The following is a 71,538-nucleotide window of genomic DNA, read 5'->3' on the forward strand; positions in this document are numbered from 1 at the left end:
AGGTAGCTGACTGATAAATATTTGCTGAATGTAGTTTCTTACTGGGTGTGGTGAGTCACACCTGTAAGCCCAGCTCTTAGACTGCTTGGAGGATTGCCTGATTGTGAGGTATGTTCCGGGCACTTGACAGGGGCAGTGAGGGAACAAAGAAATGACAGATACAGACACACAGAAAAACTGAGTTGGGTGGATGGAGGCTGCTGATGGAGAGACCACAGCACCCTCGAAGCTCCTCCTGTTTGTTGTATAGAGTTGAACAGAGAGGCAGGGTTTTTACATACAGCTGAATCAGGAGGCAGGGTTTATGGTATAAAGCTGGACCAGGGAGACAGGGTTAGCTCGTCTCTGTAGGAGCAGTCTCTGGACTGGTAACTATTCAGAGGGAGAAAGCTACTGTGGACATTTTCCACATCACCATCAACACCTACACACAGACCAGAAGGGAAACCCTTGCCATTCCCCCTTTGGGTGTGGCCTAGGGGTTGGGAAAGGCTTGGAGGTTCTTGACATGGCTGCACCCATGTAAACAGCATGTTCACTCAGGATTCACTCACTTGGGGCTTTCTCTGCTTCCTAGAGGTGACCTTGAGTGGTGGTTTGAATGAGAACGGCTCCCATAGGCTCATATATTTGAAAGCTTAGTCCCCAGTTGGTGGAACTGTTTGGAAAGGATTAGGTGTGGCCTTGTTGGAGGAGGTATGTCACTGGGCATGGGATTTGAGGTTTCTAAAGCCCACTCCATTCCCAGACAGCTCTCTCTGCCTGTGAACCATTACCCATGTATGTGTGCCTGGTACCCATCAAGACCAGAAGAGGTCGTCGGATCCCCTGAAACTGGAGTTACAGATGGTTGTGAGCTGCCATATGGGTGCTAGGAACCAAACCTCTCCTAAGAAAGAACAACCAGTGCTCTTAACTGCTGAGCCATCTCTCTAGACCCTCCCCTAGTTATATTTTGGCAAATTCAAATTATTATAACATGAAATGTATGAATTAGTGGCCAATTAATTTAATAACTTCAAAAACAAAGTTAATATGCATTTGTACGTATGTTTACACGCACATCCGTCAGCCTTCTGCAGAAGGAGACTCCTGGGGCACCACAATGACTATGACAGGCACGGTTGGTGCTTCCGAAGGCTGCCTCGCTGTCTAGCCTTCCGGGTGCATTCCACAGTGCCCGTGTCTGGGAAGCCCCACAGGCAGCAGTGGCTTTGGTTCATGTCCACCTGCACGATGCAGATGCCACTTTGGTAGAGCAAGTTCACATATCCAGGTGTCTGTAGAGCCTACGACTTTTCTCTTTTTTATTTCGGTTGCCATGTTTTTTCCAGGGTTTTCCAGCCACGTTCTCAGCGCTCACAGCAGCTGCGCTCAGCAGGCCACTCCCGGGCTTGTAGCCCATCACAGCCTGGACCCCTTTGGTCAGCGCTCTGACGTTCTCCTGAGAGGAAACACAGGAGACATGAACAGGCTTCTCAGGACAGGAGCAACTCACTCAGCACACAGGTCTCCTCGGACCCAGTCTCACTCCCTACCCCTCATCCGAGGCTCCCCAGCACCCTCTCTTAGCTCACCTCTTTCCAGCCTTCCTTGTCTACTGTTCAGTCCAACAGCTTCCAATGTTATCTAAAACCATCCAAATACCCCGTAATTCAAATTTCCTGGGCATTCCTATTTTTTTCTTCTTGAGTCAGGGTCTTACTGTGTAGCCCCAGCAAATCTGGAGTTCCCAATTCTCTGTCTTTGGAGTGCTAGGAGTATAGGTATATACCACCACATAGAGCCTGAGTCTCCATGGATGTCAGATTCAGGCAGCTTCAGCATACATTAGACACTGATGCTCGAGACATATTCAGTTTGTTTAGTAACATGAATAAAAATTATAAAGTAACACCCACGACTGTCACATGCAGTAAAATTAATATTTTATAACAATCTACTGGGGTGAAGGTTTAGATATGGACATTAAGTTAAGGTGACACTTTCAACTTCTTTTTTTCTTTTTATTGAAAATAATTTTTTTTTCTCACATAATGCCACTTTCAGCTTTCTCATGCAATGCCTTCAGAAATCTCTGCAAGCATTGAAAAATTAAATTGAGCCAGCCTTTAATCCCAGCACTCAGGAGGCAAAGCCAGGTGGATCTCTGAGTTCGAGGCCAGCCTGGGCTACAGAGCAAGATCCAGGACAGGCTCCAAAACTACACAGAGAAACCCTGTCTCGAAAACAAAACAAAACAAACAAAAAAAATAAATAAAAAAAATAAACTGTATGACAATTGTGGCATTGGGAACCAAACCCAGGTTCCCTGCAAGAGCAGCATGTGTTCTTAGCCACTGAGCCTCTCTCCAGCCCCTAATTAAGAATATTGAAAACGAGCCGGGCGGTGGTGGCGCACGCCTTTAATCCCAGCACTCGGGAGGCAGAGCCAGGCGGATCTCTGTGAGTTCGAGGCCAGCCTGGTCTCCAAAGCGAGTTCCAGGAAAGGCGCAAAGCTACACAGAGAAACCCTGTCTCGAAAAACCAAAAAAAAAAAAAAAAAAAAAAAAGAATATTGAAAACGTGTATTAAACACAACAAAAATGACTTAACACTTGTACATAAACCTGACATTGAAAAAAAATGCTACCAGCCATTGTGTGTGGTGGTTCACGCCTTTAATCCCAACATTTGAAAGGCAAGGGCAGGAGGATCTCTGTGAGTTTGAGGCCAGCCTGGTCTACAGTGCGAGTTCCAAGACAACCTTACTGTTATACAAGGCTGTTACACAGAGAAATTTTGTCTTGAAGAAACAAAAATAGTAACAACAAAAACCAACCAACCAACCAAACAAACACAAAAAGAAAATGCTACCAGCTATGACGAAGCAATTCAAGTTACTAATATTGATTCACTTATTTTTTATGTCCATGTATGCATATTTGTCGAAGTGAGAAGATGCGTATGTGTGGATGTGGGAGCTGAATGCAAGTACTGGGATCACAGATGTGCACCACCACACCTTGTCTGGAGTGTATACAGACGTCTTCAGCATGCGGAGACAGGATCAGGAGTTCAAGAACATCCTTAGCTACAGAGTTCAAGGTCAGTGTGGTTACGTAAGACCTTGTTTCATCCCCTTTAACACACACACACACACACACACACACACAACAACAAAAATCTCTTACAACTCATTTCTGTACAGGAAATGCACAGGTACCTGCGAGTCTGTGAAATGCTGCTGTTCATCACGAAGTGCCAGGGTTAAAAAAAAAGGCTGAACCAGAGACTACTTCAGATGCTGAAGCAGCACCAGCAAATGGGAATCACTGGCGCAGATGTGGAGCCATGACACCCCCAGTGCTGCTGGCGAGCATGCCCAACAGCACAGCCATCTCTGGACAGGCTGGCTGCACCTCACAGGCTAAAAGCACAGCTTTCCAAATGACGGAAGCATTCCAGTCCTGCAGTGCTCACTCACGAATGTGAAAACACACGCTACACAAACAGATGCACGCACACCTAGCAGCCTAATCCTATTAGCCAAAACTGTGAAAATACCCCAAATGCCTATCAACCGGTAAATGGAAAAAGAACTATGGCACTTCTGTACAGTAACCTATTTGTAATTAACAGGAATGATGCGTGGACACACGCTCCAACACAGGTGGACCTTGGACCAGCTAAGCGAAGAACAGAAGACCACTCAACATGACTCCACTCATGAAATGCCCAGAGCAGGCCACCCCACACACAGAGAAAAAGCAGGGTAGTGGCTGGCAGGGGAGAGGGGGAGAGAGGGAAAGTGAGCGGCTGTCAGTGGTATGGGGGGGTTTCTTTTTGGAGTGACAAAATTCTAAAACTGGTTGTGGTATTGGCTGCACAGCTGTGGCTATAATAGAAACCACTGCACACTTCCAATCTGTGTGTGGAGCCAGGCTTGATGATGCACAGCTGTAATCTCAGCACCAGGGAAGCTAAGGTCAGCTTGAGGCACAAAGCAAGACCCAAGAGCAAAAAAGTGGGGCTGGGGAGAGAGCTCAGGGGGGCACCTGTTGCAGAGGACCCAGTTCAGTCTCAGCACCCACATGGTAGCTCACTTCCACCTGCAGGGGACCCAATGCCCTCATCTGACTTCCAGACACACACGATGCAGGTAAAACACTCATTTCCATATGTAACAAAGTGTGCTGTGTGAACTTACAGTGTCCATGAGCCTCGTGCTGTGGGTGCTGGGAATCAGACTCAGGTTCTCTGAAGAGCAGCAGTGCTTTTAACCACTGAGCCACCCTCCAGTCCACTAGATGTTTAAATAGTAAATATTTGGATTTTTAAATGTATTGGATGAGAAAAAACCCAGGCTCTTCTTACACTTACCTGATGGAAAAAGGCTTTGTCAACTCCATTTTCAATCTGTTTGGCTTTTTTGTTTCTGCCCGGCTGGAGTCGTATCTCTTCAGCTTTTGTTTTGATCTCTAGGAGTTGCTGATGTTGATTCTGGAACGCCACAGGATCTCTTCCAGGAGGAGGGTGGCAGTACAACAGTTTACCCTACAGAGACAACAGCACACCGTGACCGCCTTACCCCCAGGAGGGCAAAGGTCCTCAAGGCAAGTGTGAGGCAGGCAGAGGAGTCCTGCTCTGACAGCAGCTCCCCCCAGGGTCCTTCTCTGTGACCGTTCCCTGCACTTCATTTCTAAGTAGTGTTCAGTGTTCTTTTACGTCAGGACACACGCATGGGAACATCAGGCTGGAGTCTAAAATCATACCATTTCTGAGGCCTGGGCCTGGGCTCAGTGGTAGAGCAGCTGTCCAGCATGTGTGAGGCCCACAGGTCAAGTCCTAGCACCACTAGAAACACGCCACCTGCCTTCAGTCCATCTCAATGGAAATACCTCCCCACAGGCTGCCCTGAGCTAGAACACAACGCAAGGGAAAGGAAGCTTGCTTCCTCAAGGGAGACAGGAGCGCTTACTTTGACATAGTCCTTCAGGATGTAACGTGCAGATCGAGGCTGGTCTGGCTGTCCATGTGCTGTCATGAATCCTCGCATGCCTGTGAGAGAAACCAGCCGTGGGAAAGCTCAGTTAGGAGTCGGCACCAAGCAGGAAGGCCTGAGGTGATGTGCATCGGGTCCCTTCCCACAGCCCCATGAGAAATTAATTTCTTTTCACCGTGTAACATATTTTACCATCAACAACACCTGCTAACGCAGAGTGGCCTCTGCAGCTTATCTAGTATCTAATCACTTAGCACTCTGGCAGACACGTCCAGTTTCTCACAATTAGTTACTCCTTCTATCCCTGATCTTGGGCATTTACTCAGGGAGGCTACCTGCAGGAGAATACCATCTGCAAAACAAAAGGCAACCCAGGCAAACGTCCTAACTTCAGAACCACAGGTGCTTTTCAGCGTCCCAAACACACCAGGAAGCCTGCTCTAATTCTCACGTCACCAGTGGCAAGGTGAGAGAAGAGTACAGCTCTTTTGGCAGAAGTGCTGGGTTCAAAACTCAGCCCTGCACATACTAGCTATGCCGGCCTTTTCAATTTAGGAGAAAAGATTCAGAATCCTAATTCCTATCATACACACAAAACCCTAAATGCTGGTCTGGAGAGATGGCTCAGTGGTCAAGGGCATGCACTGCTCTTGCAGAGGACCCACGCTCAGGCCTTAGTCCCATGCCCAGTGTCTCACAGTGTCTGTAATCCCAGCTCCAGGGAATCCAACCTCACTCTTGACCATTTAGGGGGACTGCATTCATGTGCACAGACTCCTACAGAGACACGAGCGCCCCTCCCCGAAGAGGACCCAGTTCAATCCTCAGCACCCACATGGTGGTTGACAACTGTCTGTAACTCCTGTCCCAGAGCATCCACTGCCTCCTCAGACACCAGGCATACACACAACGCACAGACATACATGTAGGCAAAATAGTCATACACAGAAAATAAAATTCTAAAAAAATCTTAAAAAAAAGCAGACAGACAGATAGACAAAGTAGCTGAGTGTTGTGGCACACATCTTAAATCCCAGCACTCAGGCGGCAAAGGCAGGCGATCCATGAGTTCCAGGCTGGCCAGGGTTACACAGTGAGACTACCTCACACAGACAAAATCAAAGAAATACAAAGTGGGCACAGTAGTAAAGAGTGTGTGCTGCTACTACAGAGGACTCAAGGGAGCCAAGTTCGATTCCCAGCACCCGTTCTGAGTGGCTCCAATGCCTCTGACTATCACGGGCACCAGCACTCATGTACACATAACCTCATACATACACATACGTTAAAATAATACATCTTAAAAAGAAACACACAGTAAAATTAGAGGAACTTGGCAATGCCTTTAAAATTCACGGCCAGAGGCTTTCATCTACACAGAGCTCTGTGTGGGCAGTGGTCTGAGCAATTGTACACATGTGGTCATCTGTTCTTACAAACAGGAAGTACTGACTAGATCTGGATTATGAGATGAAAAGTAGTGGTACTTATGTCATTAGAATGAAACGGGGGATGCCTAGTGACCTGCTCCAGACTTCTATGAACACTCTGCCACAACCACAGACAACTCACATCCATAAGCCGTCAAGAGCTCTTCTGAGGTTGGAGGTCGGTAGGGGTCTTCATCTTCTCCAGGCTTTATAATGTTAATACCATAGGTAGCTTCCAAAACATGGCGTGGGATATTCTGGCAAACGTAAACTTGTCAAGGAATCTACTCTTGAACTGACTCTATGCTCCTACATCTATTTTGCTGCTTCTGACACATGGTCACCCTCTAAGCAGAATACAGTTACTTATGCACTTAAACAGTCTTACACACCAATGATCACCTTAAATGCATTCTTTAAAATAACAAGGCTGGGTGGTTATTTAACCCCATCACTCAGGAGGCAGAGGCAGGTGGATCTCTGTGAGTTCAAGGCCAGCCTGGCCTACAAAGGGAGCTCCAGGACACCAGAGCTACATAGAGAAACCCTGTCTCTAAATACAACAAAAACAAAATATCTCTGGGTCTAGAAAGATGACTCAGGGGTTAAGAACACTTGTCTCTCTTGCAGAGGACCAGGGCTCCATTCCCAGCACCTACAAAGCAGCTCACAACTGTCTGTAACTCCAGTTCCAAGGGATCCAATGCTCTCACCTGACCTTCAAGGGTACTAGGCATACAAGAGGTACACAGACATACATGCAGGCAAACACACACATAAAATAATATCAAAAAAAAATCTCTGAAACAGACCTTAACACTTTGAGGAACAATATTGTAAACAAACTCTAACTTTGAGAGACTATCTAACGGAGACGCAAAGGATCATGTCTTTGTTTCTAATGCCTACAGGTAAGCTAGACTAAGGCAACGCCCCCCAATCCAGACTGGCGCTGAGACAGGACGGATATTAGTGATATGGGGGGAACGTGATCTCTCATCTGGTCGATCGGGAGGATCCCATTGCAAATCATCTCTGCTTTCGTAGACACAAAGGATGGCATCACCAGGCCCGGGCAGTCACACAGGCAGAGGCCAGGCTCCACATACAGAGTCTGAAAGACACGTGACAGGTTGTGATGGGCACGTGGCAGGTGGGAGGGAAGAGGAGTACTACTGTGGCCAAGAACTCTGAAATACCTGGAAATGCTTGGTGTGGCCAGGTGTGGCAGACACAGACACTTTCTTGTTGCCCATGAGAGTGTTGATGGTCGAGCTCTTACCAACATTAGGGTAGCCCACCTAGAAAAGAACTGGAGGTTACCTGAGTGGTGGAAATGCTAGCCTGGCTGCTTGGAAAGCTGATTTAACAGGTGGTCTGTATGTCTGTTCCCTTTTTGTTCTTGGCTTCATCTATTCAGACTCATCTTGGACACATGATGCAGCTATATGAATTTTGTTTCTACGGACTTTGCTGTCACCCCTACAATAAGCCTCATCCCCTTTGCCTGCCCCACAATGTTCCATTTATAGGTATTTCACTGTTTCCACCAGATCTTTTACAAGGGGTGAAGCTGAGCTCAGACAAACAATAATCACAACTTCTGAACATCTAAAAACGTCAGTGCTTTTTAAGTCAGGGCCCAGGGAAACGTGGCAGGAGATGTAGAGTTGTTTGTAGAACAGTAAGTTAAGCTACTCTCAGGAGGATACCCCAAGTTAAGAATTCAGAAAGCAGTGGAGGCTACTTTATTTCTAGAACTCAAAGACACATGTAGAGAAACTGGGCTTTCTGATACACATGGAAATGAATTTTTGGCACAGAGAATAGAGCCTTAAATCTCAGAGGAATTAAGGAACTTTGTGTTCAGGTTAGTTCTACTGTGGAATTAGGAATTACACTATGCCTGCCTGACCCCAGAGGTAGGGCTTTAGCCAATACCTACTGTAAACATCATTTACTCCATCGTTTTTTTGTTTTTTGTTTTTTTGTTTTTTTTGGCTTTTCGAGACAGGGTTTCTCTGTAGCTTTGGAGCCTGTCCTGGAACTCACTCTGTAGACCAGGCTGGCCTCAAACTCACAGAGATCTGTCTGCCTCTGCCTCCCAAGTGCTGAGATTAAAGGCGTGTGCCACCACCGCCCGGCTTACTCCATCGTTTTTTAAATAAGACTTTAGTTTTATTTATGAATAAGGATGTTTTGCCTTCATTTATGTGTGCACCACATGCAGGCAATGCTCGGGGGCCAGAAAGGGTGTCAGATCCCTTGGAATTGGAATAATGACAGCTGGGAGCTGCCATGTGGGTCCTCTGCAAAAGCAGCTCTCAGCTGCTGAGTCTTCTCTTTAGACTCGACATTTTTTGTTTGTTTTGTTTTTCGAGACAGGGTTTCTCTGTGTTGTTTTGGTGCCTGTCCTAGATCACGCTCTGAAGACCAGGCTGGCCTCGAACTCAGAGATCTGCCTGGCTCTGCCTCCCGAGTGCTGAGATTAAAGGCATGCGCCGCCGCCACCACCACCCAGCTTAGACCCTACATTTTAAGTAGGCCTCCTGTTCTATTGTAGGTGGTGGGACACAGGAGAGAGAGAGAGGCTGAACACAGTTAGGATTAGTTACCCTAACTACCTGAAGAGCTGACAGGCTACCCCTGCTGCGACCGCCTTCCACTGTGTTGTTCCTGGAAAGATCTTTACTACAGATGCCTTCTCTAACCCCTTACTTGTCTTAAGCTAAGGATGGGCCCCCTAGAGCCATGCTGTAGCCCACAGCCATGCTGTATCCTTGGGGTGTGGGCAGTTCCACAGCCACCTTTAGAATTAGGCACTAGAGCTGGGATGCCATTTTGTTATGTTTATGCAATGACTGTTATCTGTCAGGGTTTTGGCCAGGACTGAGATTCTCCCTAAGGGCATGTGAAACAGTGTAAGCTGGTCAGAGGATGTCAACAGAACACCGCACTGAAGTCTGGCGGCAACACCAAAGACTTTCTTCTTCTCATCTCTCAGTAACTGACGTGACAAGGAACTGAACTGGAAGACCATTGGACACATTTCATATAAACATGTATGTAAACTATACAAACCCAGAGATCTTTCCTTTGAGTTGGACCCCGCCCCTCACACTGCATCCTCCCATGATGCCAGAGGACACCAAGAAGGAAGCACGTTCTCTAGGACGTCAGAAGCCTGACTATTGGGGGCATGTGTAGCTACGGAGGGACAGGACTGAAGACTCTCATGTGCAGTCAGCGCCATGATCTACTCCATCTTACCAGCCCGACAGTTAGCTGTCCATCTTTCACCTTCTTCCCAGTGTGGAGCTTCTTCAAGAGCTCCAGTAATTCCTGCTTAGACACCAGGTGGCTACAATTGTTCATGGGATGGCTTTCTGGAATTGTTCTGTTCTGAGCCTCAGAATCGACAGGACAATGTTCCTTCCAGTCCTGACCACAGTCCTCCTCCTCAGGGCTGCTGTCTTCTTCCGAACACGTCTGCCAGTCTTCCTCCTCCTCCTCCTCCTCCTCCTCCTGACAGTCCTCATACTCACTGTCGTCTTCGTCACTTGCCAACCCCTCACTAAGTGAGAGCAAATCTCTGCGTGGAGTTTCATTCTCATCCAAACTCGAGTTTTCAGACTCAGTTCTGCTGGCTTCTCCAGCAACCCCGTTGCCTTGGTCCTGAAGAAGTAACAGAAACGACAAATTTCAGACCTGTGAAACTGCTTTTCACTCAGTGGGTTGGTTATGGAGGGAGAACAGGAAATATGCTGGAGACAGGTATGTGGATCTGTCCAGGGCGAGCTGAGCCAGGGGCTTCTGCGTGTGAAGTAAGACTGTACCACTGAGTTATACTCCCAACCTTACTTTGCTTTTGTAATTGCCTTAAATAAGTCAAAAAGTACTATGGAGCAGACTCCTGTGTATGAAATTCAGGAGTAGCAAACTTCATTTTAGATTGGCTGTTATTATTATTAGTATGATAGATAGGGTCTTACTATGTAGACGAGGCTGGCCTTGAACTCACCAAGATTTTCCTGCCTCTGCTTGCCAGGTGTCCAAACCCCCGGCTGGCCAAGACTGGCATTTATTGGGGTCCTTACACTTGAAGGCGAGCACTTCAGGCCCTGAGCTATCTTCCAGCTCTAGACATTTCAATCTATCCGTGTGTGCCCTAGCAGACAACGCATGGACTGAACAGGTTCAACTAGGTTCCATCAACTTTAGTGTCAGTACAGAAGAAACAGAGAAGCACCAAGATGAGAGCCCCCCAAAATGGTGTGTATAAGATATCTGAAGGCAAAAATGAACCATCTGTATGGGAAAGAACCAAGACGACAAAGACTAAATTCTCAGATCAAAGATCAGGGAGCTAACTTCGCTTCGCTGAAGGGAAGAACTTCCGACGTCACAGGTTAAAAAGGAACGAGTTGCCTGGTCTCGAGGCAGTTGTCACTGCTGGAGTTTTGAGCCCAGGACCTTCTGCATGCTTGGCAAACATTGTTCTACAGAGTTACATCCTCAGCCCGAATTAGTCAGTGGGAGATAACGTGACCATCTGACAGGAAGTGGAGGAAGGGATTTCTTCTTTCAGTTGGAGCTCAGAGCTCAGTAAATTATGAACTCATCCAATGAAAGCACTGTAGTCACAGAACCTATCTTTTTTTAGACAGGGTCTCTCTGTGTGCTCTGGCTGTCACGGACTCTCTGCAGACCAGGATGGTCTCACACTCAGAGTGCACCTTCTGACTATGCTGGGATTAAAGGCGTTCCCCACCACACCCAGCCTGCACAGCACCTACATTAACACCATCAAAATCAAATGACTGATAAGAGATAAATGAGGAGGGTATTACTTCTAAGTGTCTTCTAAATATCAAAGATCCCACGACTAACTTTTTAAAGTTGTTTTAGTAAAATCTGGGTTAAAGATAAAATAGCATAATATATCTTTAATTCAAGTTTAGTTTGTTTTAAAAACAAACCTAGATCCTGATAAACTCTGACAAGCTACTACATCCTTCGGATGTACCGTGTGCACTGAGAAGTTTCTCTTAAAAGCAAATACAAAACCATTATGAAAATCCTTAAGGTCCCAGATGTGACACCAGGCATCTCTGATTATCTGAAATCACAAAGTAATAACTGTATGATTTGATTAAAGAGTCTAAATATTTTCTGTAGGCTATCCTACAATCACAGCAGTGGGGTAAGGGAAATCCCCAAACAAAAGTAACTCCTACAGATTGCCAATATAAACAAAGCACATTAACCAAAATTCAAAGCAATCCCCGAAATCCACCATGAGAAAGTCCCCCAGTCCCGGTTACCTTAGAGTGAATGGTTTCTGCCAAAGCTGACCAGAAAATAACCTTCACACCTTCATTTTCAAAGTGCGAGGCCCAGGCAAAGCGCTGCTCAGCAGTTAACAGGTCTGCTTTGTTTATCAGAATGACGTTCTCCTTATCGGCATCTATCTCCTTCACGTAACATTCCTGTAAAGATAAAGGCATTTCCAGTCTGTTCAAACAAGCAAGACAAATACTGGGTTAATTACACTGGAGCTTCCCAATTAAAATTTTTATGGCCTCCCCCATTTTAAATCACTTTCTCTCTCTCTCTCTCTCTCTCTCTCTCTCTCTCTCTCTCTCTCTCTCTCTCTCTCTCTCTCTCTCATGTTTTTCAAGACAAAGTTTCTTTGTGTAGCCCTGGCTGTCCTTGAACTCAGAGATCTGCCTGCCTCTGCAGAGAGGTCTCTATGAGTTCGAGATTAAAGGCGTGCACTCACTGCTGCTGCCACCATCACCACCAGGCTTAAGTCATTTTCCTTAAAAAATGATTTATTATTGTGTGTGCACAATGTGTGTACATGCACACACTCGTGACACAGCGTGTATGTAGAGGTCAACGAAGAACTGAGGAGTCGGTGCTCTTGGTCAGCCTTTATCTGGGGTCAAACTTAGGTGACCAAGTTTGTGCAGCAAAGTGCCTTTAGACTTGCTGAGCCACTTCAAAGGAGGCCCTTAAATCACTTTCTAATTTAAAAATTAGAAATTAAGATACATTCTACTAATTGATCCTTTCTGTGAGCTCTGAAAAGAACTTTAAAAGAGCCATTAAGATTTTTGTTACTCATGAGTTTAGAGAAACCACTACGGTCTTCAAATGCAAATATGTGCACCACACATAGGAGAGAGAGTTCATGGGTTCATGTATTACATCATTTTAAGTAATCCTTACACCTTAGTATTACTCTTATTTTATAAGTGTAGTTCATTTGTAAAATAGCATGGGTGTAATAAGATGTGAAAAGAGAGAACTTAGTGAGATGGATTAAAAAGTGCCTGGAATATCTTAAATAAAAGCAAACTGCCATCCTGACTTCTGTCTCCTGAAACAAGAGACCAGCAAATGGCTAGCAACAAAGTATCTTCCAACCCAGCAGCTAGAACAGGACATGCAAGTCTCTGTGCTCTCTACAGACAACCACCGCAGGAGCAGAGCTCTGTCTAAACAGCACATTACACAAGCTCCTGAGCTTGCAAGGAGCGGGAAGGCTGAGTAAACGAGCTAGAGAAGACAGGATGCGTGCTCAGTTACTGCTGTGAGGAATGCTGCCCTCTCCTTACTGTCCCAAGGATCCAAGTCAGACTTTACTTACCAAATCCTCACATCTAAACAGGAGTGGGTTTCGAGCATCTACTATCTGGACCACAATATCACTGGAGGAAGAAAGTGAGAAAATCCAGTTAGTGTAAAGTCGAAGTGACCACTCACTGACACACAGCACTTAGTACAGAACTCCCCACAGGTCAAAGTGCAGAGGGTAAGTGTCTGCGGAGTGCTCAGCCAGACAGTACATCTGCATCCCACTTCCTTCCTGCAATGCTCGAGGACCCTTAAGGAAGAGGGGCAGGAAGAATGTAAAGCCAGAAGGTGAGGACCAGGGTGAAGCAGGGTCTCCTGGATCCAGCAGGGCCAGTGCACGTATGAACTCAGCAGCCTAGCTGCCTGCACAAGACCTGAGCAAGATCAAGCCCGTCACCACTCCAGCTTGCAGTGGGACGGGGGCTCCTGAACTCTCCCCTACCGACACCTGAAGGCTTCGGGAGGGTCAGTTTCCTTTACGGCTGTGGCCCCTAGTTCATCCACCTTGCTCCAGTGGAGGTCCCCATACCCGTGAGTATACGGGGACACAAACTGGACTCAGTGGTTATAAAACAACAACAAAAACTCTGTATGTATGAAATTCTCAAATTAGAAAAACATTAAAAAAGGAACCACTGCCATATATTAATGGTAATAATAGGAAATACTTTGCATATATTAAGCAGTTGACATAGTCATTCGCAGTTTTTATGATGTATATTATAGTCATATAATCTGCCCAAAGTCAGCTAAGAAGTGATGAAGTCAGAATGGGTACCCAGGCAGTCTGGACCAGAGGCCATGCTCTTCAACATTCTACTGCTCTAATTGGCTTAGAGGGAGGGCTCGTATGACATTTCGCTGCTAAACCTTCCACTACAACTTCTGTTAACTTCAGGTCCTAAGAGTACCTGAACTACCCCAAGGTGAAGTTCACTAAGAACCCAGTCTGATCTGAATTCACACCAATCATCTACAGCGTCCACTCTAGTCAGTCCTGTATTGAAACCCAAGGCTGCCAAAGAGGAGAGCTGATGCCTAGCCAATCATCACCCACAGGTTCCCAGCATGTGTTTAAACAACAAAATACAACCAAGTGTCAGCTGAAGGCACCACAGTGAAGCAAGGATGTCAAGTCCACATGTAAGATGTCTGTCCTCATGTAGAATGTGACAGTAAGACAGCTTTCGATGCTGACAGACAGACAGCTCCTCCGGCTCAGCTAGATGTAGAAGGGACACAGAGGCCAGCATGCTGAACACTGCAGCGTTTTCCTCCTTAGAACACTTACTTCCTGTTTCTCAGAGGCCCCCTCCCTCCCTTCAGCCCCTGTGGCTAGGAAGATGGTCAGGGCATGTGGATACCACCGGAAAGAGATAAACTGCACACACAACATCCCTACAGCACCCTCACCAAACCCTGATTTGGCCAGCCAACTTTGTTTTCTGAGACAAAGGTCTCACTCTAAAGGCACAGACTTCACTATGCTGTTCTCAGACTCAGAGACCTGCTGCTCTTATCTCAAAAGTGCTGGGATTGAGACACGAGAGGGCTTAGATTTGCTAATTTTTAATAAACTGTTTTAAACTTCTCTAATTTAGCTAGTTTCAGTATCTCCTTCAGGGTGAACTCTACTTTCAAACCAAATTAATCTACATGACTGCAAAAACGAATAGCCTAAACCACAACAAGACAAACATTAGCTCTATCTACCAACACACAGAAGGATAAACAGCTTCAACTCAGCAGGGGGAAGACATTCGAGGCTAGCCTGTTGGAGGGAGGCATTTATTCAACAGTAACAGTGGGAATGCCGTACTAGAACAGAATGTTCTTTCTGCGTGCCTCAGCCCTTTCCTGCATTTCCTCCGTGTTATGTATCAAATCTTTTTTGATAACCACTGTTGAAATTAAAGAGACAGATGGCTCAGTCAACCTGTCGGCAAACAGGAGACATCTGCCATAGGGAAGCCATCAATAAAATATTTCCTATTAATGATGTGCCAGTAGTCACTTCACTAATATTTCTGGATTACTCGGGTCAATTTCTATGTGACACAAACCATATTGTGTGATTAAAACATATTGCTATATTAAGGAATGGGTTGGCAGGATGCCTCAGCCGGTAAAAGCTTGTTGTCAAGTCTGACAACTAAGTTAGACCCTGGGACCCACATGGTGTAGGACAGAACCAATTCTCACAAGTTATTCTCTGATTTCCACAAGTGTGCCAAAGCAGTCAATGTCCGCCCCCACCATGTGGATACTCATAAATGGTTAAATGTAGTGGAAAACTTTAAAAAGGAAATACAATAACAGTTCAGCAAGTAATACTGTACTCCAACTGAACCTCCAGTTTTTCACATGTACAGGCTCACTTTGGGGAACCCAGATGCTAACTTAGGGGCAGGAAAAGTAAATACAGTACAACTTGTTAGTCATGGAAGACTGACTATAGAGGTTGCTTCCGCCCCCACCCCCCAAACCTACAAGCACAAAGTAACAACCCTCATTAAAGAGTACAGCCACACGACATGCCTGGTCAGCGAGAAGGAAGACTGCTGGTGCCCCAGAGGCCCGGGAAAAGGGTCAAGCACAGAACTGCAGGGGTCTAACATAAGTTCCCAGGCTGCTCTGCTGTGTAGCTCGGCACCCAGCAGCATTCCTCGAGCCCAGCAGCAGAAGGCTGGGCTTACTGTGGATAAGAAGAACCTGAGCTCGGGCATGGGACAAGACGGGAAGGGAGGTGCTGTATGTAGAGGAGAGATTAAACACAGACTGACCTGTGAAGACGCCCAGCTCCTTTCCATCACACCACTCTGGAAATGCTTTTCCAATTTGGTGCAGCATATGTTTTAAGGTATGTTCTAATAATTTTCCAAATTTCATTGCTATCTGTCACAATGCTCCCCCGCCTTTGCCTCTAATTTTATGGATGATCTTCTTTCATTTGGTTTGGCAAAGAATTTGTTCATCTTTATCATTTTTCGAAGGATCATCTCTATTTCATTGATTTTTTTTCTGTTTCCATTTCATTAATTTCAGCCCTGATTTTAATTATTTCTTTTCATCTACTGATTTTCGGTTTGGTCTGCTCTTGTTTTTTCTAACTCTGTGAAGTGTATCTTTAAGCTATGAGTTTTGAGGGGGTTTATTTTTTTTGTCTTTTTTTTTGGGAGGGGGGGTTCGAGACAGGGTTTCTCCGTATAGTTTTGGTGCCTGGCCTGGATCTTGCTCTGTAGACCAGGCTGGCCTTGAACTCAGAGATCCGCCTGGCTCTGCCTCCCGAGTACTGGGATTAAAGGCGTGTGCCACCACCGCCTGGCTTTTTTTTTTTTTTTTTTTTGTCTTTTGAGGCAGGACTTGAAGGTGCTATGTAGCCAGAGATAAACCTGATATATATATTAATTTAAAGGCTGTACATGGTGGCACAGGCCTTTAATCCCAGGACTTGGGAGACTGAGACAGGCGGATCCCTGTGACTTCAAGTCCAGCCTGGTCCTACAACATTGAGTTCCAGGCCAGCCAGGGCTACAGAACGAGACCCTCTCTCAAAACAAGTAAGCAAAAAATAAGATTTTTAAAGTATGTAATTTGTGTGTGTTTATATAAGTGAGTATATATGCAGAACACATATGAAGGTCAGAAGGTAACTTTTGGGAACTACTTCTCTGCTTCCTGCCTCTATCTTTTGAGAGCCAAGATTATGGCAGGCACTACCATGCTGTGGTGGCTTAAGTAAGAATGACCCCCATAGGCTCACAGATTTGAATGCTTGGTCATCGGGGAGTGGCACTACTTGAGAGGGATTAGGAGGTGTGGCCTTGTGAGAGTGGGCGTGGCCTTGGAGGAAGTGTCACTGGGGGTAGGCTTTGGGTTTTCAAAAGCCCCAGCCAGTTCCAGTCTCTCCCTGCAGCGTGGAGGTCCAGATGTGGAACTCTCAGCTGTTTCTCTAGCTGCCTGTGTGGCACCATGTTCCCCACCATGATGAGACTGGCCTAAACCTCCAATCGAGAAGCAAGCCCCAATTAATGCTTTCTTAAGAGAGTTGCCATGGTTATGATGTCTCCCCACAGCAACAGAACACTGGCTAAGACACATGCCCAGTTTTATGTGGTACTGAGGATCAACCCAAGGGTTCGTGCATGACAGGCAAGCGCTCCTATCAATGGAGCTACAGCTTCAGATCCTACACAGAGTTCTTTTTCTTCTTCTTTTGAGACAGGGTCTCACTTTGTAGCTCTGGCTGACCTAGAGCTTGCTGTGTAGACCAGGCTGGGCCTGCCTCTGGAGAGCTGGGATTAAAGATATCATCACCACGGCCCCCTCCCCCAATTCCTTAATGGAGGCTTTTCCCATACCATAGACTTGGGTATGCTGTGTTTTCATTCCCACTCCTTTTTTCCTCTCTCTCTTTTTTTCTTTTACTTTAAGGAACACACAGGGGCTGGAATGATGAGTAAAGGTGCTTGTCATCAACCCTGAACACACGAGTTCACTTCTCTAGGTCCCACATGATGAAAGGAGAGCCGACTTCCTGAAGCTGATCTCTGACCACACATGCATGCGGCATACATGCACAATTAAATAAATGTAAAAAAAAATAACAACAACCAACCCTGACACGTGTTAAGGAAAGAGATAAAGATACTAACATCTTGGAGTCTTCCAAACAACTGATCCCTGCCCAGCCTCTCTACAGACAGGTTCACTACTAGGCAAACTATATCTGAACAGCTTTGTAGTACTTCATTCTCAAATGTGAATGGAAAACAAATGCCAGTCATTTCAGTTCAGCAGAAGCCAGGATAAACAGAGAAAGAGAACAAAACGAGAACCGTAGGTAAGCATGTAGATGGTGTCTTCCATCAAGGTCAACAGTGAGGTGCTGCAGACTCTGTGTCCACTTCTTCGGAAAAAGCAGCACACACCCTCAACTCTACGGAAGCTCTGAAGGACACATGTCCATTCTGCTCCGCCAAAGCTCCCCAGGGGAAGAGGACAGGATCTGCAAGCTCAGCAGAGCCTAAGACTTAGAGAAGCTTATGCAGAACCTGCCAGCAGCAGCACACTTCTACTGGGTGGGGGACAGTGGCTTTAAAAAGTCACCTGGGTTGGGCATGGTGGTGCCTGCCTTTAATCCCAGCACTTGGGAGGCAAAGGCAGGCGGATCTCTAAGGTCAAGGCCAGTCTGGTCTACAGAGTGAGTTCCAGAACAGCCAGGACTATATAGAGAAACCCTGTCCCCCAAACAAACACAGACAGACCTTGGTTGTCCTCAATCCTTATCAACCATGCCTCCTCTGCTACAGCCCCCATGGCTTTCTTTCTGTAATCACACTGCTCCTGGACTTTCACTAGGTGCCGTGTGCTCTGAGCTCAGGACTGCATTTCACTCCTCCGTGTGTCCCTGGAACTTGGCTGAGCAGTCTCTCCTCATAGCACACACCTCCGAAGCTGCGCTTTTCCATGCCTGCTTTCCAGGAGGACCTCAACAGTCAATGCACACTGGCTGAAGTAACCACAGGTGCTCCAGAACTCACCTTATGCAAACATTTACTTATTTATTTATTTACTTATTTTTATTTTATGTGTGCAAGTGTTTGGATGCCTGTATGCCTGTGCACAATGTATCTGCAATGTCTTGGAGGCCAGGAGAGGGTGTTGCTTCCCCCGGAACTGGAGTTAGAGACAGCTGTGAGCTGCCATGTGGTGCTGGGAACTTCTGTAAGTCCAACAAGAGCTCTTAAGTGTTGAGCCATCTCTCCAGCCCTATCTCTATTCTTACACACCTGTCAAACGTAGTCATCTAATAACACACACATACACATACATCTCCCCTGGTACTGAAGAATGAACCTAAAGTCTCACACATGCTAGATAAGTAAGTGTTCAACTACCTCCCCAGACCTAAAAAAAACCTACAATTTAAATGAAATAGAGTGTATTTTCAGGTTTCTTTTTAAAAAGAAGTGAGAAGAAAGACGTGTTAAATTATGTGCATGTGTCCATGTGAGTGTACACAGGCGCCATGGAGGCCAGAACCCTGGAACCTGAGCTGCAAGTAGCTGTGGGCCACCTAATGTGAGTGCCAGGAACCGAACGCGGGCCCTCTGCAAGAGTAGCAAAGCTGCTACTGCTCAGTCCTCTCTCTAGCCCTCTATTTTTAGCTTTTAATTTTTAAAAATTAATTTCTCTGAAAATGTCACCCATGCACATAATGCACTCTGATTATGTTCTCTCTCCCTCTCTTAGCTCTGTCCCAGCCTTGAATACCTCCCCCATCTTACTAGTCCCTTTCCCAGATTAGACTTTGGGTTTAGTTTTGTGACTGTTTATAGTTTAGTCAGGGCCGCTTTCTGTTTTTCATAGTTCTCAGTAGCTCATTGTGTAATTTAATCTCCCTCTTGCTGGATGCAGAGCCCAGAGCACATGTCAACATTAGGTTCAGTATCAACACTGCAATGTCTTCGTTAAACAAGGAAAACATTACTCACCTTCTCTCAATGACCCTCCAGAGCTGGCGCCAAAAGTCCAAATTTCGTTCAAAGGGAGTCAATATCAACTTTTGTTCCTCTTCTAGCCTGGCTTCAGAATGAGAAGGTTACATCTCTGCCTGATCATAATAGTATTAGAGAATTATAAGCACTCAAATTCATTACATTAAGAGGATATGTATATAAACACTGTATTTTGTTATTATTGTTTATGGTACTGGGGATTATGCCTAAGGTTTTGTGCATGTCAAGCAAGTGCTCTACCACTCACCACATCCAGCCCTCTTTTGACTTTTTTTTTTTGTAGCCTAGGCAGGCTGTGAGTAGCTTAAATTACAGGCCTATCTCACCAGACCAGGCTCTGTCCAATTATTTTAATATACCTACTGTTGAGTCAACACAAGAATAAAACCTAGTCATATTATACTCCACCAAATTCAAATTTTATCCTTACACAGCAAGAGTTTCTCTCTTACAACTCTTACTGGAAGACTGCTCAGAGGAGCACCTCTGGGAACTAAAAGGAACCAGACAGCTGGCTGAGGAGTTAAGAGCACTGGCTGCTCTCGCAGAGCACCCACATGGCAGCTTACAACCACTTGTAACTCCAGTTCCTGGGGAGACAATGTATGCACTTGGTGCACATACACCCTCACGCAAACACACACACACACACACACACACACACACACACACACACACACACACACACACAATGAATAATAAAAGACTAGAATGGAGCAGAATAACCACTGAGCACCTCTGCACAGCTGCACCTGCACCCAGAAATGCTGTTTATATACACACCAAAACACACCTGTAATGGATGCTACCACCCTCCCTCCCTCCCTCCCTCCACTTAAAACGGCATTTTAGTCATTTACTTTGTGTACATGTTTAGAGGCCAACAGACAACTTTTGGGAGTTGGTGCTTTAGGTCCTGAGAACTGAACTCAGATCATCAGGCTTGGCAGCAGGTGCTTCTACCAGCTGAGCTATCTCCCCAGCCTAGTATTTCCCTTTTCTTTTAAAAGGCTTCAGGAGGCAAATGGTAATGCAAGCTAAAATGCCTGGACCCAGTGTGTAGCTGGAGTTTTCCTGTGTCCTGCCTAGTCCTGTAGCTGCTCAGACCCAAATGAACACACAGAGCCTTATATCAATTACAAATTGCATGGCCATGGCCTATGGCTCAAGCTTCTTGCTAGCTAGTTCATATATCTTAAATTAACCCATTTCTATTAACCTATGTCTTGCCATGTGCTCCATGGCTTTACCTGTGTCCCATTACATGTTGTTCCCTGGATGGCGGGATGGCGACTCCTCTGCCTCTGCCTTTCTTCTTCCTGTCTCTCCTCGATTTCCCGCCTGCCTCTAAGCTGCCTTCCCATAGGCCAAATGGCTTTATCAATCAATCAGAGCAACACAGATCCACAGCATACAGAAAGACATCCCACCACACCAGCGCTTCCAGGCAGTCTTCAGGGTCCAATACCCACCGGACAAGCTGGCGTCTCCATTTTAGGAAGTTGTCTTTCTCTGCCTGTCTCAGCTCTTCAGGGCTCGTTTGTCTGTCCCAGTGTGGTCTGAAACAATCACAAAGGAAGAAATGTATACACAAGCTACCAAATTCAAAAGAGAATTCGGATGTAAGTGGCAGCTGAGATAGAAGCAGGACAATTATGAACAACTACGAATATATTATTCAGTGGCTATGTCTCTTTTACATTTTTTATTAATTTATTATTTTACACGTATGACTGTTTTGGCCTGCATGTATGTCTGTGCACCATGTGTGTGCCTGGTGCCTGCAGAGGATAGAAGAGGGCACCACATGCCCCAGAACTGGAGTTACAGACAGCTGTGAACTGCCATGTGGGTGCTGGGAATTGAACATGGTCCTTTAGAAGAGCAGGCAGCTCTTAACCACTGAGCCATCTCTCCAGCCTACTCTATGTCTTCTGATGATCTAAATTCTTGTTCAACTTACCTCCTTGGTATACACAAGAACTGTCTGTTTTCTTCATGGAGTTTCTTAATTCTCTGGCTCTCCTCAAAAGACAGCAGTCCAGTTCTAGCCTCAGGGAGCACAAACTTGATGTTAAGCTTCTCTGTTCACAGAAAGAAAAGTGCTCTTAGTCAAGGATGTACCTCAGTTGCTGCAGTGCCTGACTAATGAGCAGGAAGCCCTGTGTTCTACCCCTAGCACTGGATGACCGGCTGTAGTGGTACACACCTGCGATCCCAGCACTTGGGAGTGGAGGCAGGAGGATTAGGAGTTTGAGGCTAGCCTGGGATACATGAGATTCTGACTCAAAATCCAAAAACGGTAATTTAAAATACTGAATGTTGATCATTTTGATAAGCTTGAATACCAACCACTTCCTAAAACAGAATTTAAGCCTTCTTAGGTTGATTTTTAAATTAATTTTCTACACAGAAAAAGACATCTTCACTAAAACTTCCAAAAAAGCTAAGACTTCTTTGGGTACCATTTTACAAAATTCCACGTGAATGGATTTCCTGGTTACAGAAACAGTAACAATGGGGAAGGATTATAAAGATTCAGTATAACCAATTTCCTCATTTTACATATTAGTTTTTAGCTCATAGCAGTAGAGGCAAAGATTTAGCAAAAGACTTGTTCCATTTAGAACCAGTGAACTACCATAGTTATAATTTATACAAGATATATATTAATGGTCACCATTAGTGGCTGTATCAAAAAAAAAAAAAAAATCGAGGGATCCCGTGTGACTAGTAACAGAGAGATGTGTGCTCTAGAGCGCTAACCCTTGGGCTGCTGGGGCAGTTCCTGCTTCACGGCTCAGCCACCACCTAGACTGTCTGAGAACCCGAGAAGGCAGCTACACTTCCTCCTCAAGCGGCAGTGAAGGCGCAGTTTCAAAGCCCTGAGCAAGGACTGCAGCCTGCTACCCCATCAAACCATCACAGCACCAAGTAAGACCCCACAGCCTCGTAACCTACACCACTGTTAACCCACCAGGACTCTCACCCTATCAAGCCCACTAACAGCTAAGCACTCCCCATACCTGATGCTCCTGCGGTGTTAGCGTCTCTGTCCAATGGTGACTGGCCACTGTACCCCCACTTAGCTCCTTGATTCCTGCCCCTTCACTAATTCACTGGAAGTCCTTGCACATCCATCCATCCCTTATCCGCTGCTGAATTCCTCACACCACTGCACCCTGAACTCTACTGGCCTGTTGTTTCCCGTGTGTCATGAGAGGCACCCTGCTATAGGAAATGGCACCATACTACGGCTACGGCATGGCAAACGGCTAGGCTGAGGACTGCCCAGACCCCAGCCTTCCCATGGAAGGAGGAACTGCTCGAGCACTTGGTTAGCCTGCCCCAGTCCCTAAGTGGCAACTGTTCTGTCCTTCCCTTTCCTGAGGATAGCCTTGTCATCACCTAATGAAGGGGCAATGGAAGCTGCTGGACGCCAACCATTGCGCCACACGTCTCTAGATGTGCACCCACCTTCAGGACCCTTCGTTCACCTCAAAGGAAGCTGTAGCATGAATCTTAGAGAATCTTATTAATAAAATCAAACCCGGGGCCAGGTATTGGGGTGAAATGCTGGATGGTCAGAGAGACAGAACAAGCCACAGCTAACCTCACCTGGCCAACTTCTCGGCTGATCTTGTTTCCTCAGACTGGAAGCCTCTGTGTCCTCATATCCGAATGGCTCTCAGTTGAACTGCTGCTGCTAGAAGCCTGAAAGCTTAACCAGCCAAAATGCTTCTAGTTTCTGGTCCTCACGCCTTATAAACCTTTCTGCTTTCTACCATCACTCCCTGGGATTAAAGGCTCGCTTTCTGGGATTAAAGGTGTGTGTCACCATGCCTGGCCATTTCAATGTGGCCTTGAACTCACAGAGATCCAGAGGGATTTCTACCTCTGGAGTGCTAGGATTAAAGGTGTGAGTGCCACCATTTTCTAGCCTTTGTATCTTGTGGCTGTTCTGTCTCTGACCCCAGATAAGTTTATTAGGGTACACAATATTTTGGGGAACACAATACCACCACAGGAAGCTGTGCTCCTTCCCCTGCAGGACCTGACCTTTCCAACTGTTTCCAACCCCATTCTAGTCCCACCTCCTTATTCATCTGTTTTATGTTTGGAATGTAACTTTTAACTACACAATCGCAAAGTAAGCTCTCCTTGTAAACCTTCCTCTGATCCACCTCCAACCTTCTCTCTACCCCGGCCACTCCGAGTCTCTCCCTTGAATTAAACGTGTAGCCTTCAGAGTCTCTTTTTCTAATATTCACATGCATACACAGGTTGGTCACACACACCTCACATGTTTATTTATGGGGGGTGGGATTTGACACATGTGGAGGTCCGAAGACAACCTGATAGAGTTGGGTTTCTCCTTCTACCACGCGGGTCCTGGGGACCTAACACAGGGTGTGAGGGTTGGCAGAAATGCTTCATCCACCGAGGCCTATCCGCAGCCTGGTCAGGTAACATAGTCTTTTCATTTGACAACAGGCCTCGGAGAGCCTTTGTGTTAACACCTGGAGTTAACCCCTTCCTTCCAACTGCTGCTCAGTAGTTCAGCCTGTCTATACCAGAGCAGTGATCTCCCTGCTGATGGAGCATTCAGCACCCACACTTCCACAGTTAGATACACCACTTTCTGTACCCTTGTTACAAATGGAAATTCACTGGTCTAGACCTCACTTGCTGAATCAGAGTCTCCAGAGGAAGAGTGAGGAGTATGTTTATGAACAAGATCTCTGAGTAACTGCTGCCCAGTAACACGAGAATAACCCTCAGAGCATCACGGAGAAGCAGCTGGTTCACAGACGTACACTTCCAGCTTCTAATTCATCTTGCAAACCCAAAAGTCTTCTTTTCAGAGGGACAGGGTCTCACTAAGTAGACCTGGCTGTTCTAGACTCACTATGGAGACAAGCTGGCCCAATTCACAGAGAGTCACTCGCCTTACTGGGATAAAGGTGTGAGCTGTCTTCAATCCATAGGACATAATCCATGGTTCACTCTTTCTCATTCTTTCTCCCTCCCACCTAAACCCACACTGACATGGCCTGGCAAAGGGCACTAAGAGCCTTTTCAAATCCAGCTTTATGGAGGTAATCCACATTCAAACAGAAACCTCGGAGAGAAATGTTTATCCATTAGCACGTACTTCCCATTCCCTATTCTGTCTTTGTAAATATGCCTACTCTGGACTTTTCCTATAAATAGAACCATATGTTTTTATTCTTTCCTGGTGTTAGGCACTGAACTCAGGACTTTCCACATGCTTGGCAAGTGTTCCTCCACTGAATTATGTCTCCAGTTCAGAATGTTTTAAAAGGTCCTGAATGCTGTAGCCCCTATCAGAACTTCATTTTTTTTGTGGTCAAATACTCCATCGCATAGATGCGCCACATTTTGTTTATCTAATCATTAGCTAATGGAGAGCAAGGTGCTTCCACTTAATGGCAAATGATACAACTAAGAATATGCACGTACAAGTATTTATGTAGACATGTTTTTGGTTATCTTGTTATCTACCCAATAGGGAAACTGCTGGGTTATATGGCAATTTCATTCTAACCTTTTCAGAAACTGCCAACACAGCTTTTAAGGGAGCTGCACTATTTTGCAAATAATATATGAGGCTCCCATTTCTCCACAGTCTCACCAACATTTGTGTATCGGTCTCTGTAATGTCAGGAATGGCAGCGAGTGAGATAATGTGTCAGGGTGAAACCCAATAGTTTACTCTCAACTCCTTGCTCTTCACCAACTCTGCCAGCAGGCCTGGCTTATTCTTGCACCCAACATTCCTGTCCCTATTCCCTCCTCCAGATCTGACTTGCTTCTTTATGTGCCTAAGACATGTCTCCTAATTCATCCTTCTTCCTTAAAACCACCGGTCAGCTTTTAGAACACTGGACAGAAGTCTTGTACAGCAATTAGGGAAAACAGAAAAAAGGCTCCTCAAAAACAAAAAAAAAGCTAAATATAGGACCAAGGTGGCACGTGCTTGCAATGCCAGCGCTTAGGATGGTGAGGCAGGAGGATCACATGCTTGGGGTAAGACTGGGTTACACAACAAGACATGTCCTATGATGAGGACCATGCCTTTAAAATAAAAATAAAAATAAGGGCTGGAGATAGCCAGGCACAGACCTGGTGCAGAGATATACACAAAGGTAAAACACCCAGACACACCCACACCCACCCACCCTCCACACAGGAGGCTATGTAGAGGTTCTATACAAGTGCTCTGACATTTTATATAAGGGAATTAAGAACCTGTGCAATGGGGGTGGGGCGGGGCGAGTATGCTGTAACTATTTCTACAATTGTATTGTACTGAGGAACAAACTATATACATGTACAAAAGAGCATTTCTCACCCTTAAAAGACAAGAAAATCTCGACATCTGTAATGATGTGGACGAATACTACACTAGTGGAAATAAGCCAGGCAACAGTGACCTCACTAGTACGTACAATTGAAAAGGTGGAGCATGTAGAAGCAGGGAGTGATGGTGTTACGAGGAAGACACAGGAAAAAGGCCATCAAAGTGCCAAGTTTAATGAGGCAGGAGGAGTTCTAGACAACTAACGGTCAGCATGGTGACCTCACCTAGGAATAGTGTATTGTCCACTTGAAATCTACCAAGAGAGTAGACTTATCTTACCACACGCAAAAGAACTACGCACACTGATGGATCTGTCAATTAGCTTGGAAGTCACTGCCCATATACTGTGTGTGCATATTAAGACATATTGTGCACCACAACTATATAAAGCTAGGAGGTAGGGAGCATGACTACCCCCGAAAAAGAAAATCAAAAACCCCCAAATCAAAACAAACATCCCCCTGAGACGCACTCACAAAACACAACAGAAAATGACATCTGAAACCATGCCATTACTTGCCTAAAAACCTGTAAAGGAACCTTTCACCGTCTGTCCATTTCTGCCCCTCCCCCCCCCCCCCCCCCCCCCCCCCCCCCACGCCTCCCCGCCCCGTCTTCTCCTTTTAAAGACAAGGTCTCACTATGTAGTCCTGAGTAATCTGGAACTCAGTATGTAGACCAGGCTAGCCTCAAACTCACTGACGTCCTGCTGCCTCTGCATTCTGGGGTGAAAGGCGTGTGCTATCACACTTGGCCTTTCCTTAAACTTATCCTCCCTGGAATCTGGCCCTTGCCCACCCCCCAGTGTCTGTGCCTATTACAGCTTGTCCCCTGCACCAGCAAAACCAAACTTGTAACAATTTTCTGAACAAAGCAGACTGCTATTTCATATCTTGTCTAGATGCCTCTGCCTATCTGTTTGACTTTTGCTTGGAGACAGGGTTTTATTATGTAGCCAAAGCTGGGAATTTACTATTTGTAGCCCAGGCTGGCCTCAAACTTGGGGAAATACTCCTACCTTAGCTCGCCCAAGTGCTGGGATGACAAATGTGCACCACTAGGAATGGCTATCTCCTGTTCTATTACCTGCTCATCCATCTTCTGTCAGATAGAATGTGTTATAAGCTCCATTTTTTACCGCCCATTGTTTTCTATAGACTTCTTTCAAAATGTATAAAAGAACATTTTAAAGAAATACAATTTATCTTCTAATATTATTCTGAGTAGCCAGCACAATGTTTGAGAATGTGCTAAACATAGGCATTTTGAACAAATGAATGAATGACTCGCTAAGCAGCATGCCATTCACAATAGTAAAGAAGTAACTTATAATGCTATTTGTCAGTTGTTGTCCTAAGTGCTTAGAAAAACACACACACACACACACACACACACACACACACACACACACACACACACACACACACACACGAGTAGGGACTAAGTACAGGTACCAGAGAGCAGCAAGGGTATGTTTTGAGACTGATGTGATGATGTACAACCTGAAGTAGTTTTTGTTGTTATGGAGACAGGGTCTTACTATGTAACCTTGGCTGACCTGGAATTCATAGAGATCCAGCTACTTCTGCCTCCAGAGCTCTGGGATTAAACGCATGAGCCACCACACCTAGCATCTGAAGTGTTCTTTAGAGCTGAATTTAAAGACCAGTGTGGACTTTACCTTACCCCCATGGAACTTTCCCATAGTGCTCTTGGATTAAAGACAGCCTATTCATATGAAGTGAGCAAGACGGCAGTAACCAGTGTCGCAAGCACTAGGTAATAAATCACTTACCAGCTACGAACTCAGTCCCTGCAAGTTCTGCAGTTGCAAGGAAGTCCTCAAGGGAGCTCTGTTCCGTCACTGACTGAAGATTAAGGCGGCCCCAGTCGTAGCCATCATTGAGTTCACTCGTGTGCAACTACAAACAAAACACAGCAGAAAGACTGAGGCATCTCCTCTGCTCCTGGCATCCTATCGGCTCTAAACTTTGCTGGTACTGGTCTATGTCCTTCCTCAAGGTGCTTTGAGGCTTCTCAAATGTACACTACTAATACTAACACTAGTTAGGCTGGGGGCATAGCTCAGCAGAATACTTGCCCTTTGCTGTCAATGGCATCAATATCCAGCAATGCAAAAACCCTAGATCAAATATTTAAATGAACACTTTCTTACCTCAGCAAGGGCACCTCCCTTCCATCATTCAATTTCATTTTTAGACTCTTCTGAAGTGAATTGTATTGTGTCTTCACTTTACTACTTAGGAAACTGAGGTTTAAGCAGGTAAAATAATTCGGCTGTAGTTGCAAACTAGGTAGACAGGCAGAAGTAGAACCCAGACTATCTTGACTCTGCCAGCCAGCTAGCTAAAAAGTTTCCACTGGGATGTATGAGAAAGACTGTTTTAAAGCCAGGTGTGGTGATACATGCTGTGATCACAGAAGCAGAGAGCACAGAGACCACAGGTCTCAGGGCCATCCTGAACTGTATAGACATCTATTCCCCACTTCTCCTTAGTCTCCTCCACCCCAAACCCCCAAGGGGTAGAAGACTGGACTGGCCGGGATGACCATTAAAAAAGATTTAGCTGCAAACTACTAAGTTGATTTTCTCATACAACCCAGAGTTTGATAAATACCATCCTGCTATATGCTTACTTATAGGTACAAACACAGTTTTAAAAAGAAATTAAAACAAAAGCTTAGAATTAATGACAGTCAGAATACAGATTAGAATTTTTTTTTTTACACTTAAATTCAACCACTCCGACTATTTCCCAAAGGCTACTACAACAGTAAGTCCCCACCAAATCAGTTAGCTGACCAATAGTCAAATGTCCAGACTTGAATACCGAGAAGCATGTGTATATTCCTCAGGCCATCTGGTTGGTTGGAAAATGGGACAGTGTGACCGACATGCAGTCACATGAGCACCAAGGACAAACAACTTCAGCACAAGATCTTAATGAGAACTCGGAATTTTCTCAACTATTCTAGAGAATAAAAGTGACAACTAGAACAATTTAAAAAAAAAAAAAAACCACTTTTTTTTTTTTTTTAAAGACAGGAGCCATGGTGGGCCTTTCACTCATTATGAAGACCAGGCTGGCCTTAAACTCATAGAGGTCTGCTTGCCTCTGCCTCCTGAGTGCTGCGATTAAAGTAATCTCTATACTTCATCTACTTGTTAAGGCTCCTACTACGATCCTCCTCAGGCTCCTAGAGACAACGTTCATTCCTTGAGCTAAACCCCAAAGAGGAAACACAGGGAAAGCAGGGATCGGAGTTATTTGTTTTTCTGATGGAACCAACCACTTCTAGAGAATCCATTCTCTGGATAATTAAAATCGGAAAGTTTAAAAGATCTATCCAAGCGTGGTGGCCATGGCTTGTAATCCCAGTACCCTGCCGGCAGAGGCAGGAGGAAGATAGTCCTGGGCCAACCGTGGCTGCATACGGAAGCTCGTTCAAAAAAAATTTAAGATAACAAAATTATTTTCCTTTAGACATTTCCAAGAGCGCCCACGGCTTCTAGAGTAAAGATCAAACACAGGCAAACATGCCGACATGAAAGGCTATACACGTTTTCAGTCCCACCTCACCACACACTAGTCCGGTTTTAAAGCCTCTCTCCCTCTGTGCCCCGCGCCTTGCTGGGACTCGCTTCGAAATCCTGCTCAGGTGTGACTTGCTCCAACTTTTGTAGCATGGAGGCGCTCAGAACGAGACGGAAAGGCTATGGATGGTAAGGATTTCCTTACCCAGGAGTCGGTATGACGTTGGCTGCGGCTTCGCTGAGTCTGATGCCGGATAAGTACCCGGCCCAGAGACCCGCTACCCGGCGCTCTCCTCCGGCCCATAACAACTCCACAGCGGTACGAACCTCCTCTTCTCAGCGCGTGAGGCTTCCGGTTTCCCCGGCTCTGAATCAGGAAGTGACGTATGAGCGAGTCCAACTGGTTCAGGGCCGAAGTTGAGCTGGGGGGATGGAAATACTCGTTTCGAATGCTCTTGGTAGATCTGGAGCTTGAAAATATTATAGAGAAGAGATGTGGAAATTGTTCTGGGGACTTCCTTATAGCTATTCCTGCGACTGTCTCAATTTTGGATAGACTGACCTACTTTTAAGAGAATGGTACATTCCAGACTTGTACGTCAGTGTTTAAAGTTCGGCGGGAAACTGGGACAACTGGAAAATACGACCGCTCAGGTTCACAGGACTCACTCCACCTTCCCTGCTGCTTTCGTCAAGAGGAGGCGGGGACTCGGGTGTAGGATGCCTCTGTGGCTCTAGGTGGCAGGAGGTTCCAGTTTCTGGGTTTTCGCCTAGCAATTAAATCGGTTTTTGTTTTCCTAGTATTCTATAGCTGTGAGGCGGGGACAAAAGTTCCCACCTGGGTGAGATTTTGAAATGAGCAGTTGAAAAGCTCATTTCCAGAACTTGAAAGATGAAAACGAAAGCCGACCGCGTCGCTCTTCTGCTTTATGAAGAGCAAAAATGTTTACCCGTTCCAGTAAGCGTTGTCTCAATATTTTTCTATAATTAAAATTAAAGCGAAAATAGTTAGCTGGATCCACTAATAGATATTTAGTGGCCTCTACCAATCGTCAGCTTTCCTTATAATGTGAATATAAAGTTTAAGCCAGGCATGGTGATGCACACCTTATATCCCAGCACGTGGGAGGCTGAGGCTGGCAAATCTCTACATACACAGAGCGAGCTCCAGGACAGTTGGGGCCCACACAGTGAGACCCTGTCTAAAAAAAAGAAAAACAGCCGGCTGTGTTGGCTCACGCCTCTACTCGAGAAGTAGAGGCAGGCGGATCTCGGTGAGTTCACGGCCAGCCTGGTGTACAAAGCTATGCAGAGAAACCCTGTCTCGAACTACCCCACCCCAACCCCAAATCAGCTTATAACCATGTGTGTGCTGGACAACATTCTCATTACTAGGGAGACCACTACAATGTGCTGCTCAGACAAGGAAACAGTTTGCACCGGCTATAGATCAAAGACATGCAGTGTCAGGGATCAAACTCAAGTCTTGTTGCTTTTCCATACATATTGAGAGGACTGAAGGTTAACATGTATTGTAGAAGTCATAGGAGCAAGATAACTCATTGAGTTAACTTGCTTGACTAAGACATGTATAACATTAAAATATGACCATATTTATCAGTTAAAATAATTAAGAGAAATCATAAAAGTCAAGAGGCCACCTGCTCTAGTACTTTTCCAACTTTGATGTACACAGAAATCTCCTTAATAGGTTGACTGATTCATAAGATCTGGTCAGGGTCTCTGTTTCCAACAAGTTTCTAGGTAACAAGGATGGGGAAGGCCCACAGATCACTCTTTAGGTAGCAAGAGTAGTCCTTTCTTTTCTGGTGCAGATGAAGACACTGTAGTGAACTAACCAGAGGTCATTCATCGCAAGTTAGCAGCAGGCAGAATTGGGACCACACCACTCACCCACTTCTGACTCTTCGTCACATCCTTTTTGTGTGCTGCACCTCCAGTAGACTCTTGCTTGATTGGAGTGAACTTTGGGGAGCTGACAAACCCAGTAGTGGTTTGAAACACTTTGGGAAAGGCAGTGCTAACAGACCAGAGAAGGAATGCTTTCTCTGAGAAGAACATGATTTCTCCATTTCCCAACTTAGAATCATGACTGTAAAATCTCTGAACACAATCTCCAGGAAGAAGATAGGGAGAAGATACCCGGCTAGAATTAGAGAGAGCTTCTTGTTAAAGAGAACCATAACTCAAGGAAATGAAAAGGATTCTGCATTTTAATATGCATAGTGTAGAGAAAATGGTCATCTCATTCCTAGAGTTCAGCCAATAACTCAAGGCTTCACCATAGTTTCCTTTTCCAGGGCTTTTGAAAAAGCAAACACTCTTGTTTTTGTTTGTTTGTTTATTTTAAGACAGATTCATACTTCATAATCTAGGTTAGTCTCAAACTCAAGATCTTCTTCCGGTTCCTGCTTCCCAAGTGATTGGAATTGTTAGCACTTACTGTTAGGTCCAGCCACTTTGCGTTTCTAACGTCACTTATATTTTTGGTTGTAAGCCTAGCCTTTTAACAGCTGAACACTCTCTCCAGCCCTAATGCCACTCTTCTAAAGACTCTGAAATATCTAAATAAACCAATGTGAAAATTTCATCAAGATTGGTTGGGGAATGTCAAAAGAGCATCAGCATTGTAAGATTAGTTAGCAGCAACTATTCCAAGCCAACAGGTAAGAAAGCACAACCTATTCTAAAATGTTCCCCCAACACAATACTCAGAAAAATCATTCTCAGTTTTCTTATCTGGTAAACAGGAATAAGAATGGTCATCCTGTCTTTAATGTAGTGCATGCCTTTAATCCCAGCATTCAGGAGGCAGAGAGAGAGAGAGAGAGAGAGAGAGAGAGAGAGAGAGAGAGAGAGAGAGAGAGAGAGAGAGAGAACAGCTTGGTCAGCATGGAGAACACCAGACCAGCCAGGACTACTACATCGTTAAGACCCAGTCTCAAAACAAAACAAACAGAATGGTGGTCATAATTTTTGTCCTTCAAATATAGCAAATAAAATAATTCTGCAAGATCATTGTCCAGTAGTTTGTGGAGATACCAGTTTGGCACAGCTGAATTAACAACCTTCCCCGCCTTCCCCCGCCACACACACACACACACACACACACACACACACACACACACAGCCCAACTGAGCAATATATGTGAGAACCCAGCTAGATAATTGTTCTAGGGGCAAGGGCAAAGAGGTAAGTAATTGAGGGTGCTGATGAGGCAAGGGCATAGGACCCAGATTCGAGAGAACAAAGTGTGAGTGTGAGAGGAGAGATGATGGTGATGAAGGATTGAACAAGGTGCTGGCTGCTGCCAGAAGGAGGGGGTTGCAATGATGAATCAGCCCAGGTCCCTGCCCTCTGACCGCAGGAGCGATTCCACCCACACACCACTGGGAACAGCACAGCCCAGCCAAATTCCCCACCATCGCTTTGTCATGCCACCGGAAATGCTCATCTACCAGACTTCCATCTGGAGACTTGATAGATCCTCCCAATTCCCAGAGCCCAAGCCCTTCCATGGAAACCAGGATTTTCTGAGAGGCTGATTCCCGGAGAAGGCTGCATCGATTTGGGGCTGGAAGCCTGGACCTACCTCCCAAATAGCAGCCCAGGGAGGGAGTGCTCCTCGTTCACGGTGTTGCATAACAGGTGATTTACCTTGCCTGAACAAATGCAGTTACAAGCACTGATACTCACACCCAGGAACAAATCTTGGAATAGCTTTCAGCAATCCAGCTCCACACTGCTGAGCTCCTGGGTTTCACATCTGTCGGGGGAGGGAGAAGGGAAGCAGATTGGCTTGTATTTTAGTCTTATCACTCCTTTGCCCAAAAATGTGTCAGTGGCTGACATTTTCCCAAGGTAAGCATGGAGCCCCATCCTTCCATCCCTCACTTTCTACACATCTTATTCAGGAAGAGCAGAGCAGTTTGCGTAAGCCTGAGAGTTGTGAAAATTAAAGGAATCTGGCCATCTTTTCGGAGTATCAGTGGATCAACAGGGGAACTCCCTCCTATTATCTGTCATTCCCAGTTCATCTTTGTTGGAAATGGGTGGGTTCTCGCACGCCATGAGTTTAAATAATTTCGCAGACTTTTATTGGTGGCTATTATTAATGATTGAGCCATTGCAATTAAACATTGATTACCTGCTTGTGTAAGTTGTACGAGCAAGGAAAAGTATCAAGAGGCTCTTGTTTTAATTATATCTGCTATACTATATATGTATATAGCATATATAGCATACAGCAGCTATAGGATCCTATGTGAATTGTATATATATGCCTATGGATCTAAAAAATAACTTAAAACTTTTATTGTTAGTGTGTGGGGGTGGTGCGCACATGCATGCGTGTGCCACGGCACTCCTGTGGTGCGTAGAGGACAACTTTGTGGAGTAACTTTTTTCCTTTCCCCTTTACAAAACTTCTGAGGACTGAACTCAGGCCACCAAATATGCAGCAAACGCCTTTACCTCCTGAACCACTTTGCCAGCCCTTACACCTATGAGTTTTTTTTTTTTTTTTTAAAAACCAACTCTTACATGTGAAGTATCTATGATCTTCCTCACAAATGACTTTAAAATTGACTTTTCCCAGCCGGGCGGTGGTGGCGCACACCTTTAATCCCAGCACTCGGGAGGCAGAGCCAGGCGGATCTCTGTGAGTTCGAGGCCAGCCTGGGCTACCAAGCGAGTCCCAGGAAAGGCGCAAAGCTACACAGAGAAACCCTGTCTCGAAAAACAAAAAAAAAAAAATTGACTTTTCCCTTCACAATAGTCAAGTAAGAAAGGACATCACTATTGTTCTGCACCTAAAAGCTGCAGAAATTGTAGAAAAGTTTAATCAAAGTTAAGCGATCTAGATACAGGTTTAGTAATCACCAAATCAACAATTTACAGCTAGAAAATGCTAGGTTGTTTCCACTCAGCCACTTATTTCCTCTGTCAGTTCATTGATCACTGGCCTCTGGAGAGTCAGCCTTGGGCAAGCTCCTGGCTAAATGAGTGTACATTTTAGTGGCAGTCATCCAGCTTTAAATAGCTCAAATCAGCAATGGAGCCACGAACTGAACCATCAGGTAGGTCCTATTCCGCCAAGAGGGCCCCCTACAGACCAGCACTTTCTTTTTGTCTCTATGCCGTCCCCTCTTAAATCCCCCTAAACATCCTATCCTGGACGACGATACAGATCTATGTTGTAGGACAGCACAGTGAGGGCACGCAGGAGCCATTTCTATTTATGGCCATTTCTATTCATAAAGACAGGAAAGAAGATGTTTCTAAGTGGACGCTAGACCAACAGCACTAACATACACGGTAGGAACCAGAGCCACAGTTTGAGATTTAAATTGGTCTGACCTTTCTTTCCGTCCGTGACTCAAAGATGGCAAGCGCAGATTTGGAAGGTAGCGTGCTCCCTGCCACAGGGAGTATTTGAGCAAAGGCTAGCCAGGTATCAGGCTAGATAACCAAGTGTCAGGGTGTTTGTGCTCAAGTCTGTGCACCAGAGTGGGTGATGTTAGTGGCCCCTGAGGTGCTCAGCAGCCTCCTAACCCTGGTAGGTACCCTTCTTCTTCATTCTACCCCGTGATTCACCCTAGTGTCTAAAACAGCAAGTGCATATAGAGAGTCTCAGAAAGAGTCCCTTGGCTGGCAACAGTAGAGCAGTGCTTTTACCATGGAAACTGAAAAAAACTATATCTTGCCCTCCTTATCACAAGACGGTTGACATGAGCCACCATACTAGCAAATTCGGTCATCATTGGCTATGATTATTACAAGTAGAAAATACCTAAAATATGTGGGGTTTGTTTGCTTTTTTTTTTTTTTTTTTTTTTGGTTTTTTGAGACAGGGTTTCTCTGTGTAGCTTTGTGCCTTTCCTGGAACTCACTTGGTAGCCCAGGCTGGCCTCGAACTCACAGAGATCCACCTGGCTCTGCCTCCCAAGTGCTGGGATTAAAGGTGTGCGCCACCACCGCCCAGCGTTTGTTTGTTTTTAGGATCCAAGGTTTCTGTTTCTGTTTGAAAGCTAAGGTAGTCTTTTACTGTCCCTGTCTCTAGCTTTCTCCTGGCTTCCTTCTGGTATCTCTGGCTTTCTGCCTGGCCTTTACCATTCCAAGCAAACAGCCCCAGGGAAGAAGAGGCTCCCTGGAAAGGGACATGGAGAGAACATCGCTGGGGGTGGGAATCAAGAGGGTCACCTCTGGACAGCTGCATTTAGTCCTCTGTTATTCTGCCCTTACTTCTTACATTTCCAGTCATGGCCTCTTGTGCTGGGTGATTTTTTTTGTTACCTTGACACATGCTAGAATCATCTGAGAAGGAGGGCACTTCAGTTGAGAAAATGCCTCCATGAGATCAGGCTGCAGGCAAGCCTGTAGGACATTTTCTTAATCGGTGATTGATGTGGGAGGGTCCAGCCCATTGTGGGTGGTGCCATCCCTGAGCTGGTGGTCCTGGATTCTATATGGACTGAGGAACAAGCCAACAGACAGCACTCCTCCATGGCCTCTGCATAATCCTGTCCCCAGGTTCCTTCTCTGTTTGAGTTCCTGCCCTGGCTTCTTTCAATAGTGACCTGCAGGACAGAAGTGTAAACCAAATAAACCCTTTCTTCCCATTTGCTTTTAGTCATGGTGTTTCATAACAACAACAGAAACTCTAAGATCCTCTGTTTTGAGTTCAGTGGTATTCCTCAAAGAGAGATGCTAAGGATCACATCCACAGGCAGTGAGATTAGGACTTCAGGCATTGCTGTGGGGCCCCTGTAACCATTGTAATTTCACTTTCCCGTGATTACATCTGCAAAGACACCTTTTTAGATGAGATCACAAGCACAGGTACTGGAGATTAGGACTTGTCCAAGATGGCCAAAGTCAATGTTTTTTTGTGTTTAAGTTGAACCAGAGTTTATCTCCTGAGATGAGTGTTGTGGGATATTTGTACACTGTGTGAAGATGTATTGCTGTTTAATAAAGAACTGGACGTCCAGTAGCTAGGCAGGAGGTACAGGCAGGAGTTCTGGGCAGAGAGGGAGGAAGTAGGAGATGAATCTAGGCATGAAAGAGACAACAGGAGACACAGAATAAGCAGGATGGGCGGTACATAACAGAATGTAGATGAATAGAAATGTGTTCATTGAAGTTATAAGAGCTAGTTAAAAAGAAGCCTAAGCTAAGGCCAAGCTTTCCTAATTAATAAGTCTCTGTGTTGTTATTTGGGAGCTGGCTGGCAGGACAGAGAAAGACATTGCAGATGGAGGCCTCTGCCACCCGGGAGTCCACAGAGACACTAAACCAGGGAAATGCTATGACCACAGCCATAGCTCAGGTACCCAGAGAGCCTTCGTGACACAACACAGGGCCCAGGGCAAGCTGTTCTCCACTGCTTCAAATCCAGTCCTTCCCCTGTACGAAATCAAGGGGCTGGGGCAGACCTCACAACACTCCGGTTTGGAGAGGTCTAAAGACTAGTCTGTGTCAGACACAGGCAGGTGCTCGATACACTCAGGGTCTCCACTTTCCTGACTGTCCTTTAGTGCTCTGCACAAAACACCTTTGACATGAGTCATTTTCCCCTTTGGACTTCTCTCTCCTGTCTCTGTAGCAACTTGCCCTTCCTCCAATGCTTCCCACGAAGTGCCCTGCCCCTAATAAGATAAGGCTTCAATGAAGGAGATCCTGATCTCTTCAGTGCTCACTAGAAGTTCTCCACGGAGTCCCCAGAATACGTAGTGTAATCACCTCAGATCAAACATCTCCTAGGCATACTAAAAGCCACCTCTTCAAGCTTTCTCCATATCAGGGAATATAGAACTATAAACTCCCAAAGGATATGATCATGTACCTCTCCCAGTATTTAGTGTATAGAATCCAGCTGAATTAATCTTTTTTTTTTTTTGGTTTTTCGAGACAGGGTTTCTCTGTGTAGCTTTGCGCCTTTCCTGGTACTCACTTGGTAGCCCAGGCTGGCCTCGAACTCACAGAGATCCGCCTGGCTCTGCCTCCCGAGTGCTGGGATTAAAGGCGTGCGCCACCACCGCCCGGCCAGAATTAATCTTTATATTGTAATGAATCTTTATATTGTTAGTTCTTGGCACAGCCTAGCTAAAGGTGTGTCAAGCCCACATGTAAGAGAGAAGTTATAAAACAAAAGACAAGTAAAACACAGGCTTGCTTAGTAGCCTTCTTCATTCTCAGTTTGAAAATCGTTATATTTAGCCTCATTTTTACTTTATACTATTTCCTGAGACATGGAACTGTGCAGGTATTGTTTTTGAAGTTAAAAATACTGAAGAGGTCAAAGTTAGTAACTAGAACAAAGGGATTCCATGGCTACCATACTTTCATGTACCTAAGTATAATCTTTCTTTCCTTTGTTTTGTTTTTTGAGACAGGGTCTCACTATGTACCTCTGACTGTCCTAAAAGGAACTCTCTATGTAGACCAGGCTGGTCTTGAACTCACAGATTCTGCAACCTCTGCCTCCTGCGTGCTAGGATTAAAGGTATGTGCCAACCCACCAGGCCTAAGTGTAATCTTTTCTCTCTCTTTCTTCCTTTCTTTCTTTCTTTCTTTCTTTCTTTCTTTCTTTCTTTCTTTCTTTCTTTCTTTCTTTCTCTTTCTTTCCTTTCTTTCTTTCTTTCTTTTTCTTTTTCTTTTTTTTTTTTTTTGAGGCAAGGTTTCTCTGTGTAGCTCTGACTGCCTTGGAACTTGATTTGTAGACCAAGTTGGCTTCGAACTCACAGAGATCCACCTGGCTCAGCTTCCGGAGTGCTAGGATTAAAGGTGTGTGCCATAGGGCCAGTGAATGCAGAGAATTGTGTTTGGCTTGTGCAGGCTGCCTGAGCCTAACTGGTAAAATGTACCAGAGAACCCCAAAACATAGACTTTCATAGAGTGTAGTGTATGGGTTCTATATACACGTTTGTTTAAAAGCCTTGACTTTATAGGTAGCAGAAGGGAGGGGGCCTGAAATTGAGATTCTTCTGCCTAGCATGGCCCTTGGGTTAGCTCCCAACACAGAAGAGGAGGAGGAGGGAGAAAGGGAGAGGAGGAAGGGGAGGAGGAGGGTGCTGGTGGAGGAGGACAGACAAACTAGGAACCAGCCAGGGGAAGTGACAGAAGCCATTTCAATTAGATGGCACCATCTAAGCAATGGAAGGAACAGAAGAAGCAGTCTTAGGAGCCCAAGGGGAAGGCCAGGTCATCCATCATTGCTCAGCATAGATTATGATGCCAGGAAAGGTGGAGGAGGCTAGGCAGCTAGGTAGGGGCCTGCCACCAGAATGCTTGTTGATTGAGTGGTACCGTGGGGCTGTGCCTGGAGTTGGTGGGAAACCAGTTCAGGGTTAAATCTAGGAAGAGGTACAAGGCCAGGTGTGGTAACTATAGAAAGTAGCTCCGAGGGAGACAGGCTCAAAAGAGGAGAGACTTCTGAGCCGTGAGGAAAGAGGTTGGGCAAGTGCATGGATGTGCTGTTTGTAGTTAGTTGGGTTGGGACAGGAGTCGAGGTCTCTCTAACAGCCTCACTTCTCTTGGGGAAACATCGTATCACTCTGGTCAGCTACTCTAGAGAGACCGCTGGATGTGGAGGACCTCTCCCAAGAAGACTGGCTGTACGAATCTGTTTCCCATTGCTAAAACAAAGAACAAAGCTAGCTACTTACAAAGAAAATGATTTACGGAGCCCACAGTTTAGGAGGCCTAAAATCTAAACAACATGGTACCCGGTCTGCCGAGAAGTCCCTTGGCTGCATCACATCATGGCAGATGGCGAATGTGAGAGTCTACACATGGCAGAAATCATGTGGAGAGACACGAAGCTGGAAAAAGATCTGAGGGCCAGCCTTTCTCTTTCGTAGTAATACTCTCGGATGGAAACTAACTGGGGTCCCACACAAACTGCTGTAACCTCTTCTAAAGGCAGCATCTCCGATGACTCAGTGGCCCCTCATTAACACTAGTGTAGGTGGCGGCTGACCCTGAGGGGGCTGAGAACCGACGTGACAGGAGTCAAGGACAAAGGGCTGGAGGAAGAGGTTAGGATCACAGAGTGGGATGAAGAAGTTTGAAAGTCCTTGAGCCAGTCTATGACAAAACCTACAGGCCCTCCATGTTAGCTGGCTTTTTGCTTAGGACAACATTACCTGTGTGTGTAATCCCACAGCTCCACTACGGAAGGAAGGGGAACAGGCAGAACTAATTTCAAGGCAACGTAGTCGATCTAACTCACTGTAGCCTAAATAGTGTTATTCAGCATAAAATTCACATAAAATTAGTGCAACATTTTGTCTTACTAAAGTCATCAAAAGCACACTCGTGGCTTACTTCAACTTGAGCCAACTACCTCTGGGTGCTCAAAGGCCACACACGCCAACTTTACCTTCTGGTGCAGGCCAGTGTTCATCTTCTCTCTTTTGAGTGCCCGGCCCCCTCAGGTTTTCAGTGTTCCTGCTTTGAAAGCAGCCACGTTCACCTCTAGTACTGCCACCTCTTCACCAGCGATGGATCGCTAGCTGGCATTTTATTCCTGGATGTTGATTCTCTGCCTCTCCACGGGCTATCACTCCCAGGAGAACAAACACCCCCAGATGTCTCTACCGCTTTATCCCTAGCAACGTCATCACTACAGCAGACTCTCAACAGATACTTTTCAAAGGACTTGAAGATTCCAGATTCACCCTTGAAGTCAATGTCCATTTAGTGAGACATCCATCAGGGGAGGAGGGTAGAGATGGAGGAGCATTAAGCAAAACACAAGGTGACAGCCAGTCCAAAAGCCCTCCAGGCGATAAAAGGTTGGTTCTCAGATGCCAAGCGAAAGCCTGGCACTCCTGCGGGCCGCGCTTCCTTTCAGCTGTGCCTTGGCTCTATTGAGTCTATCACCGGCTTGCCTAGTTTTATGAGCAACAACCTTACCAAGGGACACTTCCGTCTTCCCCCAGTAGGTGGAGTAGTGTCATTAAAAGTGCAGCCATGGTGTCTAAGCAGTTTCTCAATGGTCTCTGTGAGACGTTCTATCCTAGGGCCGCCCTGAATCTCAGATGTTACAATGTTATCTTACGCTTCCCAGGCTCCTATTCCTCCTGCCCACCTCCCACGGAGGAGGTGTAGCCCGGGTGTGATGGGTGCTTGTAGCAAGGGTGACCAGGGTCTCCAGAAGGCAAGGTAGGCAGACCCCAGAGGCTGGCTCAGGTCCAGACCTGGAGGAGATAGCCAGGTTTCCCTCCTGGGTCTTAGAGCACAAGCCCGGAACATGACTCACTCATAGGGTGTTCTCATTCACCTACAATCTTTCTGTTCTTCCAAGATCGAAAGAAGCTTATTAAATAGGTAGTTAGGCATGAGGCAGCCTGTAATCCGACACTGGCACCCTGGTTGCCACCGAGAGCTGTGGTGGCCAGTGGATGCCTCCTTATTACTGTCTCTCTCTGGTTTCTCCATCAGTCCACCATGTGTAGCTCATGGCTGTGCCTCCAGGGCTGTGAGACCAGTCTTGGTTCCCTTCCTCCTCCCCCAAGCCCTTCTGGCCCTTAGGTGTCCCAGCCACAATGACATGTTAACTGCTTGAATATGGGGTCTACTTTAGAATTCAGACTTGGGGATTATAGACCAGGGAAAGGCCACTCAGCAGAGGCTAAGTTGGTATGCTTCCTCTAGAATTTGTTTGTCCTTTGGATTTTAAGTTATCATGATTGGCACTGCACGATATTCCAGCCATTTCAGCAGGAAAGAAAAATCAGTGATGGCTTGATGGTTTATTATAATTGTAGTTCATATCATAGAGGTGTCCGGAATCCCCCCAATAACCCATCGACACAGCCAGCAAGTAAGGCATTAGGACCCTAGTTAAGAGGCTTCACAGGCCCAGCCAGCCATAAAATAAGGCCATGCTTTTCTCCAGAGCAACATTTCTCAACCTGTGGGTCACAACCCCTTGGGGGTTGTCGAACGACCTTTTCATGGGGTTACCATCCTGCATACCAGATATTTACATTACAATTAATAACAGAATCATAATTATAGCTATGAAGTAGCAACAAAAATAATTTCATGGCTGGGGGTCACCACAACATGAGGAACTGTATTAATGGGTCGCAGTGATAGAAAGGTTGAGAACCACTGTCCCAGGGAATAGAAGGGTTTTTAATCCGTCATCAGGAAAATTCTTTGATAGGGAAACATTCATTGACTCTGTCGTATGTTATACAAGTTCCTGCATTTTCATTCTGTAATTTGGTCATCCTCTACTCTCAGAAAGCCCTCCAATTCTCCTCCTGTTTGGTGAAATCATCTTTCAAACATCACCTCCTCCATGAATCTTTCTGGTTTTCTTAGTCACAGTGAAATCTTTTTTTCTCCCAGAAAAAAAAGGGGACTTCTCAGGGGACTTTGGGTTTTTCTGGCTGAATTTAGCCCAGCAAAAATTATTTCTGTTTACTCGAATGTCTCATTCATCAAACAGAAGTCATTTTGCTTGGACTGAATGGTCCCTAGTGCCAAGGAGGTTGTTTCAAGGGCTCAGAAATAACTTACTAGCAGAGGAGCAAGCTGATGAGTGACTAAAAGTATCTTGTCCAGAGCCAGGCATGATGATCCATGCTTGTAATTCAGGAGTTGGAGGCGAACCTGATCTAGATAGCAAGATCCTGTCTCAAAGGACCAAAAAAAAAAAAAAAAAAAAAAAAAAAAAAAAAAAAAAAAAGTAGAAGGAAGGGAAAACAAACCCCACATTGTTCAGTTAGCATGTGGAAAAAAAAAGCATGAAAAATGTCATTTGAATTTTTACTAAGAAGTCTCATCCAAAGTGCATCAGTGATTTAATGAAACTGATAGGTCTACAAACAGCAACACAGCCTTACCTAGAAATTTCATATATCTCAAAAGAGTGCCTCACTCCGAGGGTGTGGCAAGAGAGGGTATTACTGGTGGGAACTGGGAGCCCGTATCTTATTGACCATTCACTATTGTGTTAATATTGTTCACTCCAGTCATCTTCCCACCCCTCTTCCCTACCTGCAGTTCACCTGTGGACAAATGTCACCAAGACAATAACAACTAAGGCTTTGACTCTCTTGTGTTTTCTCTGATAGATGATTATTAAAGAATAATAGCGAACAGAGCTTGCAAATCCTCTTGAAGTGGTCACACAAGGAAAGTAAAATTCCCCAACCTTTTTTTGTACAGGAAATTAGAGTCTACAATCTCATCTTCCACCACCTCCTCCAGAAGTTTCGATCTAGACATACATTTATTCAGTGAGTTGCAATTTAGCCTAGGGTGGAGTGTCAAAGTTTAAGTTCCTTTTGCTACCGGGTAACTCCAGGCCTTTGTGGTTTCTACAGATAAAGGAGATGCTGGTAAAATTGGGACGACATTGCCTCATTGGACCAGCCGTCCCTTGTCGTCGACCAGTGCTTGCAACCAGGTCCCTTTAAGAGGCCAGAAAAGCGCAGCCCTGTGGATCCTCTTCTGTGCTCCTCCCCTGTCCGCGCGGCGAATGGTTCGTGCCGGCCTATATTAACCCGAGATCTTCCTCTCGGACGGCAATGATGTGAGGCGGGCGAACCGGCCACCGCGCCTACGACTACAGAGGGCGCGCTGCAGACCGCCGAGAACCCCGAAGCGGAGTCGGACACCCCCGGAGGGAAGCGATGAGGTAGCGGCAGTCCCCGGAGCTGACGATGCGCGCGTCCTGCCCTCGGAGCCCCGCGCTACCCTGGCCAAGCCGGCCGAGCGCGAGTCCCCGGCGTCCCCTCGGAGCGAGGATGCAGTGAGCCGCGGGACTGCTGTGCCTGGCCCGCCGCGGCCAGCCGGACCGCTCGGACCGCACTTGGGGCAAGCTGCTCATTCCGGGACCAGCCCAGCCGAGGGGCTCGCCCTCTCCGGCACCCACTTGAGGGTGGGGAGCACCGGCTCCTGGGCGCACTGCTGTAGTTTCCGCGGCTCCTGGCCCTGGCCCAAGACTTGTGTGTGTGTGTGTGTGTGTGTGTGTGTGTGTGTGTGTGTGTGTGTGTGTGTCACGTTCGCTGAAGAAGAGTTCCTGCTTATTTTCTCACCACCCCCGGGTGCTTTGGCTGAGTCCCCCCTTCTATTTATTTGCACGCACTCATATGTTTTTTTTTCCCCTAAAATAATTTGCGCTCCGCTCTCTCTCATTTTGTTGCTTGTCTGAGACTTCTGTCCTGGTCCTTCTCATCCAGGCTTCTGTAATATTCTCTCTCTCTCTCTCTCTCTCTCTCTCTCTCTCTCTCTCTCTCTCTCTCTCTCTCTCTCTCTCTCTCTCTCTCTCTCTCTCGTGTGTATGCCTCTCTTGCACACTCGAAGCTGAATTTTTTTTTTTCTTTCTAAGATTCTACCCCACCCGCTGCGGGGTTCTCAAGCACTATCTGGCTTCTCCTCCTTCCTCCATCTCCCTGTCCCGACTGTGTTCCCAGCTGGAGTTTTATTTTCCGGGCTTGCCCGGGCCAAGCACAACCAGGGCTGGTGGCCCTGCGGGGCTCGCACCCCGCGCTCGGCCGCCGCCGCCCAGCCGCTCCCGGGCGTCCTCCGGAGATGCTGCCGTGGAAGAAGCACAAGTTCGAGCTGCTGGCCGAGGCGCCGCCGCGGCAGGCGTCCAAGCCTAAGGGCTACGCTGTGAGCCTGCACTACTCCGCGCTCAGCTCCTTGGCGAGGGCCTGCCCGGAAGGGGCGCTCAGCCGGGTGGGCAGCATGTTCCGCTCCAAACGCAAGAAGCTGCACATTACTAGCGAGGACCCCACTTACACCGTGCTCTACCTGGGTAATGCTACCACCATCCAGGCGCGTGGCGACGGTTGCACGGACCTAGCGGTGGGCAAGATCTGGAGCAAGAGTGAGGCAGGCCGTCAAGGCACGAAGATGAAGCTGACGGTGAGCGCGCAAGGCATCCGCATGGTGCACGCGGAGGAGCGAGCGCTGCGGAGACCTGGCCATCTCTACCTGCTGCACCGCGTCACCTACTGTGTGGCAGACGCTCGGCTGCCCAAAGTCTTCGCCTGGGTGTACCGGCATGAGCTGAAGCACAAGGCGGTAATGCTACGTTGCCACGCGGTGCTGGTGTCCAAGCCGGAGAAGGCTCAGGCTATGGCCCTGCTGCTCTACCAGACGTCAGCCAACGCTCTGGCAGAGTTTAAACGTCTCAAGCGGCGGGACGATGCGCGTCACCAGCAGCAGGAGCTGGTGGGTGCACACACCATCCCGCTAGTGCCGCTGCGTAAGCTGCTCTTGCACGGACCTTGCTGTTACAAGCCGCCAGTGGAGCGCAGCCGCAGCGCTCCCAAGCTAGGCTCTATCACCGAGGACCTGCTCGGGGAACAGCAGGAGGAGGAGGAGCTGCAGGAGGAAGAAGAAGAAGAGGAGCATCTCGAGGGCTGCCTGGAGGAGGACGAGGAAGAAGAGGACCGTGTGGGGGATGGGGATCCAGCAGAGGAAGAGGCTGAGGCGCAGAGGGCGCTGGTGGTAGCTATGCACTTGGAATGTGGGGACTTGCTGGACCCGCTGGAGAATGGCCACGAGGAGGCGTTGGGGGACAGCGGGGTCTCGCTGGGCCCCAGCTCTGGGACCTCACCTCCTCTGCCAGGCTGTGACTCCGACATGAAGGCCCAGCTGTCGCAGCTTATTAGTGACCTGGGCGACCTTAGCTTTGGCAATGATGTACGCACCCTGGAGTCCGATTTAAGGGTGACACGGCTGCTGTCGGGCGAGAGCACGGGCAGTGAGAGCTCCATCGAGGGCGGAGGCCTGGATGCCACCCCTGCCACCTACGGCAACCCCAACCCGTCGGGCCCTGCTGACAGCAATAGCCTAGACGACCCCTACTCGGGCTAAGCTCCCAGAAAACTTCTCCGTGCGCCTAGCACCCCACAGTGACTCCCCAGCCGTAGTTCTGTTTCCCCTAACCTCCAGGAAAGCAGGACAGGGAAAATTATGCACCTGAGGTCCAGACCTGAGTTTGGAGTTCCCAGGGGCTGCTTCTCTCCCATTGTGTGCCCCAGGCACTTTTGACTCCGAGGTGGTTCAGGTTGTGAGTAGGGAGTTGTGGAAGGAGAGAGACGCACTAAGAACGAAAGATAGACGGACTCTCTGGGGTGGGTGAGGGTGCGGAAGAGGGAAAGCTGGCTAAGGTTGGAAAAGGCCAAGGGCGGGTTAGAGGTGCCCAGCAGCCAGTTTCCTGTTTGTGAGGCAGCTGGGGCTTGGGAAGGAGGGGTAACTTCCTCTCCAGACCCCCTGACTGGGAGGCCTCTCTCTGTCATCAATATCTCATTAACAAAGTCACTCTCATAATAACGGAGGCTTAAATGGCACTAGCCTACCTGCCCCTAGTTCTTTTGGATTTGAGAGCTTGGGCTGTTTACCTCAGACTCAAAAACTCTTGAAAGTATGCCAAATTTCTCAAATAACTGTACTGGGGGTAGGGGTGGGGGCAGGGTATGAAAGTTGTGTTTTGTTTACAGTTAAAGACATCTAATATCTAAAAAAAAAAAAAAAAAAGGAATTTTCATTTAGAAATACACACCTTCCTCCTGTCCCAAAGAGCGTACTCCATGATGCTGTGTAAAACATTTTTGCACCTTTGTGAAGTATTTTTGACTTTTTTTTGTACATAACTGTGTTCTCAGAGCCGAATGTTTATATATCTTTTGCTGTGCAAAAGACAGCTGTAAAATGTTGTTCAGTTGTACATACGGAAATGTGTATAAAACATTGTTATTTTTTGAGCAGCATTGTTTTGGTTCTGTTTGTATGTCCGTGGGGTAAGAATAAAGAGGAAAAGCTGTCAGAACAGCCCCCCTGGAAATGCTGCCGAAGATGATTGGCGGTGAGGTGGTAGGGGGGGCCTCCACCCTTAGTGGTTCTGATGGGACTTGGAGAGGGGGAAGGTGAAACCATTTTTTGGATCAGACAGGGTGTTATGTCTGGGGCCACCCTTCTGCATCTTTCATGTTATCATTGTGTGTGTGTGTGGGGGGGTTGTTTGTTTGTTGTTTTAGAGACAGGGACTCACTCTGCAACTCTAACTGGCGCGGAAGTCCATAACACAGACCAAGCTGACTTTGAACTCAGAGATCTACTTGCCTCTGCTTCCCAAGTGTTGGGATCAAAAATGTGAGCCACTATGATGGCGTATGGATTTTTTTTTCTTCAGGTTAATTTTTGGAGAGATCAGAGTAAACTCAAATGCCTACGCTCTTTAGATGGGTATGGTTGTTTTCTGAGTGACTCGCCACGTGCTTTTTTTTTTTTTTAACCGCCTCCTGTGGGTCGGCCTAATGATGAAGTACAAGCATAATATATAATCTTTTTCCTCTGCAGATTGCCACAGTGCTTTGGAGACCGACTGGCACCCTAGAGGGGATTCGGTGGAGTGGGGCTTGCTTTGTTTTTCTCTGGGGGGTGGTGGTGGAGCGGGGCAGGGAAGCAAATAGAAAAGTTGTAGGTTCCAGATGCCCAGGAGTGAGTCATGGTGCAGGTGGAGTTGGAGGAGACCGCTCCAACAGCCTGTTTCCTTCCCTTACAGCCCAGCTTGGCCCAGTGGGAACCCATCAGGGAACAGGGCAGAGGAGCTCGCTGTTGGCTTGGTGTGGGTGTGTGTACTGCGGGATGCTCAGGCTTGCTGTATTTGTTTCTGTTGTGAACTCCAACCACATGTCTCTAGCCGGGCTACACCCAATCAGCTGGAAGTGGTAATACAATGCTGTCCAAGCTCCCTTCTGCCAATCCTTCTTCCCTTTGCCCTTCTGGGCCTCTTTTCCTGTGTTGCCGAATTGGATCTCACTCTGGCCTTCCCCGGTGTCCTGAGGCCACTTTGCTTTGTTTTCTTCATAAATATGCTCTGAACAGCTCGGCCCAAGGAGCCCAAGGAGACTGGAATGCACTGGAATCAGAGAGGAAGGGAGGGGGAAATTTCTTTCTAATTAATGGGAGTGGTTCAGCAATAAGGCTAGCTTTGGAAAAGCAGAGCCAAGAGGTGGGGGTGGGGAATATTTTTTAAATACTCAGTGTTTCTTAAGGCCACAGACTGCACCTTTTAGTCTTCTGTTCTGATTTGGTAGAGTCCTCATCTCTCTCTCAGTATACCTCAGATGTGTATCATCGGAGGACATTTTTACATGTCCAGGTAGAGGTCAGGAAAGACACATCCCACCCAGCTGTGGCCTTCCATGTCAACACCCCCAGCAGGTAGCTGCGTGGGTCATTGTTCTTCTGTCCAACAGAGTTCACATTTCTAATTATTTTCACATTGCCAACTTCCTCTGCCTAACAAAACCGCTGAAGGTGTAAGACAGTGGAGGTGATTCGGCTGCTGCTTAGGGAGCGGGGGCTTTCACTGTTAGCCAGACAACCTGCCAAGTTCGGCTCTCATCAGTGATGAATGTAGATACGACAAAGACATTTAAGCCAATGCCACCAATAAGTACAAGGCAATTATCTCTTTAAAGTTTGATTTTTTTCCCCTTCTTACTTGATTTGTGAGTAGCAGGGAGGGGGTGGTCTGAGGAGTATGAAAAAAAAATGCAGAGGGAAAAAGAACCAGCTCCCTTCCTCCGAAGCCTTGCTCTTGCCTTACTCTTTCTCTTCTTGGCTTTTTGGCTTTGGCCACGGCTCCTCAGGGCTCTCGGCTGATGTAATTCTAGAAGAGATGCGAAGTGATACATGATTCACCTCTCGCCGCATCTCAGTCTTCCAGGGATGATATCATTAGAGACAGAAGAAATGTCTCGGATGAAAACAATAAAACTTCGTTTATTTCTGGTTCCCGGTGTGTGGGGGGGGTGTTAGATTGGTGAGACACAAGCCAACTCAGACCACGGGGTGAAAAAGACACCCCAGAGAGGTCTGAAGTCTGGTTCAGTCATCCAGTTGACTTATTCCTTCTTGCAAGGTGAGGCGCCTGTTTCTCCTGCTCGTAGGCAGCCCAGTGGTGTTCAAAATGCGGCAAGACGCGTGCATTCTTTTGCAGCCTGAGTCACACGCTCCAAGTCCAACCGTGCAGGCCTGACTGAGTGAAACTCGAGTGACTTCTGGAGGCAGGAGAACTTGTCTGAGACGTGGCCGCCGAGTCCCGGGAGCAGAGTTTATCATCTTCCTCCAGTGCAAACATCCCATGTTGGTGTCTGTGCTGTGCTGTGTGTGTTGAGGGAGCGTGAGAGAGGAGTGGGATGTTATAAAATAAACGATAGCATGACAGACACTCTCAACTGGGATGGTTTCAGAGAACACCTACCCCCACCCACCCATCCCCACACATAGGTCTCCTTAAAAAACAAAACAAAACCCTCTCCCCGCACTCCCACCCCAGAAGCCCAGTGGCTCTGAACAAATTAGAAAGCCTCTGTTAGGGGCACATTTCCTTCCCAGGGGACACAGCTGTGTTTGGGGGTTCTGCTGTCGAAGGAGAACGAACTGTTGGGAAGAATCTATCCACCCTTGGCACCACACTGGAGAGTTCAAAGATCACCAGAAACATAAAAATTCGATTAGGAGTGAGTTGCCCTGTTTCCTAACAGGATTTGGGAATTTAATCGGCAGGCCTTTCCCCTCGGTGTGGCTTGCATCAGTAGACCCAGCGACTGCTGACAGGGATTGCGTGACAGAGCTGGAAGGATGGGCGTGGACGGCAGGAGCCGGGGGGTGGGGTGGGGGTGGGGGGGGGCGGGGGGGGGGGCTATCGGATGCTTGGGAAACTCCTCCCCGTTGAAGGCAGGTGGGGGCCGGGGCACGCTGTGCTCGCTGCTCCTGGCTCTTGTGTAGGCGGCCACATCTGGATCTGGTTTGACTGTGAGGCAGGGCCTTTCCTGTTCCTGTCGGCTCTCCTCTGTTCATAGCCCAAAGGTTCCTGCCACCATACCCTTCTGCAAGTTCTGAGGTGACCCAACTTGAGCAGCCATGGCTAGTCACCATTTTGGTGGTTTGAATAGGTAGGTGGCAGCTGTCCCGTCCTCTGCCTTGGGGTATTCAGTGTCACCAATGAAAGTCTTTATTTCTGACCCCTGTGGACAGCAGTCCTCCAACAGTCTCCATTTCTTTCTTTCTTTTCTTCTTTTTTCTTTTCTTTTTTTTTTTTTTTTTTTTTGATTTTTCGAGACAGGGTTTCTCCGTGTAGTTTTGGTGCCTGTCCTGGATCTCGCTCTGTAGACCAGGCTGGCCTTGAACTCACAGAGATCCACCTGGCTCTGCCTCCCAAGTGCCCCAAGTGCTGGGATTAAAAGCGTGCGCCACCACCGCCGGCTTCAGGCTCCATTTCTAACTCCCTCTTCATCTCTCTCCCATCCCACTTCTTCTGGGAATACATCATTGCCCCTGTACACCCGGTTTCTACCGATACAATCTGCACCCAGTCATGGCTTCCTTCTCCATCTTTCCACAACACGCTCAGAAATTCAGTTACCCAAAAGCAGAATAAAACTCCCATGGGAATGTTATAGCAAGGCAAGCATGTTACTATCAACCATCTCCACTCGTGAAACCGTAAGGCCCTCTCTGTGATCCTGCCCCCACATTTAAGAGATGAAGAAAGTGGAATGTGAAGGGTTTGTTTGTCCTGGCCAAAGCCACACAGGAAGATCCCCAGGGTCCAAGCACTAAGTCAAAGTGGCTTTCATCAGCTTCTGGCTACCCGGAACTGGAAGCTTCCCCACCCCATCTTCAAGTATGATAGATACTCGATGATGAATGTTTATGACGTTGGTGAGCATTCCACCATGATACGCGAACGAATATGAACAAGATGCACAGAGCGGAGGGGAGAGAGTTCAAGTACCTGTCTTCCTGAGAAGAATACTGCTGGTGGGTGGGTGGGTGGCAGGCAGTCCCCGGAGCAGCTTGATCTGTTCTTCTGCCCTTGAGATCTGGTCTAGCCAGACCCCGCCCTAGAAGAGCAGGTCTAAGGCAAGAGTGAGAAGTTCTTCCCATTGCATCACAGTTATTAATCATCTGTATCACCTTCAAGGTCAACCCTGTGTCTTAGGCGTCTCGGATTGACTCTGCAGAGCACAGAGGTTTGCATCTAGTAGGTACTCAGAAAATACTCCGAGGGAGGGAAGAAGTCTGTCCACTCCAGGCTAGAAGTCGAGTTGGAAAAAATCTCAAGGTCACCACCCAGGTGGAGGAATCTAGTTTTGAGGTCCTGTGTTGGGTGAGGTGGGAAGTTGGTTCAGTTTCTCACTTCTACCTGATCTTCAGTTCCCAGGATTTTTCTTGTACCTTCCTCAGCCTTCAAAAGAGAGGTGATTCTGGCTTAGAGGAAGATGGTTCATTTGGAATTGGCTTTGCAAAAAAAAAAAAAAAAAAAAAAAATGGTATCTTGCTTCTACTCATTCTAGAGCTCAAATCGTCACCTAAGATCACTTAGTAAATAAGACCAGTCTCCTGAGTCCAGGTCTTAGACTCTGCAAACATAGGATATGGTTACATTAATTTGGAAGCAGCTGAGTTTCTGCCTGAGGAAATTCACCAAAGCCTACGCATGCCACCAAGGACCACCAGCGCATCTGATAGCAGAGTGCTCTGGTCACAGCAGAATCTGAGACCCACCTCAGGCAAGTCTACAAGGAATTGACAATCTTGGTGACGCTTCACTCTAACATCAGGCAGAGGTTGATGTTAGATGATCAGGAGAGACTCTTCAGGATCCGTATCGATTTCCAACTCTCCACCCCCAACAATATCCTGTCCTGGCTGGGATTCCAGGGTGAGCCAACCATGGCTGACAAGGTCTTCGGCTCACTTCCAGGGTCCTCTGTCCTTTCTAATTCTGAGAGCCATACAGGCCCTTGTACTCTAAGTGTTCTGCCCAGATTAGAACCCCCAAAGAGACCACTGGAGACCAAGGATATCCAGAATGCAATAGCAAGGTTTACTTCTTATACAAGCTAGCAGGGAGCCCTCGTCCGCAGCGCCTGGCTAATCGAGGGCACGGAGAAGAGTTCCTCTTTCTTGGGGAGGTTAGCTTTTGAAGGCAAAAACTACAAAATTCTTCAGAGAGGAGAGGGTTAGTACGGGTCCATCCCTGATTCGTCCAGTTTTCCTGAGCTTGGACTTTATCTTATTTTAGTTTGCTCTGTCAGGAGTTTTACAGCCCATCTCCAAAATCTGGTCATGTTATCTCAGGGGAGGGGGCGTCTCGTGGTTAGTCCCTACCAAACAGTCTGACTTTGTACTTTTAAAACTTCTAACTTCACCCTGTCTGGGAATGGGGAACTGACTCGGTTCTGGCTATTTTTTTTTTTTTTTTTTTTTTTTTTTTTTTTTTTTTTTGGTTTTTCGAGACAGGGTTTCTCTGTGTAGCTTTGCGCCTTTCCTGGAACTCGCTTTGGAGACCAGGCTGGCCTCGAACTCACAGAGATCCGCCTGGCTCTGCCTCCCGAGTGCTGGGATTAAAGGCGTGCGCCACCACCGCCCGGCGGTTCTGGCTATTTTTAAGATGTCCCTTTCCTCAGCTCTCCGGGCCTTAGGGGGAACTGGGGTGGGGGTCTCTCATAAGCTTTTTATTTTATAAATGGAGAAACTGAGACCAAGAGGATTTTTAAACACATCACAAGAAGCTCAGAACAGAACCCACATTAGGACTCAGGGGGCAATTTCACCCCCAAGATTTCACCTCTTTCAAAGATGTCTTACAATTCTCCTCTAGAACCCTGTAGCAGTAATGAGGGAGTTCCATAGCCTTGGGAATAAGTGACAGCTCATGTATCAGAAATAAGGGATATCCTGGATATCCCCCCCCACACCACCCACAAACACAACTGCTAAAGTATCCAATGTGGTCTCCTTAGGCTTAGTGGATATCCTGGATTCTTTCTTAATAATAAGGGGATTTCAGGAACCAGGATGGGGGAACATTAGTGGGTAGTAAGGAACTGTTTTGGGGTAGGGAGTACTTCTCATAACATTACAGATGTTCTCCTAACACCAGATGCCACATTCCTAAAGGTATCAATCTTGCATTGAATTCCTGTCTAGAGAAAGAGAAAGTGATGTTTCCAAGGTCACGTGAGTTCAAAGAGAGAGGGTGTGTAGGGCCACCCTGCATCAGCACATTTTCGGTTCTGTGTTCCAGGTCAGACCTTGCAAATGATTCCCAGACACCACCTACAGATCAAGAAAACCATGAACAGTTAGCCACAGCTGCTGCTGATGTCTTCTCCTGAGGCTTCCCCTGAAGGGAAACTCATTGTTTGTAGACCAACTCTTCTCTGGGGTCCTGAAACCCAGGGACAACCAGACATCTGATTTCCACTAGAGGAACATAGCTCTTTGGAAGAGTCTCTGCTTCCTAGACAAAAGCACACCTGCTTGTCTGGAAGAGATTTACAGACACACCATATCATGTGTGGCCCAACCTTTCTCACATCTGAGGTAGTTGGTCAGTGAAGGACCTGGCAGAGTGCTTGACCAGTCAGCCCCTTTAGACATGTTCACGCCAATGAGATTACATGACTTTAATCATGTGCCTTAAATCTTCCTTTCCATTCCTATGATCCAGATCCTAGCAAATGTCCAAGGTTGGGACATCAGGCACAGGATTGGGAGACTGGGGTGTCTGAGACGGGTGTTCCTGTGGGCAAGGCTGTAAGGTAAGGCTGAAGGGGAGATGAGCTTTTCATCTAGTTCTAGCCCTGGCTTTACTCAGAGCAGCTCTTTTGCCCTGGGCGACTTTCCTTTGGGGGCAGCTCTTTCTGTGGGATGGAAATACTAAAACCTGACAGAATACTCTCCCGATTGCGTTTGGGCTGGGAACCTAACCAGTGGATGAGGAAATGCTGGATGAAATGCGTGTAGGGAAGGGGTGGTTGGGGCTGCAATAGTCAGGTAAAATGGCAGTTGGCTGGAGAGCTTCTGTGGGGCTCCTGCAGACCACACATGTCCACAGACAGGGACGGTTTCCATGGACGGTGTTCCAGTGCCCAAGGAGGCAGACGTGAAAATGAGGACACAATGAATTAAGAGCAGGAAACTGTAGGTGAGTATTAACATGGCACAGGAAAATTTGTGGCTAACATCCCTACCAAAATGTTAGGTGTCCACATGGCTCTGTGCCATCTCTATACCAGTCTCTTCCATCAGCTGTGGCAGAGGAGTGTACCACCGCCCTGCGTTCTCTGGATGAATTTGCATTTGGTCCATGTAATGGGGGGCATTATGTCAGCATCTGATTATTGCTCTAGATCAATACTGCTGGTGTGATTAATGTTCTACACACACACACACACACACACACACACACACACACACACACACACACACATACACTCCTCCCATACATATTTGCCTCTTAAACAGACGTCTTTGAAATGCACACAGATTCTCCTAAAGCAATTCTGCAGAGAGAGACAGTCTTTTAGAAGGGTGGAGGGTCTGAGGTTTTTCTCAGAGGCGTTATATATTGGAAAAGAGTACACAAAGTACACAGAGGCCCTTTTAGGATTCTTCTGTGAAGATAAAACAGTGGTGTGTGTCTCTGTGTGTGCACGCATGCACATGTACAAGCATACAGGCATGCCTGTCCACATACATGTGCGTGCCCTTTGGGTGGGTACGGCTGGAACACTTAGAATACAAGCTGTGCCGCACACTCCAGCTGTTGTGGTTGGCTTCGGTGTGAAATGGACAGTGAGAACGCAGGGCAACGAGAGCACCATGCTGATCCTCCCAGATTCCTGCCAAGAAAAACTTCAGATCACATCACCCTTTCCTGTCCATTATGCTCTCAATTTCTGGGTTTTTGTTTTGTTTTGTTTTTGTTTTTGTTTTTAATATTTGAGCTAATCAAAAATCACAAGTTCCCTTTGGGAATGCTTTATATTGCCAAAGACCATGACCCAAAGATGCATTGGCTCGTCAGACTTGCCACAGATTGCAGCTTGTTCAAGGCAGCCCTGGCATGTACCCGATGCCCTCCCATAATTATAGTGAAAGCTCTTTCCAGTCTCAAAATGATAATACTGCCCACCTGCCACCTCGGCAGTTCTCATTGTTTTTGGTTCTCTCCCTCTCTGAAAGCACACTTGTAATGCGCCAAACATATGATACCACTCCAACATGAAAGGTATAAACAAGGAGAGGGGTGGGAGAGAGAGGAAGCAGTGCGGGGAGGGGGTAGTGGTGGTAATGGTAGAGGGGATAAAGACACTTGCTGCCAAGCCTGGCTACCAGAGAGGTTTTTTCTTTGTTTTTATTTTGTTTTGTTCTCAGACAGAGTCTTACGTATCTCAGGCTGGCCTTAAACTTCCATGTAGTTGAAGATGACCTTGGACTTCTGTTCTTCCTAGCTGCACCTCTGAAGTGTTGGGATTATGGGCATGTAGGCATGGTTTATGTTGTGCTGTGGATTGAATCCAGGGCTTTGTGCTTAGTTAGTAGGTAAGCTTAGTACCACTGAGGTATTTCTCTAGCCACATTACTAAAAAAAATTTTTTTTGAGATAGAATTTCATGTAGCTCAGGTTAGCCTTGAACCCAGTGTATAGTTGAGGATGGCCACTTCTGAGTGCTGTAATTACAGGTATGGGCCACCATGCTAAGTTCATGCAGTACTGGAGATCAATAGGAATGCACACTAGGCAAATTCTCTTCTAGCCAAGTTCCTGACCCTCTAGTGCTAGCTAAGGTCTTCTCCAGAAGAACGCTATTTTCTCTCCCTCCATGGTCCACTTTTTCATCCATAAATTTGGCATCTATAAAGAAAGAATATGACAGACCTAATGAAATAGGGTAAATAATACAAGATACATTAACAAGTTGCATACTTTTACTGGCTTGATATCATGAATATTTATGTTTCATTAAGTGACATTAAATACAAAGAGTTCTGGTTGCCAGGGAGTCAGTCATTCAGGAATCCAGGCTCCTTCTACATCGTGGCTCTGCCATTTCCTAGAGCAAGACTCTAGTTTTTGTTTATGAAGTTTTGTTAAAACACAGTCATAACCCAGGCAGTGGTGGCGCACGCCTTTAATCCCAGCACTCGGGAGGCAGAGGCAGGTGGATCTCTGTGAGTTTGAGACCAGCCTGATCTACAGACAGAGTTCCAGGACAGGCACCAAAACTACATAGAGAAACCCTGTCTCAAAAAACAAAAACAAAAACAAAAAAACAACAAAAACAAAAACACTCCCCTCCCCCCCCAAAAAAAACTTTCCTTTCATGAGTTGTCTTAGATGTTCTCATTGTTGTTTTAGTGACAGAAGGTGGACTCCCACAACTGTGCAGCCCACAAACCTGGAATGTTTGCTGCCCTATGCTTTACATAAAAAGATTCTGACGGCTACTCTAAGTCCCAAGAGCTCTTCCCTCCACATCCAGGCCGAGAGGGTCCTATAGTGGTCACGGCCATTTCCAAGGCCCAAATAAGTCAAGTCTGGAGTGATGCACATCGCTTCAGCCCACATTTCCATGGCCAGAGCCCAGAATGGAGTTGCACCTGTCAATGCAAAGGTCTGTGTTCTTTAGAAGAAAAGGGAAAGTGTCTCGGTTTGGTTTTCTACTGCTGTGATCAAGACCAGGACCAAAAGCAACTTGGGGGTGAAAGGGCCCATTTCACCGAACAGCTCAGTCCACTGTGAAGGGAAGGCTGGATAGGAACTCAGAGCAGGGACCTGGAGGCAGGAACTGGAAACAAAAACAAACAGACAAAACCCAAGCAGGACAGAAAGGGATGTGGAGGAGAGAGAGACAGAGTCTACAACGTGCTGAAAGGGGGCCACGGCTGGTCATCCTAAGTCTGTTCATTTGCTGCGCATTTGAATCTTCAAAGATGAGACTTTCATCAGCCCAAATATTAAAAATTCTCTTCCTGGGGCTGGGAAGATGGCTCATTTGGTAAAGCGTTTGCTAAGCAAGCATGGGGACCTCAGTTTGGATCCTCCCCAACACCCATGTAAAAAGCTGGGCATGGTCTCATGTTTACAAAGCCCTAGCACAGTGTTGGGGTATGAGGAAGTGGTGGGCGGAGCTAGGCAGATAATATGCTTTAGGAATACTTTGATTTAGCATGGCATTTTTCAATATGTTATGATATCCTCAAAGGATATCTGGGAAATTGACTAATGAGGGGATTTTCATTATTCTCTTTTGGTAACTTTAATGATGAATCTGTTAAGAGTTGAAATTAAGGTGTCATTGTCGAGGAAAAAGAAGACAGGAAGAAAGGGAGAAAAGAATAAAGAAAGCCAAGGAAACAAGCAGAGTGAACACACCACCCCGAGGGGAAGCAGGCCAGCAATTCAGAGGCTGTTTGCAGCCCCCTCTGCATGTCCCAGGTGGTACAATCCTGAGGTGTCCAACTCATGATCATTTGTAAACAGGGAGAATTGTGGCATTGTTCAATTCAAAGGAAACCATGAATAGAAGCCGTATCACATGGAATCACCAGGCTAAGGATAAGGCTGCGACTCAGCATGGTGGAGGGGAGCAGAGGATGCCAGCGAGGGATTCCGACAGCTGCTGCCTTCCCTGACTGTTTCATTCAATTCCTGCTCCAACTACAATGTCCCAAGACAAAGTGTTTCCTTGGGACTTGCGATATTAAAGGCTGGCTCCTGCAGCCAGCGACCCTCACATCCATACCCCAGTCCTGAGGAAGTCACTTTTCTGTGGGCGTATTTGACCCAACACAGCAACGCTCTCAGCTAATTTCTATCCGATGTTCATAGCCATCCAGTGAGTCACACAGCCAGGGGAGTATTCATAACTCAGCTTTTAGGTAAAAGATTTAGGGAGCAAAGAATGGAGAAGAGCAGAAAGGACAAGATGGCGATACTGCACAAAGCGAAGCGCTGCTGACCAGATGTGAGCATCTCATCATAAGAGAATAAACCACGGCAGAGCCAGGCTTGGAGTCCAAGACTCCTCATTCTAAGTGTTCAATTAGGACAAAATGGCTCAGGCCAGAGGGAATGGCCAAGGAGTACTGGGAAGATGGGTAGACAGGAAGGAGAATATGGGGAGGACCGCAGCTGGGAAGTACAAGGGGACGGGTGGGGTTGGGGCCATCGCTTCTAGCATGCGACTGCCATCGAGGTGCCCGAATAAATAAAGACTTGCAATTACAGGAGAAGTGGGTTTGGGACTCTCCCAGCTGCACGGCCCAGATGTTAATTAAACCTAGGAGAGGTCATTATCGCTCTCCGTTGGCCCGAGCTGAGGGACGTGGACACAGACAGCAGGTTAACGACTTGCCCACACAGCTGTTAGGTGTTATTATTTCTGGAATTTAAGAGGCACCTCACATGGGGCTTGGGGACACAGCTGAGGGGAAAGAGGCCACACTAAGAGCTAGTCATCGAGGACATTTCTTACTCCTCCCTCAGGGTTAGCGCAGGGCCTGCCTAGGCTCTGGGCATTTACCCTGTGCCTGCGATGAGGCTCATGACTTACGCCCCTAGGCTGGGGTCCCCTCCAGCCAGACCCAGTGGTCCAAGTGTGGACAGCAAAGACCACAGGCACCCTGAACGGCTGCAGGCAAGTGACTCAGGATAGAAAATCACAGTGATAGCCAAGTATTAGGCACACAGTAGGGTGTGGGCACCCCCAATCTGAACAGTCACTGGCCCAAATAGGGGCCTGGCTTGGGTCCTCTGCTGAGCTAAGTGTTATTTCTTCAGTAGCTGGATCATGGGTACGTGTGAATGTAGGAGGGGAAAGGTTCACGGAGGAAATGTGGTAGCCTGGTGACCCCATGGGGAAGCCTGGGCTACTGGCTGTTTTCTGACAAATATGGAATCATTCACTATTATGCTAATTAGTAAGGCTGTCCTGGGAGATGGCAGGCAAGAGAAATGCACATCTTTATCTGTAAATTAATTTAGAAACATCAAGGACTTTGTGCTAGATATTGTTAATGGGGTTTAGTTCACAAAACGTCTGTGAGCTTTGCTTTCATACCATGTTCCAGAAGGCCGTGTTTCAGATACAAAGAGGTCCCTGGGCTGCCAGTTGGTGGTGGCCCTGACTAACTCTGTCTGTGATGGGGACAAAAGTAAGTCATGCTTTTTCATTCAGGGTCTCCCATCAGAAGAAGATTCCACGTCACTACAAGACAGATATGTCACCCGTGGTTTGGTTACCTGCCCATCTGCTTCCGTCCACCTGTGTAGATCAAATACCTGTATGTTCATGAAAAGTGAGTTGCTCAGGGATCGATCTTGCATTCCAGGCATCAAATGGCACTCCTGAAATAGGAACCACACCTCCATTATCACCCGAAAAAGCTGCCCCTGGGTCTCCGCTCCTCTATGAAGCAGGACAAAGAGGGGCTCGTTCCATAGCTTCAGCATAGAGGCATGGAGGGCCATCGTTTTAGGTAAAAGCCACTCAGTGATTTGATTATATTGTCTCTGGCTTCAGTCACTCTGGGTATAGTGACGCTGAAGGACACCGCAAAGATTTCCTGATCATATTTTTATTGTGCTTGGAGACACAAGGATACAGGCTTCTGGGCAGAGTGTGGCCATGATCTCCAAGATCAAAGTGAGACCTGTCTCACTTCTGAATCTTGACCTTGCTTTTGAACAGCTGAATAATAACAACGATAAAGAGGCTTTGAAACACGACGGTGGCCTAGTTACATTCTACCTGGGAAAGGCAAACAGGCATGAGTTACTTTAATTCCCTTCAGCACATTTGTTAACAGGCTGACTGAACATTCAGGACAAGCCTTAGAATAAACATGCATGCCTGGATTTAAATGGCCAGTCCTTAGTATAGAACTCGGGGAATGAAAGGGGAATCATAAAACTACAGACACAGGCCCAGCTCGTGGTCTGTCCACAGTTTAGTCAGTCAAGGTTTAGCTCCTGTTGCTGCTTCTTTGATTCTGGCTCTGAGACAAGACCTTACTGGACAACCCAGGCTGGCTTAGAACTCACTATGCAGCTTGGGCTCTAGGGCTTCATGACTCAGCCTCCCTGCCACTAAGATAGCTGGCCTTTGATTCCTGAGTGGGTTCAGCCATGGAAAGAACACCCACTTCAGAGGACATGACTTTGGTATATTCTTGCTTCTCTCTTAAATTGACATTCACCACGATGTCTATAATCATGGTAAAATTGACTCAGATAACCCAGCAATATCCATAAAACAGTATTAGTACACTGTTTTACTTATAATAACTAATAAAGCATAGTTACATTTTACCATGGTATTTTTATTTCCATTATCTCATTTGATTGTAAACAGACTTTTGAAATGGGTAGAAGTTAATTTTTAAATTTAGCATTATTATTATTATTATTATTATTATTATTATTTTGAGACAAGGACTTGCTATGAAGACCAGGGTGGACTTGAATTTTTGGCAATTGTCCTGCCTCTGCCTAGTGTTAGGAATATAGCTGTGAGCCACCACACCTGGCTTTGGACAGAGATAATTATTCTTATTTACAGGTTAGGAAGTTAAGGCTCAGAGAGGGACTATTGGCTTAGGGTCACAGTGTCGGAGGTAGTGATGACCTTCTTTCTGGCCACAGAGTTTCTTTTTTTCTGATAGAGCAGCTAGCTGGAATGAGGAGGCTCGCTCAGCCCTTAGTAAGTAGACCAGAACAAACAGGCCAAAGGCATTTTCTTGCAGTTGAGATCCAAACCGTGGTCTATTTAATCAGTTCCGATGTTACTGGGAAGAGAGAATTGACTACCCTCCACGCTCTGGGGGAAGGTCTGGACCACAGCCTTTAACAAGAGCTAGTTTTGAGCCCATAATTATCCAATTTAAAGCACTATAAGAGGCATAGAACCTCCAGGATGAAACTTTAACTACTGAGAGTAGGCCATTCACTCAGGGGAGACGTACAGAGAAACTGGATAGAGGGGAGGTGATGGTTCTAGGAGCCTGAGCCATGCAGAGGGTTCTAGATGGGCTCCTGTTCCTTAGTGCCCCCTTTCACATCCTCATCTCAGCCACCCACATCTCTCTCTGCCTCCCTAGGCAGGAGAGGACATTGACTACTTCATTTCCATGACCTCGCCCCATGGTCCTCCATTCACACAACTGCCCTTTCTAGATCCAAATAGGTTCTCCTATTGCCAGGGCATGGTGCCAGGCATGGGAGAATAGGAGACTCATCAAAGCGTCTTGCCTGCCTGGAAGAGTCTGTGGCTTTGGGAAGGGAAAACCAGATGTATCCAGAACCAGCCAGGATTCCCCATGGTAAGTATTCCATCAATGAAACTGAACCCCCTGTACCACATCATTAAACAAGGAAACAGAGGGATCGGGGAAGTGATACTTAGCAGGGAAGAGGACAATGGTGACAGATCCAGAAAGGGGATTTGTGGCTGGGAATAAGGCATGTCCAGCCATAGGAATGTCGTGGGGGATACAAACTGAAGCATGGCTGATCAGAGAGATGTGCTGGGATTAAGTGGTGTGTGTGTGTGTGTGTGTGTGTGTGTGTGTGTGTGTGTGTGTGTGTGTGTAAGAGAGAAGTATACAGGGGTCGGGTCATCAAGAGCTCATATATTCAATAACTTTGATAGTTTCATTGACTACCTCGGGCTTAGATGAGTCCCAGAATGGATGGTGCTGTGCCACGAGGTGATGGCGGGGTCTGTGCCCGTGGGACTGTGGAAGAGGGACGGGAGTGAAGAGGATCTGGAGAGAAGGAGGAGAGCCTCTTGCAATAGTTAGGTAATGATGAAGAAGGCTGAGGCTGCAGGAGAGATACTGTGGGTGAGAGGACACACATCCCAAGGGTATTGCATACCAGTCACGCAGGCAAGAGGAAGAGAGAGGTGTTGGAAACAGAAGTGTAAGAACAGACACGCTTCTTTCCCCGTTCAGGGATGCGAGGTTGGCAGCTGATCGAATCATTAATGGTGGGAGGAGTAACAACACGGAAATAAAGAACCATTTCTCCCTCACGCTGGCAGGTTTGTGTCAACTTGATACAGCCTCGAGCCGCTTTGGAGGAGGCAGCCTCCACTGAGAAAGTGTTCCTACCAGATGGTCAAGCGTGTGGTACATTTTCCTGATTGATGACTGAGGTGGTCCTGGGTGCTATAAGAAGGCAGACTGATTAAGCCCTGAGGAGCAAGCCAGTAAGAAGCAGCACCCCTCCATGGCCTCTGCATTAGCTCCTGCCTCCAGGTTCCTGAGGTCCTGCCGTGATTTCCCTCAGTGATGGACTGCAGTGTAGAACTACAAGCTGAAATAAACCCTTTCCTTCCCAAGTTCCTTATGTCATGGTCTATAATGTAACGATGAAAACCTTGACTGAGATGCCCCCTCACAGAGAGCTGGTTGATACACCTCTAACAGCACACCTCCACCAGCTACTTGAAGCTGCTCCTACCGTGGATTGTTCAGAGGGCAGTGTCTTAATGCTTAAGAGGCATGAGGTGGACCTGGGACAGGAATAGATGAGTGAAGAAGATGGATGGGGTGGGGTAGGGGAAGGTATTGCTAGTGAACTAACCAGTGTGTGCAAAGGCACAGCTCTTGAGGTATCTTGGCATGGAACAGGGAACATAAGTGATACTCAACAACATTCGAGGACTGTTACCGGGGACCTAAATCAGGTCCTTATGACTTGATAGGCTACAAGCACAAATGAAGTACTCTTTGGATACTTGCATGGCCCAGGGGCATCATGAAAGAGCTTTCATGAACCAGGAGTCGAATTTTAGGCAGGGCATCCTTTGAACCTTGAGAATAACTCTCAAGTAGACCTAGATTGTTATTTAGCAGGGGGAGAAACTGAGTTCCAGAGAATGTGCTGAAGATTTTCTGAAGATCGCATTTCCAGTTAGAGAACTAGGTCATTTGTTGAAGCTGGAACTGTGATGAATTTTCTCCCATTACAATGAACAGACAAATAAACAGCCACAACAACAACAAACAGCTGAAAATCTTTTAAGTAGCTAAGCCGACTGTCTAGATATTTACTGTCTCATGACTTCTGTCAGTCAGAAATTCAGAAATGACTTACCCACATGGACACGGTTTGGGATCTCAAAGTGCCAGCCGGGTCCACGATCATCTGAGTGAGGGCAGTAGGCTTGTTTCCAATGGAGCTTGTGTGTATGGTTGGCAAATTCGTGCTGGCTGAGGGATGCTGCCACTGCCTATTGTTGGGGCTGCTGGAGTGTCCTCACGACCAGACAACTGGCTCCCCACGAGTGATAATCCAAGAGAGATTAAGACAGACAGAATCTTTAATGCCTCTCATGGCCTAGCTTCAGAAGACATTTATCAGCATTTCCATGGTGCCAAAATGATTACACAAGTTGGTAGTTAGTACAGGAGATCATCAGGCACCATCTTTGGGGTTAGCTCTCACACAACCCAACGGCAGGCAGTGAATTAAAATCAAGTGACTCCAGAAGTCAGAGGACATGGCTCTGCTGTTTGGTAGGAAGGGATCCTGTCAAAGGCTCGGCTTTTTCATCTATAAAAATGAGCGGTCGCCCTTGCCTGGTTGGCTGCAGTGGGTGGTGATGGAAGAGTCAGCTGCAAAGTAAAGTGTGGTCAGAACTCCCTATCTGCAATTCCATCCAATCACAGATTGAAAAAAAATCAAAAAAAAGTGCCTGTATTAAACATGTCTACATTTCCCCCTGTATTATTCTATGAACAACACAACAGCTGTTTATATAGAATTGACATTTGTAGTAGGTATTACAGGTTTCCTAGAGACGACTTAAAGCATCTGAGATGTAGGTCTGCTTACATGCAAATATGATGCCGTTTCATATAAGAGCACCTGGGGATTTGGGTACCCAGAAAGGAGCAGGCTAGAACTATTTCCCTCAGATCTGGAGGGATGACTGTTCAGATCCTAATTATATTGTCTGTGGTTTAAAAAAGAAAGAGTAAGACAGAGTACCCCAAATTTGTGCTTATTTGTGCTTCAGCAAAGCACCAAGACCTCTGGTCCTCCTGGGAAGGCAGCTGGAGCATGCCAGGCTTAGACTGAGTCTCTCCAGACTGGAAGCTTGGTTCTCCTACTTACCAACAGAAGAACTTGGACTAGATACTATGTCCCTTTTCTGCCTCAGTTTCCTGGCCCATTCCCATGGAAACGATGGCAGTCTCCAGTTCCTAGGGCTGTAAGGATTCGATTAGGTAGGGCAGGTGAAGCGCTGATAAAGGCACTCAGTGACGATCGAATGTTTGAGGTAAATAACAGCTTTTACTACAGTGTGGCCACGAAGTCTGGAAACCTAGATATTACACTGCCATGCATCGTAATGTGATATCAATAAACCATCTATTATACTTCAGCCTGTATTTCTAGACTTGGTAGCCTGCCTCAGTGCCCTGTTCTTGGATGCCCAAGCGCTTCCCTGTGCCCTTTAGCTGTGCCTGTAATCCGGTTGGCTGATCTGGGATGAAATCCTAAGCCCTCATTAGAGAGGTGAAGACCTTCATTATGCTAATTAATGTTGGCCCAGCCCTGAAGCTTCCCCAGATATGAGGCGCTGTTAATGCCGTTCTCAAGCGCATTGCTCATCCTACTGGGGCCTTTTTATTACACAGACCCACAGGACAGGACAGATGCCCCCATGCAACTAAGTTGGTTTTGTGAACCCTAGTAGCCAACCCCAAAGGAACCAGGGTACCAGACATCACATGAAGTGTTAGGACAAACTGGGAAAAGAATGCTCCAGAGAGGGAAGGCTTGGGGTTGTACAGATATACCCCACATTAAGAAACATGACTCTGAGCCCAGCAGTGGTGGCGCACGCCGCTAATCCCAGCACTCAGGGGGCAGGGGCAGATGGATCTCTGTGAGTTCGAGGCCAGCCTGGTCTACAGAGCAAGTTCCAGGACAGTCAGTGTTACTCAGAGAAACCCTTCCTTGCTGAAACAAAATGAAAAGAAACATAACTCTGAGCACCTAAAACTCTGGGCCTAGAAAATGATAGCTTGGGTGATGTTAAAATTACACTTTGAAACAACTCTTTCCACATAGCTTACCAGAAGTTTCTATAAATACACAGCTCTCAGGATTGTTTTTGTTTGTTTGTTTCGCCTTCTTTGATGAATCTGACTCAGATCTTTCTGGAGAGTATCCATTACTCAGGATGTTTTTTTTCCAAAATGTGCTATGACACAAACCCCACGGAGGGTTACCGGCATTACATTAAAACAGGTTTAGTGGCCAAGTGAGCTTGGGAAACACTGGGTTGAGCACAGTTAAACAAGTTTCTTTTTTGCAAGCCTCTCAGGAGCTTTCAATGCTGATACACCTTCCAGTCCCTTATGACTGTGATGAAATCTGTTCTCCAGTTTTAGTTGACCCACAAACCTTGTGGGGGGCATATTTCCGATGATTAGCTACTGGAAAACAGATATAAGAAAACACAGATTTAATAATGTGAAACCTACTTTCTCATCAGCCTATGACATCCACTTATTTCTGGCAGCACCACATCCCTGAGAAGTGTGCACCCAGCCCCATTCATGTGGTCCCCGAGGGAGCTGGTATTTTTTCTTCTATTTCTTGTGCGGGTTTGTGGGTGTGTTCATATGTGTGCGGGTGTGTTCTAACTATTCTTTATCAAGAAAAAAATCAGGAGTCAAATATCAGGGTAAGAACCTGAATGATCAAAGAATCAGCGGAGAAGCGACCAGTGACCTCCTATCACTTCTGTTCCTCCAAAAGGACTGAGGGCCTCTCTCCTGCCTTACTACTTCCTGTCTCTGTCCTCAGTCCTCCGAAACCTCTATGGTTAATTTTGGTCAACTAGTGGCTAGCTCTGCCCTCTGATTTAAAGCAAGCTTTATTGTCAGAATGTGACCAAAATGTCACACACCACGTGGATGCACATGTGTGCCCGTGGAGGCATATTCCTCGACTGTCTTCTGTGATATCCTTTGGGGCAGGATCTCTTAAACCCAGAGCTAGCCACTGCGGCAGGCTCAGCTTTCTCTGAAGGTTCCATCTCTTCCTTCTAAGGCTGAAAGTCCAAGGTGGGACCACTTGGCAGTTATGCGAGTTTGGGGGATCTGAACTCTGGTCCTCTTGATTGAGCAGCAAGCCCTTAAATAGCCAAGTCATCTCCCCAACCCAGAGCTAATGTTTTTGATGCCCTACCCTTGACTCAAACTACCCTCTTGTTACTCTTCAGTGGTGAGTTCAGACCTGGGTTGGGCTATTAAAAAATCCTTTGTCTGGATTTTAAAATTTGCAACCAGTAATTCTCTCATGGCTTAAGCTGTAAAATACAGCACATTGTTATACTTTTGACTATCCCCATTCTGAATTGAGGCTGGGAGTCCCAACAGGTGGAGAAGAGAAGAGTCCAAATGTGGTGGACTGTCTGGCTCTAGATGTTCTGCACGCCTACCTTCATCCTCACCCCTATGCAATTTGGCCAAGATCCCCCATGCTACTTGGAGTTTTGTCTGTGGATCAAGGCTGTTTCCCCAAACTGAGACCCACACCATTGAGACGTCAAAGGCATTTTATTTTTCTAGCAACGTGTTCCTTTTTATCAAAGTCCTGGATCACAATGGATCTGAGTACTAACAGTACTTAAAAACTTGTCTTTCAGCACCAACAGTGGAGAGATAGTTTTATGAGATGCTCAAGCAGGCCTGATGTGTGGTTGTCCAGGCAATTGTTCTGCTCTACTGTGCCAGCAGGTGCTATTCATACAGAATGGATGGTTTTCACACACTTCAATTGTGCAGTATACAATCTTCCCAAAGTATACAGCCTCATCCCTAGAAGCTTCCAGAAAAAAAGTTTTTTTTTTTCCCCCTGCTTAAATTTGCTACTACCATTTTGATTGTCATTATTGGTCAACCTGAAGAATGCAAGGCCATATACCATCTACTGTCCCAGTGACCTGTTTCAACTCTCCTTACTGGAAGAGTCCCATTGTGCAGGCTGCCTTTCCCACAGCGTGAGTCGTCTATTTTGCTGTCCTGTTTGTTCTCATGGAAGGAAGCAGCTTCATGCAAACAGCTTGGGAGGAAGCCAAGCATTTTTCTCCAGGGGTGAGCCAACATCTAAAGGTTTCCTCTGCACATCTGAGCCGCAGTGTAAAGAGGTCTCACAATTTGCTGCTGGGTGGAAGTGGGTCAGCCATCGATCCTTGTCCTGTTTCACTACTGTGATAACATATTGAACAAAAAGAACTTGGGGAGGAAAGGGTGTATTCCACCTTACAAGTTACAGTTCATCATGGAAGCTTGTCAGTGCAGGAACTCACGGCAGGAACCTGGAGGCAGGAACTGAAGCTGATCCACGGAGGAACGCTGCTCACTGGCTCGCTTCCCACGGCATGTTCCACAACAAAGACAGGCAGAGCAGGGGCCTGTTTTAGATGGGGCCTGGTAGGTCTGAGTTCTGTGGTTTGACTTATCTACTTTCATAATATAGTAACATAGATGGTTTTAATTTATGGCTCTATCTCCAGGAGACCTGGGTCAGATCTGGCTGATCCACACAGATAAGCACACAAAGCCTCCTTATCCCCGAGAGCCCGAGCCGATCAGCCTCATGCCAGCGGGCAACGGTTTCTGACCACACCCTGGACTCCAGAAGTGACCACACCTGAAGAGTACCTGTGATGGCAGGGACCAGGAGAGACACTAACAATGGCATGAGTCTGGGGCTCACTGCTACAGTGCCCAGAATACAGCAACTCCACTGCTAGGTACAGAACCAGAATACATAATACACATGTGAATATTCATTCTGACATCATTTGTTACAGTAAGAAACTGACAAGACCCTGGAAAAATTTTGTGTTTGTCAAAAGGAGACTGTATATGTAAATTTTGGTATTTTTATATAGTAGAATGCATAAGTGAACTGGCATTGGCAGGGATAGGTTCCAGATCAAGACTTGGGCAAAAAACTAAGTTAAGCAGTAAGTAAGTAGCAGTTTGATTTCATTAATATTACTTATTACATAATATTTCATATTAATATACTTTTTCTTACATAAATACATTATTTTCATTTATTATATATGAATTTCCACCAGGCTTACAGTTTTCACTTATTAATATATGAATTCCTACCAGGCTTACAGGATGACTTCATTAAGTTAAAAACACTATTACTATTGATTATTTATGGGTCTCTACAGTGGCAGTACCTGTAAACTGTCATGCATGTAAACAGCTGAATTTCTGAGAGCTGTTTCGTTTTAGGATAGAGGAAGGGAGAGACGACAAGGAATTGGTCCCCTTCAGTGAGCTTGAACCCGGACTGAAGAAGAGGGGAAGCCAGCCCAGGACCTGTCAGCATCCACTTCTCTTTGCTTCCTATGATGCAACATGACCAGCTGGTTCAGGCTCCTGCTGCCATGCCTCCCTCATCATAATGGATGGGCTGCACCCTGGAACTGAAGGCTTCAGCCCAGGGCTGCCTGGGAACAGGTGTCCTCAGCCCTTTCCTGTGATCTTTTTGGGGGGTTTTAGTCCTTCTTCAGGACTTGTGTCACACAGCACAGGTTCATGCTTACCACCTGCAGAAGATGGGGGATCTCCTGGCCTAGAAATCCCAACTTTTGTTTGAACTTTCTCAAACTCACCCAGATGCTCAGTTCCCAGAAGCCTCTGCATTCTGGGTTTTATTTTGCATTTACTGATCTTTTCCAGTCTTTTGGCTAGCACCAAAATTCTGAGAAACTCTAAACTGAGTTGTCTCCCTGGTGTCCTTGCCTGGCATTGGCATCAGAAGAGTCACCTCGTAACCCAGCTAGCCAATAGAAATGACTCGAGGCACATCACACCCCTCTCAGATCTGCCTTTCCTCCCCTGGTAAAGGGGAACCACAGCTCTACCTCTTCAGGTTGGTTTGACATCATGGCTGCAGACTACATACCTCATTTAGCACATTTACAAGTGCAGGAATCAGCCGGCTGGGTTTGCCTGGCACAAGGTAATGCATTTGTTCACTTTTCCTAGGGTCCAATTTAGTGATTCACGTTTCAGGCCTAGGGCCTGGGATAGTTTTTTCCTCCCCAACCTGACCACCTCCCCTTCTTCCACTGCTTCTCTCTTGCAGGGACTCCTCTTCCAGACTACCCCAGGTTCCCAGATTCCTGCAGCAGAACCTGGGTCCCAGCCTCCAGCTCTGATGAGGCTTTCCAATGGTGTTCAACCTTGTAGAACTGCAGAACCTCTGGGAGCTGCAACAAAGGCCCCCCTCTCTCTTCTAGGCGCCAGCCCATCTCCAGAGAATACAATTGCACCTATGGCCTAGGGGTGGCATAGCACGCTACAACTTTCTCTTGGACTGCGCCCATCATCCTAACAAAGAGGAGAGACAGCCAGGTGTGATGGCCCATGCCTTTAATCCCAGCACTCAGGAGGCAGACGTAGGTGGATCTCTGTGAGTTCGAGGCCAACTTGGTCTACAAAGCTGGTTCAGGACAGCCAGGGCTACACAGAGAGACTGTGTCTTGAAAAACAAAAACAAAAACAAAGTAAGCAATTGCTGTAACTATATATATATTTTATAAATATTTTTGAGATTCTTGTAAGTAGGTCGCATTTCATTCCTTACTTTTCTATTCTTCCAAAATAACCTGTGCTAAATGATGTCTGTCTTACGCCTCGTGAGCCTCCCAGGTGCCTGTTATAATCCTTGTGGAATGGAGAGCAGAGCTGAGTGGAAGAGAGATGCTTAGATATGCTCAGGGCTGTGGGCTGAGTTTCTGAGCAGCCGGGACTAACCATGGCCCTGACCTCTATGGCACTGTCTGTAGCTCTTCAGCACCACACATGACACTTCGGGATTTTACATTCCCTATTGCATACCAACCCAGGCAGTTTCAAAGCAAGTTTTTACCCACTGGCAAGATTACTCAATCCTGGCAACACTTCATCTATGAAAGGGTGATGTCAAGTTCATGTAGATGACAGAGATTTTTTTTTTGTATCTGACTCTGAACCTACTTTTGGTCCCCATTCATTCTCCTGCTGCCTAACATCAACTAGCAAGAATTCTAACTAGTCATTGAACCACATATTTGATGAGGACCTTCTACGTGGAGAATCCTGGGATAAGATCTTGGGAAGAAAGAAAGGAATCCAACATTGTGCTTTCAGAAATGGCCATCACTGTATAAGCTCCAGGAGACTCTATCTTCTAGTTTACATCCAAGGCAGGTGTCTTAGTATTCTATTGCTGTGAAGAGACACCATGACCACAGCAACTCTTATAAATGAAAACATTTAATTGGGGTAGCTCGCTTACAGTTTCAGAGGTTCAGTCCATTACCATCATGGTGGAGAGCATGGCGGCATGTAGGCAGACATGGTGCTGGAGAAGTAGCTAAGAGTCCTACATCTTGCAGGCAACAGGTAGCTAAGAGTTCTACATCTTGCAGGCAACAGGAAGTCAGGACAGGAACTCAAACAGGGCAGGATCCCTGAGGCGGGAGCTGATGCAGAGACCATGGAGGAGAGCTGCTTACTGGCTTGCTTCCCCTGGCCTGCTCAGCCCATCTTCTTATAGGACCACCACCCACCATGGGCTGGGCCCTCCCCCATTGATCGCTAATTGAGAAAATGCCCTACAGCTGGATCTCATGGAGGCGTTTCCTCAACTGAGGCTCCTTCCTCTGATGACTCTAGCTTGGGTCCAGTCGACATACAACCAGCCAGTACAGCAGGCATCGCTAACCTATCTGTCTATTAACTCCCAGTGGGCCTGAGTGGGACCTCTGAAGACCCAGACAACTACAGACACTGGAGAGAACTGTCACTCAAGGTGGTAAGGGCTGACATCTTACTGTGTGACACTTACTGTGTGCTCCGGGCCTACCCTATTTGCTACTGTGTCACCGTCATATGATTCTTGAGGCAGGTGCTGTTCAATCTTTATTTTCTAGATGAGCAAACATCCTTCAAGAAGTTCAGACTCTTGCCCTGGAGGAGATGGGAATGGGGGGGTGGGCTGCGGGGAAGGTGGGGGGGCAGGAGGGGGGAGGACAGGGGGATCCATGGCTGATATATAAAATTAAATTAAATTATAAAATGAAAAACCACCAATGCATATAAAATAAAAAATAAATAAAACATTAAAAAAGCTAAAAAAAAAAAAAGTTCAGACTCTTGTTCTCCATGCTTTGAACCCGGGTGGTTCCAGGCAGAGTGCCGTGTGCTTGCGACCTTTTCTGGGTTCTGTTTTCCACCTCCGGTGCCCTGCCCCGCCTTCTGCTTTTCTTAGCACAGATCTGGCGTGGCTTGAGGGCGAGGGTAATTTTACATCCCTTGGCTGCTCTGGCTGCTCCCCTGGTGCTCCAGAGCCAATGAGCATGGGCCTCATTTCACAGAAGGAAGCACATATGGGCTATGACATCTCCAAGGTGACAGCTGAAATGATAGGAAGAAATGGAAGTGGGACTGGTGAATTCCCAGGCCCAGACCTCTAGACCAGCCCAGGAACCCTGGGGACTTGGAGAATTTTTATAACTGCCTCCTCTTATTCCTCAAAGCCTGACATGGTTTAACTCTGTAAATACACCAGGGTCTGGAGAGCAATACAAACGAGAGAGGTGGGTAAAACCTGCCTGATACTTTGTGCGAAGGAGTTGCAGGTGGAGTGGAAGTGACTGGCGTGAAATGAGCCTCTCACAGGAATTTCTGACTACTGGCCCCGGCTTCCCACAGTGCCTTCTCAGCCACCTGTATTAATAGGTCCAAGGCTAAACGGGGAAAAAACCCCAGACTTTTCAGTCAATGTTGTGCACCAGCTAGCCTGCCAACCCTCATTAGAAGTAAAAAGAATAAGTTGATTATATGTTAAATAAATCTTTGCTATTTCTGCACAGACACGGAACTACCTTGGTGGTTAGAAACATGAAGTAAAAACGTAGACCCGCACCCCCCCCCCAAAAAAAAAACCTTACAATGTCTGACTTCCAACTAACCAACCAAAAACCCCAAACAACTCTGTCTGAAAAAAATTCTGAAAGGCCGATCTAATTAGCCATTTTTTATTTTATTTTATTTTTTTAGCCAAAGCTAGACTGCTTTCCTTCTACCAACTCACAGAAGGATTGCATATCTA

The 71,538-nt window shown here is 46.6% G+C and overlaps 2 protein-coding genes across 2 annotated transcripts; one reads left to right on the top strand and one right to left on the bottom strand.

The window, feature by feature from the left end:
- Positions 1-989: 989 nt before the first annotated feature.
- Positions 990-30,096, bottom strand: Lsg1 (large 60S subunit nuclear export GTPase 1). Its single transcript, XM_052740530.1, has 14 exons — positions 29,724-30,096; positions 27,758-27,884; positions 21,541-21,661; positions 21,050-21,136; positions 19,554-19,640; positions 13,070-13,130; positions 11,739-11,903; positions 9,685-10,089; positions 7,614-7,715; positions 7,385-7,528; positions 6,557-6,680; positions 4,961-5,040; positions 4,363-4,536; positions 990-1,444 (listed from the first exon to the last, which is right to left on the bottom strand). Exons 1-14 carry the CDS (start codon positions 29,820-29,822, stop codon positions 1,265-1,267), a joined length of 1,956 nt encoding a protein of 651 aa, XP_052596490.1. The 5' UTR covers positions 29,823-30,096; the 3' UTR covers positions 990-1,264.
- Positions 30,097-42,317: 12,221 nt separating this feature from the next.
- Fam43a (family with sequence similarity 43 member A) lies at positions 42,318-46,282 on the top strand. The gene is made up of 2 exons (XM_052740534.1): positions 42,318-43,200; positions 43,894-46,282. Exon 2 carries the CDS (start codon positions 44,097-44,099, stop codon positions 45,387-45,389), a length of 1,293 nt encoding a protein of 430 aa, XP_052596494.1. The 5' UTR covers positions 42,318-43,200; positions 43,894-44,096; the 3' UTR covers positions 45,390-46,282.
- The last annotated feature ends 25,256 nt before the right edge of the window (positions 46,283-71,538 follow it).

This window comes from Peromyscus californicus, unplaced genomic scaffold (assembly GCF_007827085.1).
Source record: "Peromyscus californicus insignis strain IS unplaced genomic scaffold, ASM782708v3 Scaffold_16__1_contigs__length_79575227, whole genome shotgun sequence".
NCBI classification, from domain to species: domain Eukaryota; kingdom Metazoa; phylum Chordata; class Mammalia; order Rodentia; family Cricetidae; genus Peromyscus; species Peromyscus californicus.

Bases quoted from the DNA above. Each gene is read 5' to 3' on its own strand.
- Fam43a (XM_052740534.1), top strand. From the start codon at position 44,097: ATGCTGCCGTGGAAGAAGCACAAGTTCGAGCTGCTGGCCGAGGCGCCG.
- Lsg1 (XM_052740530.1), bottom strand. From the start codon at position 29,822: ATGGGCCGGAGGAGAGCGCCGGGTAGCGGGTCTCTGGGCCGGGTACTT. The intron at 19,641-21,049 runs GTGGGTATTGGA...TTCTGAAGCCAG, and splicing joins TGGAGACGCCAGCTTGTCCG to GCTAGAAGAGGAACAAAAGT. The intron at 6,681-7,384 runs ATATCCGTCCTG...TGACAAGTTTAC, and splicing joins ACGTTCCCCCCATATCACTA to GTTTGCCAGAATATCCCACG.